Source organism: Haemaphysalis longicornis, unplaced genomic scaffold (genome assembly GCF_048455015.1).
Source record: "Haemaphysalis longicornis isolate Haplotype H1 unplaced genomic scaffold, Haemaphysalis longicornis Haplotype H1 scaffold_2, whole genome shotgun sequence".
In the NCBI taxonomy this organism is placed as follows: Eukaryota; Metazoa; Arthropoda; class Arachnida; order Ixodida; family Ixodidae; genus Haemaphysalis; species Haemaphysalis longicornis.
The window spans coordinates 205187812-205259646 of NW_027526295.1; the positions used below are offsets into that span (position 1 = coordinate 205187812).

General features: G+C 46.7%; 1 protein-coding gene and 1 pseudogene across 1 annotated transcript; both read left to right on the forward strand.

The window, feature by feature from the left end:
• The first annotated feature begins 13804 nt into the window (after window positions 1–13804).
• On the forward strand, window positions 13805–58357 carry LOC144169808 (ATP-dependent RNA helicase DDX42-like). The gene is made up of 19 exons (XM_077699166.1): window positions 13805–13993; window positions 14167–14417; window positions 20402–20558; window positions 22723–22811; window positions 22949–23102; window positions 25839–26099; window positions 30480–30587; window positions 31007–31075; window positions 31173–31301; window positions 33825–33924; window positions 36286–36333; window positions 38539–38736; window positions 40881–40961; window positions 44438–44539; window positions 45357–45458; window positions 45928–46052; window positions 47783–47899; window positions 54826–55041; window positions 57061–58357. Exons 2-19 carry the CDS (start codon window positions 14182–14184, stop codon window positions 57418–57420), a joined length of 2652 nt encoding a protein of 883 aa, XP_077555292.1. The 5' UTR covers window positions 13805–13993; window positions 14167–14181; the 3' UTR covers window positions 57421–58357.
• Window positions 58358–62014: 3657 nt separating this feature from the next.
• On the forward strand, window positions 62015–63857 carry LOC144169802 (glutamyl-tRNA(Gln) amidotransferase subunit A, mitochondrial pseudogene; annotated as a pseudogene).
• The last annotated feature ends 7978 nt before the right edge of the window (window positions 63858–71835 follow it).

Sequence of the window (71835 nt, forward strand, 5' to 3'; positions counted from 1 at the left end):
TGAGCACTCTAGAAGATTTATAGGTGGCTACGATTGTGAAGGCGTATCTGATGAAGGCTTGTCGATACAAGCAAATTATCATCAGTATTTTTTTCAAGACAACGTGCCCGAGCTAAATATTCTTTTTCTGTTTTTTCTCCGTCCTTCTTCCAACTTGGAGCCCGAATGCTCAGCTTTCGCGGGAGCTTTTTACACCCACCCGATTTTAGTCTTCTATCTTTGCTTACACTCACCGTGAACAAGAATAACTTCTTTCATTAGAACTTTCAAATCGGCCGAGTCTACGGCCGGAGTAAGGTCACTATCTGCAATGTGGCACTTGAAAGCAATTTTTAAAGCCTCCGGAGTCTATGTGGCACTTGTGTAGTTACTGTCTTTAAATAATATGCCCTTTGAGACCTCCTTGGCTTCAACCGTACAACGGGTCGGCAGCTCAGTGGTCGCAATGAGTTCTGTCATTAAGGCCTCGTGAATGTTACACTGGTACCTAACCATCAACATGGTAAAGAGCACGTCCAGGCTACTACAGTGTAATCTGGACGCGTTCTTTCCATATGGTCCAATTTAAGATGGAAGAATCCAAGACAAAGTCGACGTGTCGCCCGGAGTTTCGTTTCAGTACTCAGCGTTCAACGTCGCATGTCTGCCCTAATTGTAGTGAAGATTATAGCTTGTATTCACTGGCGAGGCACTAATGCAGGCAACCATGTGAGTGCGCCGTTTCTGGTTACGTCGGGCTTCGTGGGATGGCGGTACTTGTCCGTGCTAAGCACACGATTTGTTTTGGACGTTCGAAACGCTACTCCAGCGAACGCAAAGTAATGCCTCGAGTCCAATGTGAGTGGGATTAAGAACATCTCTGTTGACACCACCGTTGAGAATCGGGTCGAAACGGAGCAGACGACGCACGCCGGTGTTTTTTTTTCCGCGTGCGGGCAGCAGTGGCACAAGCCGCGCCATGTCCGTGGTGCATCGGCCATGTCCGTGGCCGTTTACAGTGTTGCCAAGCGAAGAAATTGACAGCTAAGCTTTTCGATGAATACTACCTATAGCACCATACGTGGCTGCAGATCGGAGTGTACCGTCACGATTTTTCGTATTCCCGGAGTAATTGCAACAAACGTTTACTGAAAGCATGATCAGGGAACTGGTTAGAAAAAAAGCGTAATAATTCATCCTTATTTGTTTATTACATAAACATTAAACATAGACATTACGTAATCAGTAAACATTACGTCACTGATGATGTTGTGTAGCCAAACATTTGAACGTCGTTCGATTATTCTAAACTTTTCTGGTGAACGCAATGTCAGTGAGGCCATAATGGAGTTGAGCGAGTTACTAAATGCTGGTTGTTTCAAACAAAAAAAAATTCACAGCATATCCACGGGGTGAATGATGATGAGTGGGCGAAGCTCCTGAGGGGAAATCATCGGTAAAACCGTGACTCTTCAGTGAACGTTCGCCCACTACATCTGTGTCCGAACGTAACGTCTAGAAAGTCTCGCTTAAACCGCGCGTCGGCACCTTGGGGCTGAGCTCGCCTGATGCGTTTTGCAGACGCCTCACGAGCTCTCACTGCATCGGGGTCTGCCTGCCGATACGCGCGCTTTCTCGCCGCTTCCCGTTCTCTGACGTTTTGGAGATCCTCTTCGCGCCGCAGCCGTGCCGCTTCGCGTACGGCAGGGTCCTCACGCCGTTGCCGTGACGCTTGGGCCTCTCGTTCTCGAACGCTGGGATCTTGGCGGCGTCGTCGCGCAGCCAGACGACACGCTTCGGCCTCCCGCTCTCGTACGGCAGGATCTTCATGGCGGCGGCGTCGCGCAGCTTCACGGAGCGCTTCTGCCTCGCGGGCTCGCACATCTGCAGCCTTATCCATCGGGCGACTCCGAGCGCGCGCCAACAGCGAACGGATTTTATTACAACGCTCCCCGCCATCTAGTAAACAATCCAAGAACTAAACTAGAGGTAGCCACGCCATCTAGTAAACAATCCAAGCGCATCTTTTCATCATATACAAGTACCGCCATCTAGTAAACAATCCAAGAACTAAACTAGAGGTAGCCACGCCATCTAGTAAACAATCCAAGAACTAAACTAGAGGTGGCTACATACATACGTCGAGGATGGACAGACCCACGCCTTAAGGACCTTCGCCCCTAAAAGGTGGGCTTTGTCTAGCAATATCTTTCTATAAAGAAATTGTCACCCGTTTCCTTAAATTAGGGTGCACTGTCGGAAGATATGGGGAGTCGACTCCAGAGAGCCAACAAACCCCACCGAATCCACAGGGCACAGGTGACAAAGGGGGTGGCCGTCTGATGTGCGGCTTTCGCCGACCAGAGCGGCAAGAATGAGCAAGAGCCTTGAACTAAAAACAGCACAAAGACTTATATTTAGACAGGCAAGTCACAAACACGAGCATAAGGTAACGGATCGATAATGACAGACAACTTAGATGGAATTCAAATACAATAAACAGTCCAATTCGACAAAATGATACAAACAGGAGCGTTAACAAATGAATATTACGAAGCGGAGCAGTTAACTAAAAATAAAACGAACAGTTCGATGCTTATGAGAGACAGTCCCAGCATATTCACCGACCGGGCCGGACGATGCACCGCTGTCGGAGGCGATTCGGCTACCTGGGAAGCGTGGCTTCGTTGTAGGCCAGGCCGTCCGAGACGATCACGGTGATTCGAGGCCCGGGAGTACGTTGGAGTCTTCCAGGGCGCGGGTCGCCGATGGTGGGATGCACAAACTGACAGGTGCCGTTGTCACATCACGACTGCCAAACGTAGCTGGTTCGCTTAGGCGCGGCTTCTCTTTTTATAACCGTGCCGGCGCGGAGAGGGAGAGCACAACACACAACGCGCCCGCCGCCGTCAGCGAATAACTTCACTCTTCTCCCTTCTAGAATCATCGACGCTCTTTAGCACTGGCAAGGCCACCCGTGCCTCCTCGAGAGTGCTCGAAGCTTCGGTGTAAGTTGAGCGGCGGAGCTTTTTATTTTGGTATTTTCTTGCCGGCGAGCCGGCGAGTGGTCGTGCTACCGCCCCTTCGTTCGCGAAAGTTCCAGCCTTGTCTCGGGCGAATAGAACCGAACTGAATGAATCGGACGACTGAAGAAGAGTTAGGCGCTGTACAATAAAATGAAAAATTTATACGATACTTTTAGACGTCGTACGCTCGAGTTTGTGACAGCTGGGCATGTCTGCCAGGACACCGGCCAACTGGCGCAAGCGACACTGCAACTTCCGTGACCCTGTTTATCGAATCATACTCAATGAGTCACGGGGCGATTAATTAGAACCGTGACAAAGATAAACCAGGTACAAATCCGGTCAAAAACAAGGCGAGTACGGACACCGGTCCTTGAGCAGTATGGTTGGGCCATCTAGGAAGGCGGATGGTGACATGAAGCGCTTCCGCATGACCTCCTGTCGAGCTCATTTTCGGTTCCTTATAGAGCGCTGCATTTGGAGGCGTTATGAAGTCAACATACAAACTTTACGTTTCAGGCACATTTTCTAACATGCTATTACTGATCTCACAATTAAAGCTTTCGCGCAGCGGAGTAATAAAAGTTTTGGCTTTAATAATTGGTTTTATTGCGATAAACAAATCGAGGTTTCCTGTTGCACAAGCGCTGACGCTATAAAACACTGAATCTTTTAAATAAAACAAAGCAGCATGTTGTGTTTACGGCCCCTTTATTAAAGGTGCGGGCGCGGGCAGATGGCGCAGGCACTGTGTTTATCTTTATTCCGTTGTACATTTCACGAGGTTGACCTCATTCTAACGAGGAGGCCACACGGTCCTGTTGTGGGACAGGGGAGCAATGGTAGGTAAGATGGTTTAGATCATGTTTGTTCACTGCCCTTAGAGTGTTCACTTGAACCTGTCAAAAGAAAAGTAATTACGCCCGCAATTTTTCGTTCGCGGAAACAAATCATTGTAGATGGCGTAGTATTTTTTAGTGGTAAATTTCACATAAAGCATGAGGGTGCTTCTATTTAGACTTTTGTGTACATTAATGAGGATGGGTATTAGAGTGGCTTCGTTTCTTCAGTCCTTGTCTAGTTTTTTGACGATTCATTCACTCTTTAAACGCATGCTGCTGCTCGTTGTTCCTGTTCGTGTTGTTTCTTCAAGCGTAGCACACACCCAATCAGAGGATCGGGCAAACATCAGTGGTTGAAGAAGAAAAACATTTACCGAATCAAGGGGCACTGTATTTTGGGCAATTGGAAAGCATTCTGGATGTAGAAATAAATGAAAAAAAAAATTGAGAAATTAAAAGTGAGAGTAAACAATGCATATTTAATAGTGACAATTGATTATATTTTAATGGCGTTCAGGAGAGGGCAGCCAACGTCCCGGCGGCAGTTGAACCCCGTCCCAGAAGCCCCGAATAAATGTAAGGCCGGCACTGACATGGCAAACCGAAGGCTGTGAAGCGGCATCTCAAGTAGCTGGTACCCGAGTCAAGCAAAACGTTGACAGGATAACAGATAATGGTCAAAGGACTGATCTTCATCGCAATAACTACACTGCGGTGTTAGAGCCGGACGAGACCTATGAAGGTACCTATTTAACTCGTGTGCTCGACAGCGAAAGGACGTTACGTTATCCTCTAGGCTGCGTAAATGGCCCCATTCGGATCTCGAGGAGAACTTTTAACGCGAAGCATTCTTTGTCAAGTACTAACCCACAGCCAGCGCCATGTAAAGCCCTGCATTTCCACAAAAGTGCAGACTTGGTGGAAGTAATACCTATAAATCTTATAAATGACGTAAATGGAGATAATTGGTCAAACAAAATTTTGAAAAACCAACAAATAAGAAAAATAGAAAATAGAAATAGAAATAGGACTATGCTTGAACGCGAATCTTTCGCGTGATGGATTCTTTGGGTGGCCAGTTCCACATTGCGAGTATGTGTTACTCTGGAGGTACGCACCACTTTTCGAGAATACCCACAGCGACTCTCGGGTGTACTCGCCGCGGTGGCTCAGTGGCTATGGCGTTGTGCTGCTGAGCCCAAGGACGCGGGTTCGATTCCCGGTCGCGGCGGCCGCTTTTCTGATTGAGGCGAAAAGCGAAAACGCCCGTGTGTACGAGATTCCGGCGCACGTTGAAGATGCTCAGGTGGTCAAAATTAATCTGGAGCACTCCACTACGGCGCGCCTCATCGCCTGTGTAGCGTCGGCGCATTAAAGGGACCCAGAAAAGCCTTCTGTAAAAGTTACAAAAGGGCTGTATTGTCACGTAGCACCAATATAGCGATGCAATGCCGTTGGAATTATTGATCTACATTCAGTATTAGCTGCGCCAGAAGCAATTAAATGCACCTCTCCCCACTTGCCGATCGACTCCTCCTCCCTCTCTGCCTCCTTCAAAGCAGCTAGCTACATTCCTGCGCCTAGGCTCGCGTCAATCACTGCGGACCAGGCCTTTGCCGCATTTGCCTGGGGATCGCGCAGGAAGGAGGAAGAGCAGCCGGAAGCCAATTGCAGTGACGCCGCCGGCGGCCGACCTTGCCGGCGATTGGGCGAATCAGGGGGCGCCTTCGCCGTTGCGTCAGCAGCGATCGCCGTTGCGTCACCCGCGGTCGCCGTTGCGTCAGCCGCGGTCGGCTCGCTGCGGCGTCGCGCTCATCGGCTGAGAAAGGCGATCTTCAAAAATTGTTTACAAATTATCTGTACAACGTATGGGGCTCACAGTTGGCTCAAAAATCCCCCGTTATGTGTTCTACCACCTGAATGCATTTGATTGCCACCTTCACAAAGCTTTTCGGGGTCCCTTTAAACCCCACAATCAGTCAATCAAATCAACTCTCGGGTGTGCGTCTGTTGTGTGAGTCAGTTGTGTATCGTCCCAAGTGGGGTTTTACAGTTTGCAGTTAGTTGTCTGTATGTGTGTCCCATGTTTGCTGCCAAGATTGTCGAGCACCCTTTGTACCAGTGGTTTTAGGTCAAGGTAGGGAACACACGGTACGTCCACACTGTCGAGGAGAGCTGCCACAGGGACATCCTGTGGCACAGCGGCACCTGAATTAGCCTTAGCACAGTTACGGATAGCCATACACATGCAGCACACTCCCACCTGCTCACTCCCACCGACTTGGGTACGGGTCTTCATAACAGTTTCCCAACAAAACATGTACGTGAGACAAGTGGAAAGACGTAAACCCGGTCGTAAATACGTAAACCCAGCGTAAACCCGCGAGACATTTCAGAACCTGAGTGACCGAAGAAATGCGGGCCCGTAACCGTTTAACCTCGAGGTAACCTCAAGCTGCTCGAGCTCTGGATTCGCCCAAGCAATTGGCAGTATACCCCTGTTAATTCCAAACCAGCCGAAATAAATAATGCCTCGAAATTTCCCTCCTTGGAACGGTACTCTCTTGCTAATTCAATGTCGCATCCCTGGAATTGGCCCCAAGAAGACAATGCCCCATACTTAAATACTACATATCGTGCTAGAATACATGTGTAAAATGCATTTGGCTCGAACTCACATATTTATGGATGGATCGTCATCCCCGCAAAGCTCTTCATCTGGAATGTACGTGCCACTTACGGGTGAAATGTTTTCATTTCGTATGGGGCGTCCAACATCATCTACAGCGGCTGAGCTCTATGCCCTTAAATAATCAATTGTTTACGTCCTGCGCCACCAGCCGCATCAGTGGAGCATCTTTAAAGACTCCAAGGCAGCTCTGCAAGTTTTGTCAAGGAGGAGCAGGTCTTCCCCTCACCACCGCAGCCTCCGATGTCTCCTACCTTCACCACCTCGCTTGCTGCTGGACACACTATAAAATGGCAATGGATACCTGGCCACTGTGGTATTATTGGAAATCAAAACGCCGATGAAGCGGTTCGTATAGGCCTTAACCACAGGAAATACCGCAAAGTGTACTTTACTAAAACAGAGGCTTCTACCATGGCCAGTCGCTTTGCAGTAACTGAAAGAAGCTAGCTATGGTGCAACGAACCGAATAACGAAGTATTTTTGCACGCGATTGACCCTGAATTGAAGTCAAGACTTACAAGACAGCTCCCTCGTAGGCTGGAGAGTGGAGACGTTATATCATCGCCTACGACTGAACTCGGCCTACACTAACAGTTGCCTTTTTCGCCTCGGACAGACGACCAACCCGTACTGCGATAAATGTTCTTCCGTAGAAACCGTTGAACATATTTTATTAGAATGTGCGGCCTATTTGGCACCAAGATCCCGTTTTTTTTTTAAGATATTGAATGCCTAGATCAAGGGCCGGTAACTTTGAAGACCATCCTAGGACCATGGACTTGCCCCTCAAAACAGCATCAGGCTCTAAAAAGTTTGTTTTCTTATTTGGAGGACATTGGCCACATTTCAAAATTGTGAATTCTGTACGCGACACAATCTACATAATAGTCCGTCAAGTCCGTCAAGCCAGGCCAGTGTTTTTTTTTTTTTTTTTGCCCACCTTTTTCTAGGGCCTGTTTTCCCTACATCCCCGACCCCTAGCAGAGAAGCATGTAAGCGATTGCAAACGCCGGCAAAACGCTCTGTTTCTTTCAATAAAGAGCCTTCTCTCTCTCTCTCTCTCTCTCTCTCTCTCTCTCTCTCTCTCTCTCTCTCTCTCTCTTGTTTCTTTATTCAAATGTTTGAATAAATATTGAATATTCAAAACATCCGAGGGGACGGTGACGTCGCAGTAGATATTCGGTGTGCTGATTTTTCTTCCAGCACATACCCAGCACGCGCCAGACAAGGGAGGATCGACTTATAAAGCGCAGCATCCCGACTTTGCATAGCTTTACCAGTATGCAGAGCACGCCCTAGGAAAAGGAGAAACGTCGCAGGGGCGTGGCCGATTGATTGTGCCCAATCAACGATGGATTCTCTCCTTTCCGGCCAGGACATAAACGAGATCTCGCGAGCACTCTGAACGGGAAGCGGTCTCCACGGGTGACGAACGTGCCCAAATTACTCGGGGACACAGCTAAAGACATAATGAGAACGATCGCGTAGAATTAGGGGCTTCATTGTTTAGCCACGTCTGCTTTATTGTGGGAGGGGGACTACCTGGATTGCAGACAACGTGAACACCGGCGTTGCTGTTCGACTGGCTCTTGGGGAGAACATACGTGCCCTTCGTGCCGCAAGGAAGAGCGGTAACGATTCTTCCGAATAATGAAAATCAATGCCTCCCTTGCTGCTACCAGACAGGCCGGCCTTACGAGCTGGTCCTTAGGACTAAGCGCTTCCTGCATGGCGCATTTCTCTTCGGGCGGTGTCCAACCGGGGCAAATGGCGCAACAGGGTGGACCAGGTTTTCTTGTATTGCTCGATGGCAACGATAAATTCTAATCTTGCCTATTGTTTATTTCCGGGGAAGCGCTAAATACCCGCATCGCTCAGTCATTCCTTACTTAGGCACTAAAGTGTCGCGAGGCGCCCCGCACTTTACTGGCGCGCGTTCTGATTAGGTAAAAAATACTCGCAAACCAGTTTCTCGGCGGCCCGCGCGCCTTCCGCTTCGGCGGACCAGCGTTGCTTGTGCGCGCTGGGCTGCTAACATCGCTCGGCGCGGTGTGCTCCGCTGCGTAGTTCAGGAGTGTTTCGCACCGTGCGCTTAATTTTTGCGGAACTTTCAACTGTTTTAGCCAATGCTGTGGTGCTGTTCAAGGCGCAAACGTCGCTTGCTCAGCGCTGTGCGGTGGTGGGTTATCGAACAACCAGAGAAAGCGAGCAAAATTCCGCCATCTCCACGAAGTGAATGATGATGAGAGGGGCGAAGCTCTAATGCTTATCGGTAAAAGCGTGAAACATTCGCCCGCACATCATATGAAGACTCGACACGTTGTTGTAGGGGTGTTTTTTTGTACACTTATATACATGGTATTTATTACTTACATATCGATGCAATTATATACACACAAGATGTAATCATTTACATATCGATGAAATTATGTACAAGGATTACATTACTGATTACAAAGCTGTGGGAAGCGCTTTCCTTTGAAGATTATAATTTTGTGGTCGGTGAAGTACGTGGCGAGAGGATCTTGGATGAGAGGTTGTATTTGGAAGTTGGAGAAGGCGTCGATGTTTGTGGTTGTTATGTAGGGGTTAGTTTTGGACGATGAGAATCTCCATGGGTAAGTTGGCGAATTCGGTGTGTGACAGTTTAGCCACCTTGGCCGTCGTGTTCTGCAGAGCGTCTTGTGTCGTGTACCCCCGGTACGTGTCTTGAGCTCGCAGGCGACGAACGACAACCTCTTCTTCTTCCTCTTCTCTTTGTTGGGTAGCAATAAACGCGTTGAACGTTTTGTCCTCTTCTGCCAATCTTTGGTTGGCCAATGCCTAGGGGGATCCTGCCACAATCATCATTAATGTGCCGTGTCGTATACAGCAGCAACGAGGGACGGGACAGGGCCCGAGCAAGAGGAGCTTCGGCCCTAAAAAATGATATTACCCGACTCTTCCCGTCAACCCACTATAGAAACACGATTTCTAAAGTAGCGAATAATTTCGAATAATTTTTTTTATTGAAGGGTTCAGCAGCCATCACTGAATGGTGAGATTGTGCTAGTCATATATCTAAACTTGACAGCGCTTAGAAATAGCCCGACGCGGAACGATTGACCTGCTCATCCAAATTCGAATTGGGCAGCATTAATTTCTTTGGTATACCGGTAGGGTGCCGGCATGTGCGCGACTCACGGAGAATAGGCATCCAAGCCGCGTATGGTAATGCGTAACCTGCGATAGGAAAATACTTCAGTCGTGGTATCAGACGACAGGCTGAGTAAGTGGCTCTTCCCCTGAATTTGAAAATTTTGGGAGAATGAGTGAGTGGCTCGTCCGCTGAACTTGAAAATTTTGGGAGAAGCCGCGGACCCCCACCATGCGCGCGCCAGTGGCTGTCGTCATGCGCTCCTCACGGAATGACCGACTCCGTTATTCACATTATATATTATCTGGATACCGGAGAGGAAGCAAGGTCTTATTCCTCCCCACGAGGAAGCAACGAGGGTTCCTCGAAGAGTCACGAGAGACATCGTTCAGATAGCACAGATATATGGCCCGCCCTTGTTGCAACGCCGCATCCCCCGCTCCCCACCCACGTGAATTCAGGCCCCATCAACGCAGGAGGAGCGTGTGGGAACATGACTGCGTGTTCATGGATACACCTGTTATTTCCTTCTGCGCCCCAAACCTACTCGAGCGAAAAGGAACTAACCCTATTTTTTTTACAGCGAAGCTGTTGCACAAGCTGTAATTTCGCCGTTGCAGGAAGAAATACTAAGAAAATGCCGAGTGCTCGTGAGCGCGTGCCTCGCGGCGACCACTGAGTCCCCGGCTCGCTGAATGGCTCCAGCAATAAAAAAAGAAAAAAGAAAGAAAGCATACAGCGCTGCTGTCAAGCGCTACCACGTATGTGCAAAAAAGAAAAAAGAAAAAAACTCCAGCGCTAATGCTACAGCTTAAAAGACACCCTGCTTGGGAGAGGTCACCGCGGCCGCCGCATATTCTCTAGAAGCCTTTATGGAGCGTTGGAAACATGGCTACGAGTGTGCCACTCCTCCCCGAGACGACTTGCGATTCCACCACCGCTGACTCGAGTCGATGACGAAGAGCTGGTGGAAACCTACAATGCTGAGGATGACTTGGCATCCACCCCTCGCCGCGAAGAAGACGACGACCTCTTCGATGCATATTACGACGATTACTAGCCCCGCAAATATATCTCATGTGGACATCACGGGCAACGAGGTTGCAGACGCCCTGGCCAAGGGTGCTGCTCGCCAGGCAGGGGTACCAGCCTCTCGGTATGTGGTGTCATTCGACGCTGCAAGGACTATCCTGGCCCGAGTGGTGGAGGGTATACATCCAGATGCTCGAGTGGTCAGTGGTCAGGCCCCACGGCTCCTGCCCCGCCGCATCAGTAGAGACGCCGGTCGCTCCTGCTTCGCGTGCGGCTTAATTGCTGCAACGTGGGAGCCCGCCTGCACCACCAGGGCCGCCGGGCGTCCCCCACCTGCGTCGACTGCCCAGAGCCCGAGACGCTCGAGCACTTACTGTGCTTTTGCCGCCAGCACGACACCGCGAGGGAGGAACTCCGGACCACATGCCAGCGACTCGGTGTACCGATAAGCCACAAGCTGGAAGACTTGCTGTTCCCCACAGGATCGGACGCTTTACTACGGGAGGTCTTCCAGCACCTCCTCAACTTCCTATTTGTGACAGGATCGACTAGCGCAGCGTTTGTAGCCGTCACGCCTTGGACGAAACGAACGCTACATAGACTGTGCCCCACTCTCTTCCTTCCTTCCTCTTTCTCTCTTCCTATTCTTTGAAACCCCCCCTTCCCTTCCCTGGACTGGGTTGTATGAGGGTGAACTCCCCGACTGAGTTCAACAATATCCCCAGTTCTTTTCCATTCCCTTCTTTCTTAATAAATCACTACCACCACCACCGCAAGTTGCAACTATGCAAATAAACAATGATACTGAAACTTAACTATGTGTCCGTCAACGCTCACGTACAACAGCCTCGCCATTCAAGTCATGTGCCTGAGTGCAAGCTTCCCAAATTTTTTTTCACGAATTCAAAAGAAAAAAATTACAGTTGTTTTTTTCCTTGGATAACCCACTGAGTGCACAATATGCAAAAATGATCCGGCTTTCCTAGCATGGAGCGCGAGCCAGTCATTATAACAAGCCAGTCCCGCACCAGTTGAGTATGTGGAATTTTGGGCACCGCGAGTGAAAGCTTCGCGCGTCGGACGCCAATCAAAAAGCGAGAAAAAAAAGAGGGAGATCGCGAAGTGACAATTTCCAAACCCAAAGGCGCGCATGTGCCCCAGTTCAATTACATTTTCGCATAATTAAGGCTGGATGCTCGCAGTAATGCTGGGCGTCGATTAAAATTTTAACCTGATTAATCGACAAGATTTATTCGGTTAATTGATCGATTAAGCAGCTGCATTGGTTTATGGAGAAAAAAGGTAGCAGTGAACTTTATTTGTACCAAAAATCTGTAAAAACATACTTCACGTTTGGCGGGTATTTCTATACGTCACGATCCGACGCGGTCAAATACTTCAGGAATTCATAGCGAGTATCGCTGTGCTCCGCTGACAAACAACATTTTCGGACAACAGTATGCGTCTTGGCCTTTTCACAGAGGTGTAATCTGATCATAATCATGAGGCTGATGCGGCTGGGACGCTTATCACCGCGTTCGTCATTTACCCTATTTCTGGAATGAGGAACATTGGCGCGCGCTGATGTCCCCGCCTGAATTGCAGCGGCGCCGAGCAAACGTGCTCTATCGTCTATACAGTGCCAAAACGGTCTAAGTGTCCGTTCGCCGATGGCTGTACTACCTAGAGACACTCGTATTTGTACAAAAGATACCCAGTTTCCATGTCTGTGTTGGCTATCAGCTTGGGGATTTCAGCGCTCATCCCTGAGGATGCCTACATAGTTTCCTGTTGTGACGTAAGGCCGGCTATGTGAACACGAGTATGACCCGCAGCATACTTGCGCCAATTTCACCATGACACTCTTGGTACATGTTGCTCACATTGCTTCAACCGATTAACCGATTTAAAAAATTAATCGCGACTAAACCATCAATCGATTAATCGGAAGGTTAGTCGATCAATCGCTCACCCTTAATATCAATGTTGTACTCTTGCTATTGTTTGGTGAAGATGCCGCATAAGCGAGCTTTCAGTGTAAAGTTTACTTTATAGTAAAGACGTGACGGTTACGGGCGCATTGACATATACATGTCGATTCATACACGTAGCAATAAAGCTTACTTTAACGTGTAGGAGCTCCGGCTCGAGGCGCGGAAAGAGCGTGAACAGAACCATGTTGGTAGAGTGGGCGTCGCTCTAGAGTTCACTTTTGCTTAAATTTTGCCATAAGTGACACTACCGGAAATGTCAATAGAAATGCAATTTAACATTTTTCGCTAAAAAACAGGTTAAGTTGAATTTTGTTGCCATCTTCGCAGTTCAATTGTTCGTGCTGCTCGCAGAATTAGAGTAGTGGATCTCAACTATAAGGGTGCGGGGACCTCTTTTGAAATTGCAAAAGTGATGGAGGACCCCACGATGAACTCTATTTATCCGTGTCACAATGTCAAACAATTTCCACATCTAGCTATAGAAAGTCGTCCACACATATCTGATGTGTGCCCGCCTTTTGAAACTGACGTTTATGCTTATGCACGTCATATGGTCAAACGACCTGCCTCTTCAGCTGAAAGTCACCCAAACACTCATCTGGGTTTAGTGGGTCTGGCTTTCTTGCATATCTGGTTTGTTGGGGGAAAATCTGGCGTTAAACTTTGTGCTACGCGTAACTGTCATGCAGTCAAGCCACGTTTCTGCGTTGGCAGCAAGGTTTAGAAAAAAGGTAAAATGAATTGTGAGGAGGGGGGGGGGAAGGGGGGGGGGGGCGGAGGTAGTTTTGGAAAAGGCTACCCAGAACCCTAAAATGTCCTTGTCGGCCCGTGGACACAAATTTGAGAACCACTGAAGTAGAGTATGCATTAGTATTAACTCTATGGTATGCATCAGCAGGCAAATTTCCCGCTCTTCCACAAGTGGCTCATGAGAGTGACGAAACAGCTTGAACAAGCAGCATCTAAGTAGAAAATGTCCAGAGAATCCCACTGTAGGTGACCCCAGATTAAAAAAATATTTGAATCGCTGCCATTTTAAGTAAACTTGTAGGTACGCCGGAAGAGAACCGAAACGAGATATTTCAAAACAGCTTGCGCGTCAAATCCAAGCCAACTGTATCCAACGCTAGCCGCTGACGCTAATGGCGTTTGCGGCAGTCTCTTCAGCCTTCTTGTTTGTAATGATTAGTTCGACATTTTAACCTCTGTTCTTGATGAACGTAGCGCAAATGAATGTCTTAAAGTCGTGAGTGGTTGTCTTTTATTAATCGTGGTAAGGAAACCGGCTTCACGTAAGTAAAGTTGGACAGTCCTTAAGCTTTGTTTTTGCTTTACTTTCTCTGCGGGCTCGTCGCTTTTAGTATTCCCTCCTACTTTACTACTCACTCGAGCCAGCATTCGACAGCTTACGCGGATGAAGTGATGATGAGTGAGTTCGTCTTCTGCGTTTTTCTGCTGTTTGCAGGACTATCGAATCGACATGTTTCATAAGGGAGGAGAAGGGCGACCGAGGGGCTTTGGCTTCGGCAGCTTCGCGGTTTCTGCGAAGAAACCGGACCCTCAGCTTGGTCGCAGTGCTCTTCAACCAGAGACTACACCTGTGCCAGCTTTGCCGGTGGTTAACAGGCACGGCTACACTGGCCTGAGCACGATAACCCAGAACGCTCTTGACATCAACTACGGCAACCTCCGCAAGCGGCCCAAGACCGAGGAAGAGTAAGGATGCCTTTGCTCATTCGATTAAAGGCCGGCAACTGTTCGCGTGCTCCTCTAGAGGGCGGACGAAGGCCGGAGTAGCAATGCCACGTAATTAAAAATTTTGATCGATGCAGAATTCAAGCGTTCCGTTCGTTCAAGCACGCTAGCTCTATCAAGCTCTGTCTAAAAGTACGTCCGACGTAACCCGATCCCAGAGGCTAAAGGTATGTCGTACGAACTCAGTACTGGAATTCGGTAGTTGTGTTCAAAAGCACGTAAAACGTACCAGGATCTCAGTGGTTAAAAGTACACACACACACACACACACACAAAAGAAAATCTGTGACAGCAAACATAGGGGCTCGTGGCACTCAGTAAATGCAGAGCAGTCTAACGACAGGCTGGCACACTCCCGTAGTTTGTATGTTTGGCGCTTGATCGCGTGGTTCTCTGCTGCAGTATAGTTACGTCACGATATCTGGAAATAATTGCAGTGAAGTCACGAGCAAGTCAGGCATGTTTAATCAAGCAGCGAAACTCAGCAAAAATCTTCAAATGCATTTTTAGCTGTTATATTGAATGACGACAAAAGCTTTATCCTTTCGCAAGAATATTTCCAGACGCCGGGACGTAAGTATTGCAGGAGGCGATCTTTCAGTCAAACGCCTTAGGAGGTGGGTCCTCTAAATCTACAAACTCTGAAAATGTGCTAGCATTGCACCAGAGTACTCCATTTGTACGGAGCGCACGCGCTCCCGTGTTTAATTTCATAAAGCTTTTGACTGTATGTCGGACATACCCGGGAATGATAGTCTAAAGATACTTCAGACATAGCCAGTACTGGTCCATCGGACACATCCGCTGGTGTATTCCGAGCATTCCAGAGAAGGAGGAGGAGGAAACTTAAATTTAACAATGAGATCGAGCTGATCAGTGGGTGGTGTCCTCAGTCCAGGGCTCTGTTGGTGTGGCCTTCGGCCTTCGCCCTTTCAGCGAGCCAAAGCTGCTTACATAGGTCCGAGCTGGCAAGTTCATTCTCCCACTGCTTGTATGTGGCGTTACGAATTGGTGCAAGGTCTGGGTTGAAATGGCATGCCAAAACCACATGGTAGTGTGTTGCTGGATTGTCACGGTGTCGGCATAGGGAGTTATTTTACATTGGGGGGTGAATGGCGTGTTGATGTGTGAGGTGTCGACATGTATTCATTTGGGGTTGTTGGAGGGTGAGTTCTTGTTCTTTTGTTAACTTTTCATCCAATGGTGGGAAGGTGTGTATTGTGAGCACGTAGTGTTGGGTGATATCGTTGTATGTAATAAGTAGAGGATGAAACTTTAAAGGAGTACTGACACGAAATTTTCGTGTTACGTTTTTTTCGCTGCTATGGGTGCCCACCAGCCCACTAATCATAGAATGGCACATTAGACAGTCGATTGCAGCGTAAACAATCATTTACGGCGTCGTTGATTCGGGTCAGTTTCGGTTTTGCCAAAAGGAAAGCCGAGCGGCTGCCACGACACGAGAGCGCCCATGACGTCACCATTCTTGTCGCAATGCTGCCGGTATGGACGCATGAATGAGCGCGCGTATGCGCCCACACCGACCAAGTTTTAGATGCAAAGCATCTCTTGCTCTCGGCTCCGTCGTCCATCCATCCACCGGCCCAGGAAGACACCGGCAACACTGCCGCTCCAGGAGCCCTTTAAGGGGAAGCGTGCTCGTCTCGTGCCGGCCCAGGAAGACACCGGCAACACTGTCGCTCTAGCATCTCATGGTCGGGGCTATGTCCCTCCCTTGTTGTGGCGCCGTCCACAGCCCCACTGCGCATGCTCGGCTTGTGGGATCCGTCGACCCCCAAGGACGAGACTTGACCGTCAAAGGGGGAGAGAAGCGGCCATGGAGGTCTGTCTTTATAGAATGTCGAAGGGAAGAGAAGACGAAGAAGCAATGCGTGCGCTCGTGTGCCCCTAGACATGACGATGATGCCAGAGCACAGGGAGATTGACCTCTGTCCCTTCAAGACAATGGCTGGCCACACCAGGCCTATGGCGGTCGATGACGATGCGGCTGCGACCCATTCAAAGAGATTCTACACGGCTCCTGGGCCGGCCCAGGAAGACATTGGTAACACTGTCGCTCCAGGAGCCATTAAAGGGTAAGACACCACCGGGCGTTCAGCAAGCCGAGCATGCGCAGTGGGGGTGTGGACGGCGCAACAACGACAAGGGAGGGACATAGCCCCGTCGCATCTAATAAAATTACACCATCTTCCCACACGGGAACCCTGAGTAGTATGCGAAACAGCCATGGGTTCAACGCAATTTCCCATTTCGTATTTCACCATCCCCATGCGCCTGGGCACCTTGACGTCATTCCCAAAACCATGACGTGATACACACGGCATAGCATCGCGCGCCAATGGCAGCGAGCGCGTCGGCTACGTCACGGGAGCGCCAACGTCGGCAGTTTGGGGCAAGGAGCAGATGATGTTATGCTGACCCACTCTGGGCTTTCTTGTGCGGGCAAAGATTAAAATAAATTTAAAATATGTTATACTGAACGGTTACTGTTGAAACTTGCTCGGATATATCTCCTGATAAAAAGGAAGCAATTTACATAGTTCTCTCAGCTATGAAGTTTCGTGTCACTACTCCTTTAAGCAAAATGCCTATTTTCCCCTTGAGTCTGTATCAAGCCTATTTAACATATAAGCATGCACTAAAGAAAAGGGAGCATTTTACACAATATTGTATTGTGCCTATAAGTGCCTATTCTGGCAATATGGGTTTTCTAGTGCCTATTTTGAATATACAGGCCTGTACGGGCCGTTTAGTGCCTGGCAAGGCCTTTTTTTGTTTTTCGAGTCGATGTTCTGCAAGGACTGTTCTTGCTTCAGAAGCCTGCAACTGGGTGTTTGTTGCACGCTATTTGCGAGGAAAATTTGCAAGCTGTGCGAAACACACCGAGAAATGCAAATGAGCCGCCGCCACCTCGACCTCGCCACCTCGACCTCGACCTCGCCACATTGGCCAAGCCGCCAGAGGCCCGTACGCAGCGACACTACAGTCAACCTCACTGACGTCACCTCTGTCCACGCGAGCTGTTTTGTTGTGTCCTTCTTACATGCTGTGTCTGCAGACCAACCCCAAAAACTTTTGCCCTTGTGCCCTATTCATTACTAACACAATAAAAAACAAAAATGAAGAAAATGAACCGACACAGCCGTGCACATGCCTGCCACTCAAGGTCAAGGACGCCTCCGAGGGGAAACCCACGTGCAAATAAGACAAACCAAAGTTTTAAGGTGACGCCATGAACACGTGCAGAGTTGTGCACCAATCACAGGTACACCGCCGGCCAGCAAGATGCAGCACGTGTAGGATGAAGAAGGAACGAGAGACGGAGCTTATAGGAATGAGGATCTCGGCACTCTTGAAGTATTCTAGTTGCGACAGCCATCATTGCTATGCAGGGTAACATTCAAGGGCATTTGGAAACCTAGCACTAAGGGAATTCGTTGCAAAAAAATCTTGCGTGCTGTCTTATATTGATAATTGGTATATAGGGCATAGTTACTAAATGATGTTAATCCTGCAGCTTCGCTGGTCATCTGCTTCTGCAGAACAGACTAATTCAGTAATTCTTACAGAATTATTGCACTTCCCTGTACTATCCATCGGATTCATCGGTGTTGGGAAGAGCTGAAAAGGTCGTTGTGCTCTGTCAACGAATAAATACATGTAGTCAAGGTCTTTCTTCGAGGCGCAGTTGTGTCTTCAAGCAACGGTTACCGGTTGCGCGTCTTCCACCAGAGCCCGTTGCTACCCCTTAAAAAAAGTGGGCTGTGGGCGGAAAACTACTACCAAACCTTCGCCGGTGGAATTAACAGCTTTGCAGTCGACAAAAGTGTCGCAGTCCAAATTATTTACACCATGCTACACTTGAACGTGACTTGGCATATTCGTGAGTTTATTTCACGCTCTTAGCAGAAAGAATTTCCGCAGCTGAGAGCTTGGGCTCGACTCTGACTAAGAATGCTGAGCTCATTTCGAATGTCCAGGACAGATCTGCCACCATTCCCAAAGGACTGGTTGCTGATAGACCCATTCCTGTGTGCTAAAAGAACTACCGAAGGTTCTGAGCAACAAACATTCTGATATTCCAGATGGAATCAGGTCATGGAGCATCCCGAAGTAGAGGCACGCTCCGCCAACTTCAAGAGGTCTTGAGCGCTCTTTTTTTTTTTCTTTTTTTACACGCAATTATCGACTGAAATGAGGTACCCAACTGACCAAGCTACTTCTGCTTACTTTTATTAGCCAGAGTCAGTTATAAGTATCTAGTTACTGTTCTTTGCTCTGCTCTACCTTGAGCCTGTTGGATCTTGGTACATCTGTTGTACCCTTGGACCAACATATAGGATCACAGTCCTTGGTATGTGCACGAGGTCGCGGGTTCGATTCCCGGCCGCGGCGGCTGCTTTTCTGATAAAGGCGAAAAGCAAAAACGCCCGTGTGTACGAGATTTTGGCGCACGTTAAAGATCCCCAGGTGGTCAAAATTAATCCGGAACCCTCCACTACGGCGCGCCTCATCGCCTGTGTTGCGTCGGCGCGTTAAACCCTACAATCAATCAATCAATCAATCAAGTCCTTGGTATGTCCAATGTACCTTAAGCCTCTGGGATTGGGGCACGTCCAATATATCTTTAGACACTTCAACTAATGCTATCTTGAGTGCCTATTCCGCGCTGCGGTGGCATATAAGGCGTTGCCATGGAGGCATTTATTCATCCTATTGTCTGTTATGGTGGCTACTAATTCATATATTCATCTTATTGTCTATTATGGCGGCCTGAGCAGCAGCTGCGCTTTCTTTTATGCCGTTAGATTTGGATTAATTATTGTAATCAATTGAAAATCTGTTTTGATAGATTAAATGCAGAACCAGTGCTACCGCATGATGGTGTTGTCATAAGGTCTTCACTTCTGAATACAAGGGGCCAGAGTACAACTGTGACTCGAGTTTCCGTTTTGAGAATTTCATTTTTTTTCCCAGTGGAGAGGAGCAGCACAAAAGTGACTGAACAAGAGACAAAGGAGACAGTTCTGTCATCTTGGTCTCTTGTCTCATCATTTTTATACTGTTGTCCCATCCGCCGTGGTAGCTCAGGGGCTAAGGCATTGTGCTGCTGAGCACGAGGATGCGGGTTCGATTCCCGGCCGCGGCGACCGCTTTTCTGGTGGAGGCGAAAAGCAAAAACACCCGTGTGCATGAGATTTCGGCGCACGTTAAAGATCCCCAGGTGGTCAAAATTAATCCGGAGTGCTCCACTACGGCGCGCCTCATCGCCTGCGTTGCGTCGGCGCATTAAAGGCCAACTGCACTCAAATTTCACCTCGACCAAATTTATTTTTAATGCGTAGTAAGTACCTCCAAATCAGCTTAGACACGAGTGGTAGCCTCGTGAAACGCCTCGTTAATCAGTCAGAAGAGTTTAAAAAAGCTCCGCCGCAGACCACGGGGCACCTGCCGGCAGATCGCGTAAACAGCCTGTGACGTTTCAGCCGACGGGGGCTTCCTCCTCTGGCCAGCCATGTAGCTGGAGAACCGGTCGAGCTCTGCCGCGCACGCTTCACCCATTTGCTGCTCCGTGCGCGTGCAGAGCTTGCGCGCATACTTTCTCTCGAGCTGGTGACCGCCCGGCCGCTCGCTGGACGGCTGCAACGTCACTGCAATGGCCGCACTCTCCTCGGTTTCAGTTTCAAAATCGTCGATTTTTTGCTGCCCGCTTGCGGCGTCCACGCGGGTATTTCAGCTGTTGTATTTTGCATGTTGCTTTCTTTTCAAGCAGACTATACGGAAATACCTAGGGTTTTCAAGAGGTCGAAATGTTGAGTGCAGTTGGCCTTTAAACCTTACGATCATCATCATCATCATCACTGTTCCCCTCCGGTGCATCATTAACCAGCTTGCCCAAGCATCAACCCTGGTAATCTGTGCAGGTACTTTGAACAGGATGAGGACGACGGCCGTGCGGGGCAGCTGGCCTACATCCCGGCTCCCGGGAGCCCCACGTGGGATGAGCAGCAGCAGCAGCTGGGGGCTGACAACTCGGAGAGTGACGAGGACCCACTCGATGCCTACATGGCGGACATTGAGGTCAGCCCATCCTATTGGTTCAATTGCTGGCCCTGTCACGTGCATGCATGGCTTGAGAACGTGGGACAAGTCGGGGTTAAGCCTGCGTAATTTGACGCTAATCAGTGGTTCTGGCTCGATTCACAAATCAGATCTGAGTCACAGGCATGCAGAACTTGACTCTATTAGCCTGTGGCCACTGTGCGAATATGTGCATTTACAGCTTTGTGGCAACCATCTGTACAGCATCCAGGCAGCAGCCACTGTTATTGTGTGAGGTTCAGTGTGCATCTGAAGAAAGTCCCACACAAACCAGACCGTAGGTTGACCCCTTAACAACTGGCAGTAAAAAAATGCTGATGAAAACGTCCTGCTGAAAAGCTCACCAGAATGTCACTTTGATTTATTTTTGGTAGGGCACTGCACGGGCCTAATTTTAAAACCTAGGCCCGGCCCGAGCCCGCTTTATTAAGCCCAAGCCTGACCCGGACCCGTAACACTTAGCCCGTAACACTTAGTGCGTCTAAGTAAAGCCAGCCTGGGCCCAGACCAGGCTCGCAGACTCAAGCCCAGACCCGGCCCGGGCCCGGTCATTTATTTCTAATACCCCGGCTACACTAGAGTCCGAATGTCATTTGAACCAAATGCCATTTGACTCAAATGGGGTGCTTCGAGCGCCATTCACAATTCGCCGTGCTACACTACAATTTCGATGGCATTTAAAAGCTTTCACAATTGCTCACTGTGCTGTGGTGGCGCTGTTGTCGCCCTGTTCTGTTTTCATAGAATAATACAACAATCAAATTTAGGAGAGACGAGACGCCAGTTTTGACTCTAATGTGGCGGCTGTTTGTGTAGTGTTTTTTTTTTTTTTTTTTTGCAACTGACCCACTGGTTTTGAGTGTATGAAAATTAAATATGTTGATTTCATATTTTAAGTAAATAAACAGTGAACGAAGTTCCACAAACAAAAATATTTTGTTTGTTTTACGTACGGAAGTATTATATTTTTTCTTGCCCATCGAACGCGCTGTGTGCAAGAGTGCTAGAAATGGCATTTGAAATCCCAAATGTCTGCCTCGGTGCTCATTTGGCTCGAATGTCATTTAAGCCGAATGGCATTTCAAAACCTAATGTAGCAGCACAACTTGGCATTTGAGTCAAATGACATTTGGTTCAAATGACATTCGGACGCTAGTATAGCAGGGGTATAAGCCTAGAAAGATCCTGCATTACTTGAGCGGGCCGGGGCTTAGGCGCTGAAGGAAATTTGTTTGTTATATTTGGTTGAGTGCCCTTCGTAGCGGTCAGTCAGGTGGAAAATCGTGTACAGCACTAATGAATCGAAACGTGAAAAATTTAGATTTAAGCAGTGCTCATACTTGAACTGGTACAGACATACATGAACTTGTATTGACAACGACGAGCCGCGGGGTTATTTTATTATGATTCGTACGAGCTCTTATGTAACTATTTGAGGCCATCATAAACTATACGCCAAAGAGGTTTTCTGATCGTCTGCTGCCTGATTTGGCTCCTTCTTACCATGAATCGCCATCGTGCGTTTCGTTTCGCATATGCCAGGTGGCACCGTCATTCCAAGTTCAAATTGGCCACCGTTTCCCCATAGGCTAAAACCGCTTTTATTTATTTTCAGAATGAACGGGTAAGTGCCGTCATTGTTCACGGTGTCAAACAAAATAGACCACAAAGTGTGACCTTCGGGGGAAGTTTGAGTGCGAACGAAGCAGCAGTCCGCTCAGGGAAAAAATTTAAAGTGTTCCATTTACTGATGCAACACCCTGTATATAGCAGTGAACTGCAGCTGAGTTCCAGCATGCATCTCAGCACTTAACCCAGCACAGAACAAAAATAGATGCACAAAAAAGAATTAAGAATGAATGAACAGGAACGAGAGAAGCCGGCAGGCGGAATATCACGCTCTGAAGTGCATGCAGTGCAGGTGTGGGCGACGGCAATACATAGTGGGACGCTTGTGTACACATGGTAGCCAGACTAGAATTTACTACGTTCTGCCAATGACCACCACAGAAGATAAGGGCCAGCTTTCAAACCTCACCACCATTCTCACTTTTAGCTGGCTTTCTTTGTACAGAACAGTTGTATTTTTGTACAGCACACAAGCTTTAACAACGGGTTGCATTCTTTTGTCTTTTGTGGACAGAAAAAGCTGGAAAAAGACAAGGGAAAGCCTTCCCGTGCAAAGAACATCAAGGTGCCAGAAAAGGAGACAAAGTTCAAAGAAGAGCTGAAGTAAGCTCGACAAGATGCACCTGCCACACATTTTTTTTTACTTATTCTTGCAGCATGACCACTGCCTTTGTATTTTTTTCCCCTTGAAAATGGCGTTGATTTTCTATCGACTCACTTTTGGGTGTTTCTGTGCACAGGGGTGTCCGTGACGACATCGAAAACGAGGATGACGAGGAGTCGTACTACAGGTACATTGAGGAGAACCCCGACCTTGCCGCCAACAAGGATGACAGCGATGTCGAACTGGAATACGATGAGGACGGTAATCCCATTGCCCCAGCAAAGTCCAAGGTACAGTCGGCCTGCCGAGCAGGCACTGCTTTTATTCTGTGCAAGGATTTATAGCAAAGCACGCCGCCACTCCGTACAGCTGCAACACAAGGCGCTCAGCGACAGTAGCACATATTTAAACAAAGTTAATTTGACAAAGTAGACAAAGTTAAAATGCAGAATAATGTGTGTGGCAGCGTTTGATGGCACTGACTTGCAGTGACAGAGTTCTCTTACTCATACGAGGGAAAAAAATGGGTGTCGCAACTTTGTGGCCTGAAATTGTGGTCAGATCTAACCAATTCTGGGAGCATACCATTCGATAGCTTTTTGTACATAAGTGCATTGGTACGGATACTGCTCATAACACTGAGGCTCATCAGATTTCCATTGAATGCTCTGTCTCTATCAGTGTAAATTTTAGAAATGTAATAAGGCTGCGAAACATGTTTTTATTTTGTTGTTTCGATATTGGTTTTTTGTATGAAGTGCCTTGTGGCAAAGACATTGTTCTAACAGCAAGGAACCCTTCAGTGCACTGTGAGACTAAAGCGGCACTGCAGCAAGAAGCTGCTGGTCAAGCTAAGTCCACGCCGGGTCATACAACAGATGGAAGCAATCATGGCACACTTCCTACGGGTACAGAACATTTTATGGAGCTATGGGAGTGTGGGTAAAGGTTACTACGGCTTGCTGAGACCACCTGGAGGCCTCACAGCACTTTTTTTTATCTTTCTTTCCAAAATCTATGAAAACGAACAATGCTTTGCCAAGGTACGGTGCATAAAACAGTTTTTGTTCTTTTTATTCCTTGCCGTTCCTGTCACATTGGATACAGCAGACAACGGACCATAGTATTTCTGGGTATTCATGGTTTGGTAAACCTAAGGTTTGAAGTTTTCTTTTATTTTTTTTTCTTCGCTTATCTAGAAATGGAATTATCGTACTTTTGTTCTCCGTTTGCGGGGGTTACATTGACACAGGGCGCTGGTTACCACCAGAAGGTCAAAAGCCCCGTTTACATTGACCCGACGAGGGCGCGTTGAGTCGAAATAAACAGGTTTCTTGGACTCGACACCCCCATGTATAAGCGGACGGGGTGGGTCAGAGAGTCGTCGCGGCGAGTCCAGTCAACTTGGAGGCAGGGGGTGGGTTAGCTCGCTCGTCGGGCTGAGTCGGTGGGCCGCGGGGAGCAGAATACCGTATTTGCACGGTTCTAATGCGCCCCCAGTCGTAACGCGCGGGTGACTTCGCGCAGGAAAATTCGAAAAAAAAAAAAATGTGACACTGACGGTACTGTGCAGATGGAAAAGACATGACACCACGTACCTGGAAGAGGGAGATTTTATTTGGCGTATGCAGCTCTGGAAGCCAAAAATGAATTGTGCTTCACAAGGTTGCTTATCCAGCTGCTGCTGGAAATAAAGTTATAGCGGGGAACACTGAAGTTGCTTGTGATTTCAAGTGCCTTGATCTTCATAATTCTAAGCGTTAGGGGCTAAGCAGAAGCACAAAAAAATTGTGCAACAGCTGACCAGGGTATGCGGCATGCCATTGAGGAATCAGTGCGCAGAAATTCACTCACGTGGTGTTGACGGATTGTTTTTATTGGATTGAGTTGGATTTTGCGGGTACTTCGTGTCCGTTGCGCATGGCAATGCTGCTGGTTGCTTTAAAGCCTATTTCGGTTTTGAGACCGATTGTAACGCGCACACAGATATTAAGCTACCTTTTAGCAAAAGAGGGTGTGCGTTAGAATCGTGAAAATACGGTAGCCCCTTTTCCGTGAACCCCGCCGCTCCCCTCACCTCGATTCTTTGGACGGGGTTCATATAAACTCGGACGCGTCGAGGTAAGCTGAACCCGCCACTCAGCTCACCCCGCCCCCGTCGCGTCCATGTACACGGGGCTAAAGAGTGGACTCTGGCTGGGCGGGACAAAAAAAGTTGGAGGTCAAGGGAAGAGGCCTTCATTCTATATTGGACCTAAATATTCTGGTATGGTGATGATGATGATGATTCAATTTGAACTAGCTCGCAAACTGCCAGCACTGTCTAGCTGCCCCATACCTGTCGCTTTTCTCTTTGTATAATTTGTAAAAGAATCCCACCCATGGGGTATTGTGTAGCTTGTAAATAGAGTGCTTTCCTGCTGTGTTAGCACAAAATTTGCCTCGTTTATCGTTATTAAGTCGGCCGTAAATGTAGGTCAACCTTTTAGTTGAGAGCCAGGGGAAAACAAAAATAATTGCAGTACAAGCCTGCCATGAATGTGTTTGGTTACGTTACGCCTACGTGTGGACATTGTTCTGCCGCTGTTATAAGCTGATTTTGTCTGGTCACGATTGTTGGCCAACACCTTTAGCTTCAGGCAATATTACTGGGGTAAAATCCGGACTTGCAACAACAGAAAAAAGGTACTTATTTTTGTTTGGCAATGTTGTTATTTATTCATTTAGCGCACTGTCTCCAAAGAATTTGTTTCTCCTCTATTCTAACTTTTTTTGGTTACAGCCAGCCAGAAGTAAAAAAAAAAGAAAGAACGGCTAAGCGGGTTTTGACATACAGTAGTGCTCAGAAAGAGACCACTGCATACAACTGAAAATGGTCGATATTGTAAAAATTTTTGTTGGGGACAGGATGTTACAAGGCATGCGCCACAGTTGCCTTACAAGGATGTGACGTTGCAGCAGTTTAACGGCTGGATGCACAAAAGTGACGCCTCAAATGCAACAGGTCTCCCTCCCCCTCCCCCCAGTACATTGACCCGCTGCCGCCCATCGACCACTCGACCATCGAGTACAAGGAGTTCACCAAGAACTTCTACGTGGAGCACGAGGACATAGCCAAGCTGAGCGATGCCGAAGTGGAGGAGCTGCGCGCGACCCTCGGGGTCAAGGTGACGGGGGCGCTCCCGCTGAAGCCCGTCACCAGCTTCGGCCACCTGGGCTTCGACGAGCCACTGCTCAGGGCCATTCGGAAGGCGGAGTACTCGCAGCCATCGCCCATCCAGGCGCAGGTGAGGAGAAACGGCGGGTCTTTATTCACACTCTTAGTATCGTGCATTTGTACAACCTGGGCCTCTTCCGTTGGTTTCATGTATGACGAGGTATTCAACTCTTGTGAAAAAAAAATGCCGCAGAACCTTTTAAAGGGCACATGGGTCTTTGGGACCGAAAAATTGCCCAAAAAAAGCATTTTTTTTTTTTAGGTATCACTTTTCTCTTGATTTGCACAGCTTTTCCTCCGAAAATTCTGTACTTGGAACAGTACCAGGTACTTATAAAACCCATAGAGGCCAGATTTTTAAAAAAAAATTAACAATTTTTTCGTAATTCCCCACTTCTTCATCACGAGTAGTATCGCAGTGATAGGAAATTCTCGAGCGGTACATCTCAGCATGAAGTGCAGCTAGGAAGATCATTTTTTTTTGCACTGTGAAGCTGAATGTTTAACTATCCCATAAGGGGAGCATATTTTGCATTTTATGCTTCGTTAGCATTTTAATTAGCATTATTTTTAATTGGTTAGCAGGAGAACTTCAAACCTGTAAGTTAGAATGGATGTTAACATGTATGGGATTGCAAAACAAAAATAATCTGCTTCCCACATTTCATTCTCTACTACTTCTGGTAGAGAATGCTTTGGTAGAGAATTCATGCTTTGCAGGTAATCTTTTGTTGAATAGTTTTTCCCTATTGTTCTTGGGAACAACCAGAGATTTTTAATTAACTTGGAAACTAATTACCTCACATCAAAACTAATTGGATATTTGAAATCAGCTAAAAAACTGAATAAGCCCGTGAAGTTTCATCAAAATCAGTTGGAAAGCAAAAAAGTATTTTCTAAGACCAGTGAGCCCCTTAAAGTGTACACTGTTGTTGGAAACGCTTGTGGTACCCGCCGCGTTGGCTCAGTGGCTAAGGCGTTGCGCTGCTGAGCACGAGGTCGCGGGTTCGATTCCCAGCCGCGGCGGCCGCTTTTCTGGTGGAGGCAAAAAGCAAAAACGCCCGTGTGTGCGAGATTTCGGCGTACGTTAAAGATCCCCAGGTGGTCAAAAATAATCCGGAGCCCTCCACTACGGCGCGCCTCATCGCCTACGTTGCGTCGGCGCGTTAAACCTTACAATCAATCGCAAAAACGCCCGTGTGTACGAGATTTCGGCGCACGTTAAAGATCCCCAGGTGGTCAAAATTAATCCGGAGCCCTCCACTACGGCGCGCCTCATCGCCTGCGTTGCGTCGGCGCGTTAAACCGTGCAATCAGAATCTTACAATCAATCAAACACTTGTGGTTTGGGCCTAGATGTAAAGGGCGACTGACCCGACCACGTTCCTATGGGACTCACTAGTTCATGGCCCGCGAACTTAAAGACTATCGTGTACTGATACAGATACATAAAATGTTCCTAGCGGCTTAGTTTGCTCCTTTAAGAAATATGTCATTTCTTTACTGAAACAAAAAGTAAACAAGAAACGTATTTTGGTTTATCTAGTTTTCACTAGATGGCGCTAGCTGTCTAGCAAGCGAGAGTTTTATTTCTTTATTTCAGTACAGAAGTGACATATTTCCAAAGGAAGCAAACTAGGTCATTTGGAGCATTTTCATGGATCTCCAAAACTTTTCGTGTAGGTGCTCGATGGTCTTTAAGCCTCTGGGTTATGGAGTAGTAAGTTCCAAAGGAATGAAAACAGGGAAGTCCCCCTTAAGTCATCTCAAACGTGTTTGCACTATCGCATCAGTGACACTTAATGTAGTTCTCTTCAGTGATGTTTGGCTGGGCTTCTGAATTTTTTGACTGCTCAGGCCATAGAAAAGGATTTGAAAGGCGCAGGGGTGTGCAAATTTTTTAATTTGTTTCGAACCGAAGTTTTGAATTTGAATCAGCTAAGGAATTCTTTATTAATTTGATTCGACCCTTTGAATATTTGATGTTCTTTTTTTATAGTCAATAAAATTTCAGCACTGCTCTCAGTCCTTGCTTTTCAGGCTGTGGGCCAAATCTGCTTGATGCAAGACCGATTGGCTTGCACCTACTACGTTTGTAAAAGCTGTGATGATTGAAGCGGTGTATTAATTTAGCAGTCAGTTACACTTTCTTACCACCCGCCACGGTGGCTCAGTGGCTAAGGCGTTGCGCTGCTGAGCACGAGGTTGCGGGTTCGATTCCCGGCCGCGGCGGCCGCTTTTCTGATGGAGGCGAAAAGCAAAAACGCCCGTGTGTACGAGATTTCGGCGCACGATAAAGATCCCCAGGTGGTCAAAATTAATCCGGAGCCCTCCACTACGGCGCGCCTCATCGCCTGCGTTGCGTCAACGCGTTAAACCCCACAATCACACTTTCTTACCAGTTGCTTACCAATCAGCCTTCCAGTTGCAGTGGCCAACTGGACCTTACAGTAGACATTTACGTATGAGCAGTGGCGTTTTGACCCGTGCTGCTGAGAAAAAGACAGCCCCTGCGCAGTGTGCATTACCTTAATGCTTCGGCATCAATCACCACTTGTGGTCCGAGAGTTGTGTGACCTCTGCGGTGGGAAGGTCATGCACGCATGACCTTTTTACTGTCACAACAGCACCTAGGGATATCAGCTAACAAGGCAGCTTCTCAGGAACTGTATAAAAGTGTGGGAGCAGATGCGGTAACTTGTCTTTGTTCTGCAGGACAATAATTACCTTCCCTGAACGTGTTTCTTTCTTTCTTCTTTTTGTGTGTTTGCACGTGTGTGTGAGTGTGTGTGTGTGTGTGTGTGTGTGTGTGTGTGTGTGTGTGTGTGTGTGTGTGTGTGTGTGTGTGTGTGTGTGAGTGTGAGTGAGTGAGTAAGTGAGTACGAGAGAGAGAGAGAGAGAGAGCAGTCTTCGAGAAGGGGAGTAAAAGATGTAGGGCCTGAAGATACAAAAGTGTTCTTATTGTGTCCTTTATTTAGGTAGTGATTGTTGCTTTATGGTGCTGTGTCAAGCCGCAACAAACTGAGGTTTCCAAGTTGCTGAGTATGCTACCCTTAGGGGGCAGGCATGCCCATAGGGGACCTGTATAGGTGGTATTCACTGAAAAGTTCTGCAGACAATTTCTTCACTTGGCAACACTGAAAACTTTCATGACCATGGCCAGTGTGCCTGCGCATGCGCCTTGCGCCCGCATCTCGCATAAAAAAAACACCAACGTGTATCGTCTGCGGCGTTTCAGCCTGATTCTCGGCGGTGGCGTCTGCAGATATGTTATTAATTGCACTCACATTATGCGGTAGCACTCTACTTGCCCTCGAGCACTTTGCATCCGTCATCTCGGCCGTGGCACAACAAATATGAATAATAGCACCAACATTTTGAAGTGATGCTAGGATAAAATAGGGAAAAGTAAAGATCAGAAAGGCAAGGCGAGGAAAGAGTAGAGAAGAGTGGTTCCACTGGGGTTGATCCCGTCGCACACAACCCACCTCGAACACTGCTGGCTGGCATCATGCTGCGTCCGGGACATGAGAAGCCTCAAAGGGAACGTTGGTGTGGAGGCAAGCGAGCTTGCTGTGATGAGGAGCGAATCTGCGGTGGTTCCAACCACTTCGGAGTCCGCTGGAATGGAGTGTGGCCAACAGACGGGTTCTGGGGAGCGGGAGTTGCCACTCGACGGCCCACCCCAGCTGCGCAAAAACCGGGCGACATCCAAATCCAGGGCGGCAACTTGCATAGACAACGGGCCACTGAAACGAAGTCCCTCTGCAAGGGCTGAAAACATCGCTACGGGATACCCGCTGGCTCCGTAATCGAATACGCGTGGCGGAACCACGTGAGAGCTGAGGGCACATTCCGCCACAGAGAGGAACACTTGTGGTGCGTCGTTTAGAGTGAAAGGAATGCACCCATGTTTCTCCACAAGGTAATGCTTTTGATGTCGGTGGGACGGCCTGGTGTGTGTGCTGCCGGGATAGTGGCTGCGCATCCCCGTCGCTAAGGCGACACACATGGTTGCCGGCATGTGCACCATGCAAGTGAATACAACCTACACAGGAACTGGAACTATTAAGAATAAAAAAACACAATTTTTACACAGATGTGTGCAAATTCTTCACATGCAAATAAATTAAAAACCATCCACTTTTTGCTAAGCTCAGAATAAAAGCCCTAAATATGAAGGCATATTTTTTGGGTTTACATGTTTTTTCTTTTTTCAAGAATATTTTTTTAAACTTGAAGTAAAAGTTCTACTATTCAATACTCAACTTTTCTTTTTGCTGCGGTTAGTAGCCATTAGACTGGAATTTAGTTTAAGCTGAACTTTCACTGGTATTTGCACACGCCTCGTGGCAGCCACCTCATCTGTCTGGCAAGCTCTGTTTGTTTGCTTGCCTAACAGTAGTGATTCCCCAGACCCTGACGTTGTCCGTCTTGTTTGGGAACGCAGGGGGTGCCAGTTGCGCTGAGTGGCCGGGACATGATTGGCATTGCCAAGACTGGCTCAGGCAAGACGGCCGCATTCATCTGGCCCCTCTTGATCCACATCATGGACCAGGTAGGTTCCACGTGTCTTCTGGGACTCCAATCCTTTCTTCTACTCTTTTTTCCTCTTTCTGTCACTTTTTTTTTGTTTGTTTGTTTGTTCTGCAAAATTATGGTAAAGTACCACCTGCACGTCTTTTTTGACCGGGTTGTGTAAAAAGTTACTTCGATTTGTAAAATGATTTGTCGGCTTTTCCCTCTTATTTAACCTCCTCTTTATAATTATATGACCAGGATGTGACCCTCAGCGATTAATGAAGCTTGAGATAACCATATAATTACACTGTAACAATTGCTCTGTGCATGCACATAGTAGTCCTCTTGTAGTCAATGCATTGTGCTGAGTAATGTTATCGTGGAAGCAGAAATCGAGAGACTTACTGGCATGTGTGTCAATGGTGGTGGCCTTTGCGCTGTGTTTCTGTGTTACAGAAGGAGCTTGTGCCTGGTGACGGTCCCATCGGCCTGATTCTGGCTCCAACGAGAGAGTTAGCTCAGCAGGTGGGTGTGAATGCCCTGCAATGTTGATAGACTGCACCCGATGACAACCCTGGCAGCATGTTAACAGCTGTGACCACCTGTGCCCCACACCTTGCAGATCTACCTGGAGGCCAAACGGTTTGGCAAGGTGTACAATGTGGCTGCGGCCTGCTGCTTCGGCGGCGGCAGCAAGTGGGAGCAGTCGAAGGCGCTCCAGGAAGGAGTGGAGATTGTCGTCGCCACACCCGTATGAGCATTTCCTGTTGAGATTTTTGTCCATCTGTGTGTGTGCGTGCCCCTTCACAAATTGCCCAGGGCTCTACTAGTGGAGTCTAAGCAAGCGACAGTTCTCTCCTCCCCCTTCCACATAAGGAATATGCAACCTTTCCCTTTAGTGCATGGCATCGGGGCAACTGCCTATTTGTCCTCTCTGCTTTGCTTGTGGCTTTTCATCGTGTTTTGTTTGATTCCTGGGGTCTGAAAATGGTTGTTTATACAGCTAGCACTGGTGCTGGCCGAGATGGCTGCAGCTTTGCTGTTTCTTTTGGAAAGGAAAACAAGTTTAATGAAAGCTTTACCGACTTTTTTTCTTTTTTGCTAGTGGTGTTTTTAGTAAGGTGTATGTGAAAGGTACTACTCTAAATGTGTCAGAGATGTGTGCAATGCTTTGACGAAGCTTTGTCATACCTGTCACCTCTGCCATAGTAGAGCAGCTGCTGCCTTGTTCTCGGAGACTCAGTATTCTCTGATGACTAGATAGCATTACGTGTGCTTGGAGCAGAAGCACACTGGCAGCATCTGGTGACTGGAAAGAGCTGCCTCCGTGTCGCAGTGCAAAGTTGGAGATTTCGTATTCCAGGCCCCCGAATGCTGCCGCTGTGTCTGTCTTCGTATGCCTCGGTTGGCACATACTTCCTTGAAGGGGCCATGAAGACAAAATCAAAGATGGGTTCATTAAGGGGGACTCAGCTGATCACATTCCTATGGGACTTGCTAATTCATGATCCACTAGCATAAAAAGCATCATGTACCGATACGAATGGTTTTACAAATTTGTAGAAATGTTCCCAATGGCCTAGTTTGGTTCTTTTAGAAATGTATCACTTCTTTACTGAGATAAAAAAAAATAAACAGGAAACATATTTTGGTTTATCCAGTTTTCACGAGATGGCGCTAGCGGTCTAGCAAGCACGAGTTTTATTTCTGTATTTCAGTACAGAAGTGGCATTCCTCTAAAATAAGCAAGCGAGGTCATTGCGAACACTGATATGTATTTGTGAAGCTTTTCATATTGGTGTACAATGGCTTTGAAGTCCGTGGGTCCATGAAGTAGTACGTTCCATAGGAATGTTAACAGGTGAGGCCCTTCTAAATGAGCTGGGCTGTCCCAATAACAGTGAGACTGATTTTATCGCATACTACAAATAAGTAATCAAGATAAAAAAAAAACATTTGAAGCAGTGGCAACTTCCTAGCCACATTCCGGCAACTTCTATATGACGCCACAGAATCTTGTAAGTTCTATTAGTGGCTATCAACCTAAGCCGCCGCCAAAAAACATGACTGGGAAAATTTTAGTGGTGCCTCCAGTTCTGTCTGATCGCACCACTCGAATGCTACTGTGCGGTTAACACACTGATAACGATATTTTTAGGGCTGGCTGGTATTACGTCACTCCTGCCCATAACACATCACTGCAGCGTGAAATACGAAAGTTTTTCAATGCAGTAGACTCGCGATAATTCGAACTGTGATAATTCGTACTTTCGGTTAATTCAAACAAAATTAAAATGTTTCGTTGGCCCACTAGTCTTTCAATGTTTTTAAAAGCCGCTTAATTAATACTCCGTCATTCGGTTAGTTCGTACTTTTCGCATGTCCATATTGTCAAATATCTGCTGCTTTCCCGCAACTATTTGAAAATCTGCATGCCTATATAATTACGGCAGACGAAAAAAGGAAAATAAGCACCTCAAGCCTTCAAGGAAGAGGGCGTTGCTAGTAAACAAACATTTAAAACGAAGCACAAGTAAGGTAGACAGTGACATTTCTTAACTTTCTAGCCTTATTTATCGTTTTCACGATGCAAATTAGAAACTAAAACAACGAACAGGCCTCAAAAAACGTCTAAACATCATTGACTGCCTACACTTGTCGAAGCAGTCAAAACCATGCGGGCCACTGTTGCAAAAACAAAAACGAAAAAAAAAATGCACAATCACGCATTCGTGTGTCGCATGCCAGTTACGAAAGTGAAGCACACGGCATTCGGCTTGGGGACCTTACGCCTCTGCTTCCTGTTTATTTTGTGCAGTTAGGGTTTAAAAATGCTTGGAAATAAAATAATGTGATTAAAATGAATGCCTAATCATAATGTGTGCTGTCACCTTGCCCAGAGTCATATATATGAGAACTTCTGATATTTCAAACTTCGGATAATTCGAACAAAATCCTGGGGTTCCTTCGAATTTGAATTATCGCGAGTTGACTGTATTTCTTGTGTTTAATTGGTTAAAAAACGCCTTTTGTGGTGGCATGCAGCTGAGTGAGCTACAACCAAAGGCTACTTCTTTCAAGTTGAATAATGTTGTATGGCCCCTCTAAATGCAGCGCTCGCATGCCTGTGCCGGTAGCAGTTTCATATCTTGAGATGTTCTTACCCTTGTGCTTCGAGAGTGCGTGCACGAAGTGTTGTTGCTCTCTGGGCAATCTTCCGTTCTTGGCTACTTGTGCGAGGTATACTGACCCGAGTGTTCCCTTTTGCACGCAGGGTCGCATGATCGACATGATCAAGATGAAAGCCACCAACCTGGAGCGTGTCACGTTCCTTGTGCTGGATGAAGCGGACCGCATGTTTGACATGGGATTTGGTAAGCTGTGCCGAGCAGCTCTTGTGCTCGGCTCGGAGGTACAGGGACTACAAGTTTGACAGCGTTCTTTTGAGTGTTCTGTAAAACGTAGAGTATTCTGAGGGAGGAGAGAAACAGTTTTGGCCTTTACTGTATTCACCTCATTTCGCTTCCCCATACTTTGTGAACTGTTCTAGTATACCTGAGTAGTACACTGTTGATACAGTAGAATCTCGATGATACGAATCTCGCGGGACCGCGAAAAATATTCGTATCATCCGAAATTCGTATGAACCAACAGACCAAAAAATTGAGCGCTGAAAAACGTTTTCGTTTATTTCTTTTCTTACTTTAGCGTGAAGAAATCCGTGATTTTTTCTGCTTTTTTTAAACCCCCACGTCACAAAGCAGTCCTTTCTGGAGCGCGTAACGCTTCGCCTAGCTTCGCGCTTGTCTCGCCGCAACAGTCAAGCGTGAACCGCATGGTGCGTTTTTGCACGCGATTCTCACGCCTCGGCTTTGCGCGCGCTGTATTTTCACGGCCGCATTGACAATTTCGCGCCCACGGTATCTCCTACCTCGGTCAGAAAAAGACGCTGACGACTCGCGAAACGATCGAGACAGCCCGCTGGCTCCGCCCGAGATGTTTAGGCTTAGCACTCCGGCAGATATTTTACGGGCGCTTTCACTAGCGGCGAGGATGGTGTTTTATAGTACCGTTTTCGCCAACGTTATCAGCTCCTTTACTGCACAAGAAACTTTGTGTCTGCCTTGAGCGGCATTTTAAAGAGCGGCTAGAAGCAGTCGCTCAAGCGGCCGTGCCACTTCGCGGCCGAGCCGCCGCCATGTTGCCGCCGCCGGCCGCGGCGCGCGCAGCGTGCGAGAGGTTTCGCGGCGCGCATGGGGCGTGCGGGGCGCGTTTTCGCGAGCAGAAAACAACCCGGCCGTTTCTGGAGACAGAAGAGTGACAAATGTGGAGTGAGAGCCGTCACTTGCTTGTTCGGCACTCGGGCGCCTCGCCGGCTCGTTCGTATCATCCGCCGGGCCGCGCAGGTCCGTTCGTAACAGCCGAAATTTTTCCCATTGCAAACAATGCAATTTTGCCGGGACTTTTCAGAAATTCGTATCATCCCGAAATTCGTATCACCCAGAATCGTATCATCGAGATTCTACTGTATTTTAAGTGCAGAGCACTTTAAAGGCTCGCCTTGTCATTGCAGCTCACTCGCTGGACCCAAGTAGAGTCATACGGCGTTCTGTCGTACCGTCTGTCGTCGCGGCGTAACCCAGAGGCTTCGAAGGCCAAGCGGTTTATATAGTCATAAGCGTCCGAAACCTGTGAACCGCTGGTGCTTGTCATACATCTCCCTGTTGTTTAGTGCAAAAAAAAACTGTAGGTACATGTGAGGCAAAATATACGTAATTAACTGGCAGCGCCCGCGTTCATTTAGTTAGGAACGTTCGTTGGGTTGGTTTTTACGATAGTAAGCGAACAAAAATGGCAGTGCAACGCCAGGACGTGCGGGAGGAAAAGCAAGCACAAAGAGAACAGAACTCCCGCTGGCAAAGTTTCAGGAAGGTGAAGGCGGGAAATTTGAATTGCATTGGGTGGTAGGAGTGAACGGATAATGGCGCCACAGCCCATTATGGCGAATCACTGCTCTGCACTTCCAACAGCTTTCACATTGAGTGGAACGGCTTTATTTATTTTTTTTATTTTGCCTCAAAGGTGTATGTTAATTTACCAGAACTAAAGCTGGTCAGCTGTTTCTGTATTGGAATCAAGTTTAGCTTTTCAGCAAAATTTATTTTGTTAAGTTAAATTAAGTTAATGTTTCTATGGCAGCTGTGAAGGGAAGTCTTGACCCTGTTATGGCTCAGAAAATATGTTCAGTGATGTGTTTTTGTCAATACTCTCCACACTTCCCTAGAAGACATCAGTAGGGTTCTGCTTCACTCGTTGCAAAAACTTCTTATCAAGTATGCTGCCATTCCATGACATTACAGAAGATTAGGGCTGCAGTTTGTCTTACAAAATAAGAAGATTTATTAACAGCTATTTTTATGAAATAATTAATTAATTGGCTAATATTATTGGCCACTCAGAAGTGAGCAAAACTCTGAAGTGATGAGAACTGCCAAGATGTTTTGTGTTGAGGTTTTCAATGCCGTCAGCACAGCCCTACCTCATAGTCAAGTGACACTACTGAACTTGCTGTTAAAACCTTGTGTATTGTAATCGCAACAGTGTCTCTGTTTTAGAATGACATTTGATGCAATGTGGCAGGTGCTGGTTACATGTTAGGCCACCTGTGACAGTGCACTCTGGTTGTATTCTTTTCCTGTCTTGTAACAACTGTTGCCTTTGTGACCCCCTTGCAGAACCTCAGGTGCGGTCCATCTGCGATCATGTTCGGCCAGACAGGCAGAGTAAGTGCCATGCTTTGTTTTTCTGTCATAAACCTTGGGATTGTGCATATTAAGAATGAATGCTATAATTGACAGTGGAGCAATGCGTTTGCCTCACTGTTGTTTTGTGGGGTTATACCGGTAAAATTTATAGACGTAGTTACAAACGTACTGCAATGTAGCCAGCATGAAACAAACTTGGCTGTCTCAAAATCTGTTTATTATGGACATGTTTTATTTATCTGTTGTTTGGATACATCTGATGAGGCTTGAGTGCACTTCGGACTCAAAAATTAGCTCTAGTTGAAACTTGTTAGACGTAACAAATGAGCGATATGTGCTGTTGGACTAGTTGGTTCTGGTCTGAGACAGCATTTTCTCACAACAGTAAATGACAGGAGAGGGGGCATGACCAGACGGAGCACTAATTGCAACCGATTTGTTCGGACACCTTGGCCAGAAAAAGGGGACGCGAGTTTCTCTTTCTGCGCGCATGGGCTGGCTGTGGTCCTACTACAGACAAGAAATAGACCGACTCCGTGTTGCACTTTGTCCCGTCGTAATCTTTCAACACCAGCATGGCTTTGTAAGGTGAACCTTGTGCCATCCCCTTTGTGTTCATCAAATGTTGGCGATGGAAATTTCACTTTGGGGAACACGTTGAACACTGTCAGCTCTCGAAAACTGACAGTTCAGAAATGTTTAATGCGTCTCAGTGAATTCTCACTAAAGGATGAAAGGATGCAGGTAAGAGTCACAGTGTGTTGAAGCACGGTGGATTTACTTAGCTTTTACGACCGTTTTTGTTTTGCGCGTTCATAAAAAAAAATGTCTGCCATGGCTAGGATCGAACCTATATCCACAGGATCAGCAGCATAACGCCTTAGCCAGTGACTCACCAACCACAGAGGTTGTGTTAAACAAAATAGACCCTAAAAATGCCAGTTTCTTCAAGTTTGAGTGTAAACAAACCGGCAGTTTGCTCTGAAAAATTTTTTACAGGCACTCGTTGTTACATTACTGTGACTGTTTGCACACATGCACACAGAGTGTGTATATGTGTGGACATTTTTTGTGTATGACTGTACCATTGTTACGAATTCCTTAAAGAGGCCATGCAGAGAAAACACAAGTTGGGTTCATTCGAAAGATTGCCTCGTTAGAATCATACTGACACCACTTTTAACGTAAACTTCCCAAATAAGATACATAATTAGGAAAAAAGGGTATGGCAATGCAACCCACTAGCTCATTTCCCACAACAGAACTTATGATGTCATACGTACCAGCTTTGCGATTGGCTGGGGCCAGCAAAAGCAAATGAAAACACGAGGACGCGGGTGCGATTCCCGGCCGTGGCAGCCGCTTTTTTGATGGAGGCGAAAAGCAAAAATGCCTGTGTGTGCGAGATTTTGGCGCACGTTAAAGATCCTCAGGTGGTCAAAATTAATCCGGGGCCCTCCACTACGGCGCGCCTCATCGCCTGCATTGCGTCAGCGTGTTAAACCGCACAATCAATTAATCAAAGCAAATGATAATTAGGCAGGGCTTATAAGCTTGCCGAATGAGCTATTTTGCTTTTTGATTTAGGGCACGTTCTTGTTATAGCAGTAAGGATGGTGGGGTAAGCAGGTGAATTTGCGAAAGTACACGTAAACATAGAAGTACCGATGCATACTGCTGTTGGTACTGTGCGCACTATGCTTGGCTTAGTTGCACAGCACTGTGGCGCTTTAGGGTTCTCTCAGACGACACCGGCCGGTTAGTGTAAGCGACGGTGTCTTACATGACCATATTTGTCAAGCAAACACCATGTTTCATGAAGCGATGATTTTCTACCTTAACAAAAACAAGCCAGGTACAAGTACGGTGAAAAACAAAGCAAAGGCAGGAAACGGCTCGCCACGGTATGGTGGCACCATCTAGGTTGACTAATGGTAAGCAAGGCTCCCGCCGGCACCCTAGGCTTAGTTTGAAGACCTGCTCTTGTGATGTAATTGCAGACATCATTAAAACTTACGATTTGGCAGGAGAATAAAATATTTAACTTAAATTGATTAATTTATCAAGGAATAAATCATTGTTTGCTTCCGGACGGGCACTGGGGGCACTTCAAAACACGAAATCGTTCGAATGAAACAAACTTGTATTTTTTCTGCGTGGCCCCTTTAAAAAGAAAGCGGAAGCTGGCCCTTAGTTCTTTTTTCTGTCCTCACCGTACCCCAGCGCTGATGTTCAGCGCCACGTTCAAGCGCAAGGTGGAGCGTCTGGCGCGCGACGTGCTCACGGACCCCATCAAGGTGGTGCAGGGAGACCAAGGGGAGGCGAACGAGGACGTGACGCAGAACGTGCTCGTCATCCCCAGCAACCCGCCCGGCTACAAGTGGAACTGGCTCACCGCCCACCTGGTCGAGTTCACCTCGGGTGGGCTGGCTCTTCTCCTCGCTCTTCTGTCTGCCGACTGCTCTGCTGGTCGAGATAGCAGTGACGTTTTTGTGGGTTTGTTCTAGGGACAGCTGCTGCAACATGTCCGCTTACTAATGTCAAAACCCTTGTGGAAGCGATAAAAGTACCTAATTATCAAAAGCATTAAGCATACTTAGAAGCATTAAATTTCTTTGGGGCCCTTAGAACATCGGGGATCTTCAATTCTCCGTAAAGTTCCGAAAGAATGCCCACCCAAAGTACAGGGATATCAAGGGAGAAATACGGGATGGGCAATCTTTCGGGTCAGGTGCGAAAAACTAAAAAAAAGTGGCCGCACCGCCAATCAAAACCGTTGCGATATCAAGAGAAAATACCACATGGGTCAACTTTCGGCTGAAGTGTGGAAAGGACAAATAAGTGACCGCAAAAACACATGAATAGATGATTCGCGTTTATATTGTGCACTGATCTGTGCTAAAACCATCAATTTTAGGGGGTGGGCTATCTTTGGGATCTTTTAGTAAATTGAATATTTTGCCCCTAAAGGGGGATGGGCGATATTTCGGGGGTGGGCGTTTGCTCACAACTTTACAGGAGTCACAAACTCGCCACGGGTAGCCAGAGGATTCACCACGACCTAGAAATATACTGTATTTACACGATTGTAGGTCGACCCTTTCTTTTTTTTTCAAATTTGACAATCCAATGTTGGGGGGTCGACTTAGAATCAAAATTGAACCGTGTATTGCTAGTAACGGCAAGAGAAACGAGAAATTGGGGGCGCTACGAGGTGGGGACAGCTTTGTACCCTCGTTCCCATGGTTATGGTCTAAAGTGTAAACCGCATGGGGCATTTTCTGCTCGCGGAAATGTGCCACGCTGACGCTGCCACGAATACCACCCGCATGCTGCGCGCTACGCGATCGGCGGCAGCAACATGGCAGCGTCACCAGCCGCGAAGAGGTGCGCGTAGCTCCAGCGACCGCTTCTATCTGCTCTTTAAGGTATCACTGAAGGCACAAACGAAGGTGTTTGTGCGGGAAAGGAGCTGATAATGTGGTCAAAAACGACAATATAAAGCATCGTCCGCGCCGCTAGGGAAAGCGCCAATCAAATATCTTCCACCGTGGTAAGCCTAAACATCTCCGGCGGCGCCAGCCAGCTGTCCCGAGCGCTTTCAAACTGCCGCCATGAAGGGCATGCCTCCCCATTGGGGCAAGTCGTCAGGCTCCTCCCACTGCTGCGCTCGTTACGCGTCATACCAACATAGATTCCGCGCGCGCGCAGAATCGGCGACACGAGCGTGAAAAAGTCACCAGCACAACACCGGCGTGCACGAATCGCATGCAAAAATGCATCAAGAAGTGCTTTATTCGTCTCTAATAAACAAAATAATTATTAGCGAATCTCTTTATTCAATGCGCGGCGCTAACGTAGCCCAAATCATATCACATTGTTCAGTACACTTCCGAACGCGGTGGTGGGAGGTTAGTCACTCAAAAGTAAATTGCGTGCGGCCGCTTCCATCAGCCGCCATGTTGTTTGTTTTGGTATCGCGTGGCAGTGGCCGCTGCCGGTTGCTTCGATGGTTGTCATCTCGCAGCGAATGTGTTCTTCCCGCTCAACCCACAGCGCATGGTTTTTCCGGGTGCTTATACAAAAGCTTTTCTTTTTTAACATCTACCGCGCGTACCGCAAGTGCACGGCTCTTGTGGGAGCATCGATCATTGATGGTAGAGCCGCCATCTGGGTTGACGGAAGAGCTTCTCTTTGTTATACGATTTTCTAGGCAACGCACGCTTCTTCTTCTTCTTCTTCTTTTTTTTTTTTTTGAGAGAGAGAGAGAGAGAGAGAGAGAGAGAGAGAGAGAGAGAGAGAGAGAGAGAGAGAGAGAGAGAGAGAGAGAGAGAGAGAGAGAGAGAGAGAGAGAGAGAGAGAGAGAGAGAGATGCAACTCTTGGGGGTTGACCTACATTTGAGTCGACTTACAGTCGTGCAAATACGGTATGCAAAACGAAAACCGGATCGCTTCTCAGGGAGTCCGTGGGGAGTTCGAGACTGATAAATATCGCAGAGCCCCATGGTTCGGGGATGGCATGCTAACAGTGTCTTGCATTTCCTTTCCGTTCCTTGCGGCCGCAGTGGGCAGTGTGCTGATCTTTGTTACAAAGAAGGCCAATGCCGAAGAGTTGGCGAACAATCTCCAGACGCAGGACCACTCTGGTAAGTGTTGGGGGCTTTGATTATACCGGTACAACATAGGCTCCTTCGTTTTCTGGTCTTATCATTTTCTAAATTCATGAGGTGAAAACGGCAACCTTTTGAAAGTTGCAAATTAGAAAGAGAAATAGGATTTTTGCCAGCGCCATTGACAGCTGAAATTTCTCAAGCACATACTTAGGGCTACATAAGAAAGTTAGAATTTTTACGATCAGGAATGTGTACAAAATTTCTGAATAAACCTGAACAAATAATAGGCCTTATGCAAAATTGCCGCCCTCTGTCGGAGCCGAAGCAAACGTGCCATTTTAAAGGGAAGGGCCGGTCATTGATACGCGCGATTCACATGCATTTTTTCGTGTTGAGCTGTTTTGCTGTCCTCCTTGTGCTGTTTCATCGCACGGGGTAACTCTCAAATGGTTTGTGGAACTTGTACGTGTTGCCCCGGTTCCCGTACAGCTTTGCGGAGACCTGTTATGCATCCAAAACACAACCTCAGTGGTACCAAGAACGGAGTCACAAGTTTGCCACCGAATTGAAGCAATCATCTTCAGTGAAGTGCTGTAAACAAATTTGGGCTGTCCTGTTATTAAATGGGGGGATTCTTTTCACGGCAATCAGCCGTGCCTTACATGCTTGTTCACCAGAGGGAGTGCAGTGGGGCGACACCTTCGAAAATAAGTTGACGGAATGATTGCCGTGAAAAGAATCCCCCCATTTAACAACAGGACAGCCCAGATTTGTTTACAGCACTTCACTGAAGATGATTGCTTCAATTCGGTGGCAAACTTGTGACTCCGTTCTTGGTACCGCTGAGGTTGTGTTTTGGATGCATAAACTACTTGGATGCATAAACTGTTTTGGATGCATAAACTTTGGATGCATAAAAAAACTAGTCTATTTAACCTGCTTTCCTAACTTAAAATTTGCGCTAGCTTGTAATTTCAAATACGATGTGATCGGTTCATCCATTGAAGCTTGTGCAGATGAATCTTTCATAAAATGAAAGGGAGTATGATGGTTGTCACCACACAGAACAACGTCGTCAAAAAAACAATCATCCCGTTCCCCCTCCTCCTTTTTGCACTACCCCCTCAAGCCTGCACTGAGAACATTAGTCAAAGATAATTTATTGCGCTCATTACCGAATTAGAGCATCCACATTTACCTACATATGAATGTGCCCAAACTGCGCTTTTTTTCCACATTCTCATTTTATCTGTAGGGCATCTTTGCTCGGTGTTTTTTTTTTTTTCTTTTTCATCGGTGCGTTTTCTATGCTGTTGTCGTCTAATAGCGCCAGATGATAGTTATTTATGACAAGAACAATCACAAATCAATCGTTGGTGCAGCTTCAGCACAGAGTTTATTCAAGCACCCGCTCGAGCTCATTACACGTGCCATTTCGTACGAACAGAGTGGGCTTACATCGCATGCAAAACCTATTGCAAACAGTTGTCTTTGTCGTGGGCACATAAAAACTGATTCTGGCAAACTACATAAAAAACTTTAGGCCACCAATTGTAACAGCCAAGTTAGCCTTGAGCTCACAAAGCATGTATGTCAACACTGCAGTTCAATGTATCAGTACGAGACACACATACATAGCCATTCCATTTAGTATTTGCTTTATAGTGGTTTATAGCTTCAATCTCGTTTGCGCCAATCGCCGCAGTAGTAGCACCGCTGCATTAGCACAAAGTAACTGGCAGATTGAGACAAGCAGGCAGTTATTCGGTAACACCTCTCACATCGCATTAAACATTTCTTCTGGTCTTTGTTACATCAATGAAGGTTAAGCAAGTACGATTCGCAGCGCACGCGACACCCATACAAGAGAAGGTAGCAACATTTACGGTTCTGGCACCTGCGATGATACAATAAACAATACTTTGACTTAGTTCTTTCCTCTCTCCCTTTGAGCATCCTTGTTCCCACTTTGTGTGCAGCATGGCACACAACAGTATGTGGGCATCCTGGACAACAGCACACGCCAGGTCACCCAACACACTCCGCAGTTAGCTGCTCGGCTTTCCAGTTCAGCCCTTGAACGTGGGGGCCGTGCTCGAGGTGGCCGCATGAGGGCAGCAGATTTCGCATAAGGCCTCTTGTGTAAGCTGGCATGGAAGGTTTTAAAAGTTGAACGGGCCTGGCATTGGGTTCCCCAAGGTTCAATTGTAGGAGTAGTCGTGTTAGACACCTTTTACCAACTTCAAATTTAATTTTAATAAATTACACTGAAACACAAATAAATATTCGTAAGGCTTGTTATGGTTAACTTAATCTATTTAATTGCTATCAGGTCAACAGCATTTCAAGTCTCGCTGTCTTTGTAATGAAGCCAGGCACCGCTGACTACCTCCCAAGTGGTTTTACAACTATTTCCACGCAATAGCGCCATCCTAGCATAAATTTAGCATGAAGGTCATGCTGTATGGTCTCTTTTTTTTTTACAGTACTGGCATTTACCTGGTTATTTTTTTGTTAATAAAAGTTAGCGTTCAACTTGTTTAGACTTACTTTGATCTCTGCATGGACTGATCTAGTCCTCTAGCAGCACAGACTATATGTTACACAGATGGGCGCAGGCGCAAAGTGTCATGATAGTGAAATAAAAAGGTATGCCACTTGTCACTGTTTTAGTTCAAATCTTGTTTTTAAATGGCATTTTTTGTTATTTAAAAACAAAAGCAGGTTACATTGGGGTTTAGTGTCATGGTTGCCAACATTCATCTTGGCTGTCAGGCAGCCTGCATGACGTCGATGAAGGTTAAATGTATGTTAATGGATGTTTGTGCCATTGCCAGCAAATGCACTTCAGTGTAATGTGCTCTAAGTAATACCTTCAAAATCATCCATTAGCAGCAGTGATACCTTTTGAAAGGAAAAAAGTTTACCTTAGTTAATGTTCATGGAGGAACTAATGACAACATGAATTTAGGTTTCCAGCATGTTGCTCGAACTGGGCAAGAGTATACTATAAGTGGCATGCTTGAAAAGCACTCAGACAAAAGCACACATTGTGTTTCTGACCAGCTGGGGCTCAAACTTTCCAACCTACTGCTTACTGACATTCTGGTAAATCAAGCAGTGTATCTTAAAGGTGTGAGAGAGGAGAGAGGGAGCACGACTTAGAAGTAAAGAAGATGGCAAGACGTTGGTGCATGTCTCATGTTTGCTCTAAGCTGTGTGCATTTATGTTTTCGTGAATTCTTGTATGATCGATTGTCACAAACTTACTCAACATTGGGTATCCATGCAATATACCATTGGCTGTACATAGCAGACCTATTCAGAAATAACAATCAAGTCCAAGGCAAGCTTGCTGACACGTTGTTGTGATTCTGTTCCTCTTATGCTGTGATTTCTGCCAGCTCAGTTTAGAGCATTTAATGCTTTTGTGCATCCATGCACACATTTGAGGCACTGGCGTTGTGTTTGTATCGCTAGTGAACACGTTTTGGCCCCTTATCCCACAGTGGGCCTCTTGCATGGAGACATGGAACAAAATGACCGAACCAAGGTGATTGCGTCCTTCAAGAAGAAAGAGTTTCCTATTCTCGTGGCCACGGATGTTGCTGGTAAGTCGTGTTTCTGAGTTAAATGATGTTACGCTGCTTTTCTCTCCAACTTCGTTGCAAGTTGCGGTTATGGGCCTAAAGCTTGCTCCATAAAATCTTCATTCTATCAATGCACTGTTGTGCCAAAGGGAAAGCAAAGTGGGTACTGTAAGAATATGAACTTACTTTTGCATAGGAACTCAGCTCTTCACTTTCCTCTTTCTGTGGTGGTGTCAGTCGAGTATTCCAACTTCCCCGTGGCTTTTTAGGATGGCAAGTTTTGAGGGGGGAGGGTGCAAGAGTAAAAACGCAGTCTCGAATTAAGTGTAGTTTACTTAGGCCACATCAATTAGTTGGCTGCGAGTATAGCTAAATAGATTTCACTAATGCTCATGGGCAACTGCTGACATCAGAAAGTATTTTGGGTATGAAAATGGTCTGCCTTTATTCAGACAGATGAATTAGATAATGTGGCTAGTTTAGCAAGGGCTCTGGCATGTGCTGAGGCATGGAGTATATGATCTTAGCGACCCAATGCAGTACAGAAAAAATACCTTGTGGTTGCATTTTTGTGTGTGCGAAAGTAAGGGGAGCAATTTGACTGCGAGGATAGTTCCTTCATGTACGGTGTATGTCACAGAGGGCAAAGGAGCTGCATAAAATTTAGTCGGCCTAAGCGGGACGTTGGGTGTTCATATGAATGGGTAGCATTGTCATAAGACCGGACATCACTTAGTTACATTTTTTGTTTTGTTGTCGCATGAATTGACCACAGTACAGTCAGCCTACTATGTCTCAACAATGAATTTTCATTTATTTTTTATTTTCTCCTGAACAGCGCGTGGTCTGGACATCCCTCACGTGAAGACGGTAGTGAATTACGACATCGCTCGGGACATTGACACTCACACCCACCGAGTTGGCAGGACTGGCCGAGCAGGTAAAAAGCAACCACTTTTCTTTTTGTTGTTGTTATTGCAATGAAATATGACGTATGCCTGTCTCCAAGCAAGGTTCATCTATCCATATATCGTTGGCGCTCTTGCCATCATTGGGACCCCCCCTCCCCCTTTCACCCTTCAGAATTGTGAGTGGGATCATGATGCTGTTCTTCAACAGAGGCAGTGGTGGGTCATGATGGCAAGTGAAATGAGAAAATAGATTGCAGTATCGCCCTTCATGGGAAACAGAGGCTGGAAAATAAAGAGGACTGACACGCCTCTGCCCCCATGATTTGTTGTTCAGTTTCCGGCACTTGCTGTTACAAGCCAGGTCTTGTGCAAGTAGCATTTCATGTTCAAGAGATTACGAGAAGAGAAACATTTGAGGGGCTGGAGGAAGACAGAAAGAGAGGAGAGAGAGGGGAAGGAGACGCATCTTTCCACCATCCCTCTCCCTACCCACCTCAGGGGAGAAGGGTGTCGCGTACACGCTGATCACGGACAAGGAGAAGGAGTTTGCGGGCCACCTGGTGCGCAACCTGGAGGGCGCCAGCCAACATGTGCCCCAGAGCCTCATGGACCTCGCCATGCAGGTCAGTCGGTGCTGGGCAGCTCCAGTGCAGAGCACTTTAGGGGTCGTCGTAGCTCGCTTGCTGGACCCAAAGTAGAGCCACACGGCGTTCCGTTGTAGTGGCTGTTGTCACGCCGCAACCCAGACGCTCCGAAAGCGAAGCGGTTTATATACCGTATTTACTCGCGTAATCCTCGCACTCGCGTAATCCTCGCACCCCTAATGTGAGCCACCAAAACTCGGATTTTTTGGTTCCTCGCATAATCCTCGCACCCCCAACTTTGCAGCGGCGAAAGTTGGAGCACTGTGTATCCAAGGCCATCCAGGCGCCCTAACAACCTGCATGGCTACTCCCTAACAGGCGCCCTAACACGCTACTCACACTGTCCTTGAGCCGGTTTCACGTGTGCACAACTAGACGGCGTTCGCGCAGCCCGCTGTCATGTCGTCGTGTCGCCGTCGTGGTCCCGTCGTTGAGCAGCAGCAGTCAGTGAGTCACTCGCGTCAGTGGTGGATAGGTCGCTGCCATTTTGAGAACTTTTTGATCTCTTTGTTTTGTGCTTGGTGCCGCTTCGCCATGGCGGAGAACGCCGCGATCGAACACGGCAACCGCGCCGCAGGCAGGCACTTCGGCGTCACCGACTTCAACGTGCGTTACTGGAGTAGGGCACGCACATGACGACGACGAGATAGGCCACACGCCAGAAAGCAAAGGCGGCAATTTCATGATCGCTGATCGACAGGAGACTGTTTATGTTGTAAATAATAAAATAAAAAGAAATAGCTGCTGTTGGCAACACTGAGCTTACATATACAAAAAATGACCGCTACATTTAGCGGGACTGGCAGAAAGCAAATTGGCAACACTGTGCCCCGGATTTTTTTTCCCCGCATAATTCTCGCACCCCTATCTTCGCATTGACTTTTCCGAAAAAAAAGTGCGAGGATTATGCGAGTAAATACGGGTCATGAGTGTTCGAAACTCGTGAGCCACTGGCACTTGTCATACATCTCCCTGTTGTTTAGTGCAAAGAAAACTGTAAGTACATTTGAGGCAAAATATACGTAATTAGTCGGCAGCGCCTGCGTTCATTTAGTTAGGAACGCTCGTTGGGTTGGTTTTTATGATAGTAAGGGAAAAAAAAGTGGCAGTGCAACGCCGGCACGTGTGGGAGGAAAAGCAAGCACAAAAAAAAACAGAACTCTTGCTGGTTCAGTTTCAGGCAGTGGGTGCATGAGCTCTGCGAAGGCGGGAAATTTGACTTTCATTGGGTGGTAGCAGTGAACGGATAACAGTGCTACAGCCCATTATGGTGAATCACTGCTCTGCACTTCTGACAGCATTCGCATTGAGTGGAATGGCTTTAATTTCTTTCCTCTGCTACTCAGCTGGTCTGACGGTACTATAAAGAATTCGCATTTGTTTGCTTGGAAAGCTTGTAAAAGTTGCACTTTTATAATCAGCGCAGGCTACGTGCAATGGTGCACCTCTGACATGTAAAGGTTCCCAAACACTGCCAAGTTAGTAAGCCTAGCCTACGAGTTATGGGGCACTTAACTATTACAGCAGGAACATCTGTCCGTCTGTTAGTGTTTACAATGTGCTTAGTCGTTACGGGCCAATCAACCACCGGTGTTGAAGCACCCACGCTAGTGTTAACGTGCTTGCGTGCTGTAGGGGGTTTTGCACAGTCCCGAAAGTGCAGCCATGACAGCCAGCAATGACCCGTTTGATGAAACACATTCTTACAGAGCCAGTGGTTCAAAAAGTCCCGCTTCAAGCAAGGCAAGGGCAAGAAACTCAACATGGGAGGCCATGGACTGGGCTTTAGAACCAGGGAGCGCCCAGGCCTGGGCTGCCCCGAAGACGTGAGTGCCTTCCGAGTCTCATCCTGGCTACATTGCATTCTCTGCTCTGTGGCATTTTATGACTGGCAGAGGAAAAAGAAAGCAGTCAAGTGTACATTTTCCAATTACAGAAGTTATTCTTCATAAGAAGGTCATTGCGACAGCTGTTTGACGTGTTACGGCATGTACAATTGTGCACGCAACTTTTAAAAGCATTTTTGTGAGTTACAATCGTAGTCATCCACACTTGAGCCTCTCAGCCAGCATTCGCATTTCCCGCTCTACGGAATGGTGCTGCCATCTCGCGAATGCCGCTCCTTTACCATCCACCAATGCCTTATTAAAACAAGGGAGCAAGATGAACGCCTTGGCGTTCTACGGCGCGTCAAGTAGGTGTTCTTTAATTAATGTTACCGTTTCTGTCTAGTTCAAATGTTTATTAAAGCAAAACTGAAGCTGTTACCTTAATATATAAGGCCTACAGATCACAATAATGTGTATACGTTTTCTATTGTAGCAATGGTTAGGAAACGGTGGTCGTATTTATGATAGCGTGTTTACGATTAGGACACAACCTAATTTATTAACTACTTATGAGATCGAGTTGTTTATGGTTTTTAAGTGAAAGTTTGGTTATCAAATGCATATACAGGCAGCTACAAGCTTTTCCGACGGTTACATCCTAAGGCATGTCGCAAAGGGTTAAGAAATCATGGCGACAAAGTGCAACCCTGTTTCATTTAAAAGAACCAGCCTCTTGTAACTGGCACAGCCCAGAAAGGGATTTTTTCAACCGAAAAAAGATAAATGCTGAGAAACATTCAAATCCTGCACCACACAACATTCAACACTGATGTAATTGGGGAAATGCCAAAAAGGGAGTAAGTACTGCGCTAACTCTATGTTAGCAGACATTCAAGTGCGATCAAACGGTAGTAGAGGCACCAGTACTCTCGCGCAGTAATGTTTCTTGGTGGCGGTTTTGGTTGGTGGTGCCAGTCGCACAAAGAAGTCCCTGTGACATCAGTAGAGCTTGGCAAGAAAGCGGGTGGCATGCTTCCACCGCTACATCTATATGCCTTGTTATCCAGATTAATTTTTGAAGGTTGCGTTGAAATTGGCATTATTTTTACTCTGACAAAGCTTTCCTTTGAATGAACCGAACTTGCATTTGGCATTCGTGATCTTTTTAAGGGGGGGTGCCCTCAAAGGGGCCATGCAGACAAAATAAAAGTTTGTTTTATTCGAAGGACTTCGTGCTTTATACTGCCCCCAGCGCTTGTCCGGCAGCAAAGAATGCCGTATTCACTGAGAAATTAATCAATTTAAGTTAAAATTTCCTATCCCCCGCCAAATCGTGTGTTTTCGTGTCGTCTGCTATAAAGTCATGAGGGCGGATATCCAAACAAACTTCCAGTGCGTCATTGGGCTCTGCAGCCTTGCTTACCGTCAGACCTCCCAGATGGCGCTACCGTAGTCGGCCGTGGACAGTTGTCCGCTGTTGCTTGTTTTTGACCATATTTGCACCTGGCTTACTTTTGTTACGGTAGAAAGTGATCGTTTCGTGAAACAGGGGTATGCTGGACAAACAAGGTCACGTAAGACAGCATCGCTTATTCCAATTGGCGGCCAGTGTCGTGTAAGACAACTCCAAAAACTAGTGGACTGCTGTGCAGCTAAAACAAGCATAGTGCGCCCAGTGCCAACAGCAGTGCGCATCGGTACTTCTGTATTTACATGTATTTTTATAACTTTCATTGTTTACCCCCACCATTCTTACTGCTGTAAAATGAATATGCATTGCATTAAAGCGCAAATAGCTTGTTCGGCAAGCTTATAAGCCCTGTCTGATTTGTGTTTGCTCTTGCCGTCCTCAGCCAATCGCACAGCTGGGCATATGACATCGTAGGTTTTGTTGCAGGAAATGAGCCAGTGGGTCGCATGGCCATTCCCTTTTTTCTGAATTATATAGCTTATTTGAGCAAAGTGTGCATTAAAAGTGGTGTCAATACGATTCTAACGAGGCAATCTTTCGAATGAACCAAACTTGCGTTTTGTCTGCATGGCCCCTTTTAAGCACTCCTCAACAACGGCAAAGCACAACATCGCAACCTGAGCTCACCGTTAGATGTGGTTCAGTTGGCATAACTGTTCATTAGTATTACTGCCTGGAGCAATCGAAGGAATAGAAGAGTTTTACAGGAACAGTAGTTCAGGCTGCCTTCCTTGGGTTGAAATGGCCTCTTGTGCAGCCTGTCTGGCTGATATTGGGAACACCTTGCTATCACTGCAAGGACAGGAGTGCTTTATGGAATCAGAGTAACTCATTTTGTCTCTGGGCATAAATGTCACTGTTTTGGAACTAGCACGCAAAAATACAAAGACCAAAATGCCCATGCACATTGCAATAGGCACATGTTGAAGGAGCCCACCAGGTGATCTGATTTATTCCGGAAACCGTTTTTACGGTGCACTTCATATTCAAGGTACTTGCCTTCAGGTGTTTACAGTAAAACCTTGTTGTAACAAAGTTGAAGGGGGAGTCATATAAACTTTGTTATAACCGTTACTTCGTTATAGCTAATGTCCATTTCTCTCCACAATTTACATGCGAGAGGATGAACTCACCACCGAAACTCACAGAAGCCCACACAAACAAGAAAAACAAGTGAGAAAAAACAGCAAAGAATTGTTACTTTATTCAGGCCAGACAGGTCATCCATGATTGCTTAACAGCACACGAGCTGGCGGCCCACTTCACAGAGAAAAAGTCCCTGGTAGATTTTTGCCGCGTCTTCTTCAACGAATGATGGCTTTCAAGTTCAGCTGCAGCCACGATTTTGAATACGTCTTCGCCGCCGTCGTGAGCGCCCAAGAAACGGCGCAGCAGGTCTGCCGCATCCCGGTAGAGTGACTGGAGGAACATCCAGGCACCCTACCGGGAACCCGGGCACCTTAGCCCCGGAGATGCGCACCCTCTTGCATGTGGCCAGGCGCTTGCAACCATTTTAGTGCGCTGGGGTTGACGGCCCCCAGCTAGTGCGAGTTTTGAATTACCGCATCCGTGATGCAATGTAACCCGTCATGCACTATAAGACAATAGACCTGACGGGTACCAGAATGTTCCATAAATGCTGGCTTAAAAAAAAAAAGTGTTCATTTTACCCATCGCGAGGAAATTTTAGCTTAGCTAAAACGAGGTCTTAAATACATGGGCGTCCATAGGAATTTCAAGGGGAATCACGATTGCTTCGTTATATCCATTAGTTCGTTAGATGCCATTTTGCAGGGGTGAGACAGCTGCGCAGATTGCGCTGTTTTGATACAAATTTGTCTTACTGCGCCAAGCTGCTTCAAAAGCTTGAAAATTGCAAAAATTGCGCCAAACTTCTCCAAAACAGTCTGAGAGTGAAGGATTTTAACCCTCAGGTCAGTTTCAGTTTGGAAAAATGTTTACTGACGGCATACTTTTCCAGCATCTCCAAGGCAATTCTGCTTGTTTCAAGTTTAATTGATTGATCAGTCAATAAAAAACCCGCATGAAATTGTCCGCGAGATAGTTTTTTCGGAAGTCGCAATGTCGGGTTGCGTATGTTATATTCTGTGAGTTTGTAAAGTTTCCCCATCGAAAACCATTGCAAACTCCTGTATAAAAAATGCTTACGTGTGCTGAGGCAAAAAACTACTTGTGCAAGTTGATGAAAAAACGGCAATTTTCGGAGCTCCATATCTCCGGAACGACAATACCAGGTGCTGCCATCTTGGTGTGGTGAAGATTGAAAAACATGGCCGCCGGGCGAAGCAGTTGCTCGTGGTTCAGGCAGAGTGCTCTTCTCCGATTTCTACTGTGGTTTTGGTTATGGGGGTGGCTGGGTTTACATTTAGTCATTTGATCTGTTGCGGGAAGTTGCGCGACTCGAAAAACGGGGAGTTCATCAATAACAACGTGGGGCCCGCGAATTCGCCGTGCTTCGGCCTCGCGTGTGAGGCGCGGTGCGTGCTTGAAGTAAAATTTCGGGCTCATAGCGGTGTTTTAAAACGCCGAGTTATTGCTGCCTTTGACAGCGAGCTTGCGAGCGGCGGGTATGGAACGATCGACACTGCATAAGTGGCGGCGCAGGCTACATCGCCGCAAAAAGTTTAAAGGGGCCCTGAAAGGCGTTTTGAGCACACTAAATGAACTAGCGCAATCGTTATATTGGGTCGTCAACGTCATCTGTGCCAAGTATTACTCTTTTACGCGCAGCGGAAAGCTCACACTTTTGTTGCAAAGTTTGTCGCTTTTTTCTCACCCTTTCCTTCGTGTTTTTGGACGCCGCCATCTTCACATGTCTACATCATCGATTCCCAGATGTTCGTCATGAGCTAGACATCCTGCTATTGGGCGGCTTTTTCACGCACTTCCGGCAAAGAGATGAGTCGTCTGCTCAGCGTCGGCTCGCCGGCTGATCTGCCGGCGGAGTGCCGGAGTGCTTGGACATTTTACGACGAACGAAACAAGTGTAAACAAACGTTTAACCGTTTGTATTAAATGCAGCACGGCCATAACACGACATGGATATTCCCTTACCTGAGTACGTTCCGTAAAGAAAGCGTTGAAGCCCCGTGGCACTTCTTTCGTGCAATCGCAGAGAACGCCCTGAGCCGAATGCCCGGGTTTGACGCATACATTTTATTCTACTTCAAAACAATCCAGAGATGGGTTTCGAACGAACACAACGTCACAACATGCGTTGCAAGTCTGAACCGCGATTGAAAGACGATGGGTTGCCTCCTCCTGCCCGTCGTAACTTCGGCACTCACCTCGCGCGCGGTTTGCGGGGACGAACAGCAAGTCACTTAACTCCGGCGCACAAGCCGAGATGGCTTTTAGCCACGCACACTGCACATACCCCATGCGAAGTTGAGTCGTACGTCGCTCGAGAAAGATAACCCAGACCATGGGAAGCACTATCCACCCGCAGAAGCACAACGTCGCATTGCATCGCGAAACAAAGACGTCCACAACACACACACACCATCGCCTCCTGTAATGTCAAACGCATCTCGCACTTCCCAATGGGAGTGGGTGGTACGCCTGCAGTGCCCACATGTCGCGAGGTGGGGCCCCGAGCTGAACCGGGAACACGCAACTGTAACCGAGTTCTACAGTGGTTTGTGCCTTGTTGTCAAGGCAACCGATGTTTGAGATTCTCAAAGAAGTGGCGCTCGCTCCAGCGCTAGAAAGCTCAGAGCCGCGGTGGAGCATGCTTTGCCAACGTTGCCGCTCTCCACCACGCGTCGCCCCAAGCTGAACTGGTCACATGATTGAAGGGTTTTGTGCACGGGTTCTGTATCTATTTAAAATGTCTTTTTCACATGCCGCCGGCAGGAATTACGACCGCCGCAAAATAAGACCCGGCACCAGCGGGGCCACATCTGATACGGCACTTTTTGGATAAACAGTGTCGGTGCATCAAAGGGAACGAGCGCACGATCTTCCCCGTACGGCTGCGAGTTCGCCGCCGATAAAAAGTCACGTGCCACCGATAGCAACTGCACCAACGAACACCGCGAAAGGGCAAGGCCAGGCCGCCGCACACATGCGGCCAGATTTTTCGTTCGGTTTTCCAGCCTTGAGCGAAGTGCGGGATTCATGGTGTCAACAAAGCTTGCCCGTAGCAGACGACGTAGCAGCGCAATAGCGGAAGTACGTCACCGCTGCGGAGCGCAGCATCATGGGAGGCAAAGCTCGCGCGCCGTCAACAGCGGAGAGTAAGTCGAAAGGAGGAGGAAACGCGGAGCGACGATAATGCGCGGTTTTTGATTTACGATTTCTCAGCTAATACTCATCGCTTTAACAAAATTCTTGCGGGAGGAGATTGCAAATACATTGCTTTATTTGGGTACATGTACATCCATGCATCGGCGGAAGGTATTTCAGGACCCCTTTAAGCAGTGTCCGATAGCGGGACGGGCTAGTATTGCACACTAGTAATAATGGTTCATCTATCTGAAGTGAAATTTAATGCAAAAACAGAGGTGGCTAAACATATCAATGTTACTCAAATAACGATCGTAGTGAACGGGCACCTTGGTGATTGAAGTGCGATGGTGGGGTGCGATGACTGTCACCTCGCTTTGCGCAACTTTTGCCGTGGCTCTACACTAGTGCATGAAACCGAGTCTGGAATTACAAAAGTAATAATTTCAGCATTCACATAACAAAAATGCCTTACGATTGCTTAGTTTTTCAATTCGAAATTTTCAACGGCGCTCCACGCTATCTAGGCATAGAGCCTAAGAATTTTAAAGTGGTTGGTAAAAAGGTAGTGCAGTTCGTATACTCTGGTTGAAAAAAACTTTATTGAAGGGCTGTTTCAGTTTATTGTACTTTCAAAACCGATTAAAAATTGTACTTTTTCAGCCCGAGTTGCCAAAAATTTGATTTTTTAGGCTCCTAAGGTGACATAATAAATGTCGTTCTTCTGCTCCAAATCAAGGTTCTTCTGCTCCAAAATCGAGATTTCACTGCTCCAAAAACTGCTCCCACACCTGATTCAGCTGTCTCACCCCTGCATTTTGTTATAACGAGGTTTTGCTGTATTTATATGTTGATGCTGTGGTCTCAGTACAAGTTTACTAACGACCTTCAGCTACCACAAGAGATGCTGATGTCACTCTCAAGATTGTACAGTATTTCTACCTGGCATAGTTAAGTGACAGCCTATTTCTGTCTCACTTGTCTTTGTGGAAAAATAGGACTGCTCAAAACAGTTGTTACGTGAAGTCATCCATGTTACTGATAGTGTGTGTTGGTGTTTTGTGCTGAGTAATGGTAACTGTTTGAGGTATTTATTCGATGGCGTGGTTTGTCTGATTCCAGAGGTTATGCTGCTCTGTCATGTGGCACCTTGCCATGACCTTTTTTCGTCGCCTGATGGTTTTATCGTGTTTGCCCAACCCAGAGGCCGAGCCAGAGGCCGGCACCCGCGGCCGGTCCCATGTCGGGGCAAGGCAGTTACACGGCCAGTGTGCTGTCGGGTCCAAGGTTTGTGGCTGCTTCAAACTCCTCTGACAGCGGCAGGGGCAGTTTCTCTTCCTCTGCGGCGCCGTCTTCCTCCTCCCGCCACGGATCAGGTCCCCAGACAGACAGGCTGTCTTCCATGAGGGCAGCTTTTCAGGTGGGTGCTTTGGTGGTGGTGATGATGATGATGATTTATAGTGGTTTCCACTTTGTAGCGGGGTGATGACGTGTCATCTTACCAAAAAAACCAATATACCCATGTTTTACACTCTTCGTTTAGTACTAGGGCTGCTCTTAGGGCAGGCACAAAAAACTTATCAGGCTGAGAATAGTTATTTTTTCTATTACAGGTGGTAGCTGACCTAGGCAATATTCCCCTCACTGCTTTTCGTCCACGAGCGTTCTAATCTTCTTTTCGTCGCCTCGACAGCCGTGAAGTTAACTCCCTCTGTGCTACCTTTAAATCCCCGGGCTTCTGGAAGCCGAATATTTCCCTCTAAATTTGGATGGATACCCTCACATTCTAACACTATGTGCCGCGTAGTTTCTGTTTCTTTTCCGCAGACCACGCTTACCCCATCATATTGTGTATACTTCCCCACAAAGCTCTTAGTTCGCAAGCAACCTGCTCTAACCTCAAAAAGCAAAGCACTGCCTTTGGAATTATCGTAGAAATTTTCCTTTCGGGTGTCTAATTTCTCAGCCGTGTACATCTCTAACGAAGACTTGGCTTCCATTCTTTCTCTCCATTTATTCATATCTATAACTGCCTTGCCTCCTTTATTTATTTTTTTTTTGTTCCCCCCTCCCTCCACAAATCTGGTTTTCTTTGTCTTGTCTCACTTTCCCATCGTCTCTGCAACGATCAGCCACTTGCTCAGCATAGTGCCTAAAGATTGACTCGTCAAGCACTTTTAGTATGGATTACCACGCTTGCATTGTTATCCCAGAAGCAATAGAATGAATGCCACGTGCACATCAGCATGCTGAAGTCTCCCTATCTAATAAGGCCATTGTACAGCCTTGCATGGCGCAACTTGCAATGTATGTTGTAACAGCCAAAAAATGGTTGTGACAATGCTCATTCTTGAAAAGGCAAACTAAGTACTGCTGACCCCCCTCATAGTGCTCACGTCCTATTTTATAATGTACTCATGTTTCCAAAGCTGGGCTTTTTGTCTGCTTCCTCATGAAGCCAGTGTTATCACTGTTGCCGTCAATCCTGTCAAAGAGTCACCAGTGGTGCAAATGGCAGAAGAAACTAGTAGGGAGCGAAAATTCTGGGTGCTGTCAGCACTTTACGAGTGACGTATTTCAGGTTAAGGGGGACGTAGGAAGTCGAACGACATTTTATTTATGGGCGAAATTGAATTAAATTAGGAGCATTTATGTAGGTAACTAACTATTCTAACAACAAAATTGAAATGGGTTCGAGGATGCCTTCTATATTTTTTAAGTTATAAGAAACGTGCATTCAGCACAATTACCTGAAACTTGCATTCAGCATAATTGTAGGCAAATTAGGCATAATTGTAAACATAATTAGGCAAAAAGCCAAAAATATTTTTTGTCAGTGTGATAAAAAATGTCTGTTCTGTGCAAGGAAGCTATTAGATTATTGCATTATATCCTTTAGGCATAAAGAAAGAGCAAGAAACATTTCACCTTCCTTTCGAAATCACAAATAGTTTCATGTCAAAAAGAGAGTGAAACTTCTTTCTTTTTGGATACCTCAAAGAAATAAGGGAATAATCCAATAGCTTCCTTGCACGGAATAGACCTTCCCGTTCACGCTGGCGTAAAAATCTTGTTGGCTTCTTGCCTAATTAGTTAATTGATCTTGGGGCGACTTTGTGAAGGTAATTAGTCTTGCAACTGAAACAGTATAGAAGATATTTTTAAACTGATTTAGGTATTGGTATTGGGTTATTTAACTACATAAATTCTCCTAATTCGACTAAATTGGTTTCATAAATAACAAAAATAGTTTTACTTGCCACGTGATCCCTTAACTGGGCAGCTTATTTCCGATAAGTATGAGTTACAGAACGGCAGGCATGCTTTGCGTGCTGCTAGTTGTTACCGTTCACTGTGCTCACTGAAACCCGGGTGTGCCGACTGATTTGGGGTGCAAGGACGCTGCTCATGTAGCCCTGTTGCGTGATACAATTTGCAGGCTCAATACAAGTCGCAGTTCACGGCCGCCACGGACACCTCGTGGAAGCTGGGACTGCCGCACTCACCCCCCCGCCGACCCCCCTCTCCGCCACGGCACTTGCCCTTCATTCCCCCCGCCCCGTTCGCCCCACCCGCAGCCCCCGTGCTGCCCTTCGCCATGCCGGCACCCCCTCCACCACCGGCAGACTCTCGCCACGAGTCACGCGAGAGCGACTCCAAGAGCCGGGACAGTTCGAGCCACCAGCGGTCTTTCAGCCACGACTCTTCGAGACAGCAGCAAGCTCATCAAGACAGCAACGGCACACCCAAGGAAGACACGTCAAGGAGAAGGAACAGGAAATCGCGTTGGGACATTTGATCATCTCACCTTGAATACATTTCTTTTTCACTCCTCCGTGTGACCTTGTTTGCAGATCTTGTTCGGAAACCAGCTTAACTTCCAGTAACAACCATGCATGCTATCTACTGCAGGCCGGAACGTCGAAGAAACAAGTTCTACGTTGCTGTGCTGGTTGTCATCTCCCTGTGTTTCAGTAATATATAATGTTTGCATGATGTTTAGTGGATGCTCCTTTACTGTGCTGGTATCGGTTTCCACACAATCGGAATCCTCCCTCCTCCCTTTTCTTTTGTACCTCATATCCCAGCTTGCCATTTTATTTCCCCTCTGTTATCAGATTTGCGGTGCGACCCATGCTGCAGTTTCGCATGCTCTTACATTAAACATTTACAAAAACCATGGAATTTGTCTCATCGATTGCTCTGGCAGCGAAGCATTTTGAAGCATAGGAGATTTGTTAGCAGTGGGACCATGTCAGAAATATGTCTTCAACAATGCGCAAGTTGCGTATCATGGCACGATTGTAGCCAAGCCTTAAAAGCAAAGCCAAAAAGTGGAATTTGCTCGCACTTAGTAGAGATTAACTCCTGGTGGCATGCATGGAGCGGTATGTTTTAAATAATGAAAAGTTATATGAGTAACAAAAAGCTTAGTCAGCTTCGTAACGAGTGAAGAAAGCTAGTCTTTTCTTCAATTAGTACAACGTTGCAGACTGACCAAAGAAAGTCTAAATTAAGCAGTTAAAGAAGAAGATAAGGCTACAAGGGCACCCAAGCTTTCTCTTATGATGGGAGGTAACGCGAGCACCACTTCTCACTTAGTTATGTCACTGAGTTTAGTGTCAATTAGTTTTGTGCTGCCTAGTTTATTTTTGGCGAGTGTACGATGTCGCAACACACTCGGGTTGACAAACCAGCCATATTTTGACCCTTTCGTCATAGCCTTTTTTTTTTTATTCAAACTTTTTTTTCTTGCCTCTTTGCCTTCCTTTCTATAACTATGTGTAAAAGCTTTGGCCAGTTGCTTTTGCTAGGCCTATATTCAACCCTAACGATAGCTTTAAAGGGACAGACAACCGATTTTCGTTGAATATTTTTACTCTGCCCAAAAAGAAAGGGCATCACTTAAAACACGTCAAACCGAAACTGTTTTGCTGATAGCACCCTAGAATTTTTGAAACCTGAATTTTTAGATCTACCAGCCATACATTTCCTGCCAAAAGGAGTGCTGGCAAACATGACTGAGCCATGTGGCCACACAAAATTTTAACTGTGTGAGATGAAAAGAGGTATCTAAAGCCTTATCCCTTGCTAAAACAATAACAATGTGCAGTATTTTATATTTACCTTTATGTGGTTTTTGAATCGTGCCTTGAACCCCAGGGAGTTGTTTGGACACGTACGGTAGTGTCTTGTTTTGACGTTAAAAGGTGCCACCTCTCGGAGTTTGGAAAGTTTAGCGCCAAATTAAAATTATTTCCACCTGTTTATATGGAAATTTCTTTTGGTTACCCCACTATATAAAACACTGGCTTTCATATGAGCTAGAGTACACACTACGCAAAAGTCAGTTGTCTGTCCCTTTAACGTTGAGGCTCACAGTATACATAGCTGCGTCAAACTCATTTTTCATCAAGCTGCGGGCACTCATTGACATTGTTAGGCCTATGATGTAATGTAACAGGTGTCATGTCAGTCCGTCCTCATGTAACCGTGGTCGTGCCTCCCTGTGTAGAGTTAGTAATTAATAGACAAGCGCATACCCACATATGCAGCCACATGGGGACGTTGAGCCCGCAGACAACTGCATTTACAGCCAATGGGAATTTTGCACCGAGCTTCTGGTCGCGTGAATCTTGGGAACGGGACTTGTTAGCCGCTCAACAAAGCTGCTAACCTCCAGGGGGCATGCATCCCCCGCATGCGTTCATAAGGAGCTGTCTGTGCCAGGGACAAGAACACCTTCTGGCAAAGCCAACATTATCACAAATGCTATGTAGAAAATGGCTGCAACCTTTGTTATATCAAGACTATCCCCCCCAAGAATCCCATGACTATTCACCACCGAGGGGGCTTTATCATTATGCCGAGTTTCATTTACTTGTCATGATTGGGTACTTCACAACGAAGATGTAAAATTTCTGGAATTATCATCTGCTGTCAATACATCGTCTTTCCTTCTACGGGAGGGAAACGCAGTCCTGTGTTTGTCTTCTAGAATAAAACTCTAGTCCTTCCAGGTTCCTTGTTTAATTTTAAGCTAATTAACAAGGAGTATCATTAATTGCACATTGCAAACAAATGTGCTTTCTTTCGTGAACTTCTTTGGACTGCACCTTGGTCAATCGTGTTTTGTTTCGCGCACTCTTTTAACTTTGCTCTCTTTTAACTTTGCTGTCCAACCATGTTCACATCATGGACGGGACGAATTTGGAAGCTCAAAAACAGCTTCGTTGGCATGCTACCTCCCCCATTGGCCCCCAGTTTCTTTCACTGACTGAGTCAAGTAATGCTGGAATGATGCTCATGCATTAAAATGATCACACAGTTTGCATAGTATCCAACTAATGTAGCAGTACCACATTCATCACCTAACTATTTCATCAAGGTAGTGCAATCTCCTAAAGCACTTTATTATGGTCCTATCAATATTATGGTGTTTTTGCACAGTGCATCTCAAATTGAGCCTGATATAGCTTTGTTTGGAGTAATTGAAGGATGTAGAACATTTATAAAAATGCGAACTGCACTGCTATCACAAGCTGCGATAAAACTTCTTCAGTCTCAAGGGAAGTCTGCAAGACTGTAAACCTTCTCCCAGTTGAAAGCATAACTGGTCTGTCTGGTAATGTTTCAAAAGAATGTTTGCATTATGTGTTTCCCATTCACAATAGGTCTTTTTCTCTCTCTCTCTCTCGTTTTCTTTTCTTCCCCACCTCCAATCCCGAGAAAAATGTCCTAACTGGGCTTTGCATCTGCATCAGCATTTGCAGGCAGCTAGAAATTAAGCTTCTGCACTCTTTAGCACCACTTTCTTTTGAACATGACAAAAGATGCATTCACGGAACTTCCGCAAACTACAGCATTGGGCATTTTTTGTGGAGCCCTGCACCCTCTAAGTTAAGCAGTTCATTTCTGTGCAGCCATAACGACCAAGCATTTTTTTGTTTTTTTATTCTTCAGGCTTAACTCGGGTGACTTGTGGTAATTCATACACCAGCTGTGATGATACTCGATGGGTTAAATATATAGAAGCTTCATTTAAATGGCACAAAGTACTGAATTGCTGGAATTGAGTACTGCAGTTTTTAATGTTTTACGGTAACTGAACAGCAGCTAGCATCAGCCAGTTTGTCCTACCTCATTTCGGGTTATGATTTTTCATTGAAGCTATCGCAAATACAACAGACCCTCATCATAATGACGTCCTGGGATAGGAAGCTTATTTCGTTATGAGTGGTACTCATTAAAAATGCAGATTTTCTCTTCCTGCATGCACTGCACTTGGAACCGTATAAAAATTTTAAATAAAGCGATTTTGTTGTGACAAGGGCTTATACTCAATTCAGTATACATCCGCCTGTTGTTCAGGCCCCTTGGTGTAAATTCAATTGCACCCAAGTCTGTCTGTATGTACATCTCAGTTACTTTCTGATGCGCACCTATTAAAACCAATAAAGTCTGCCTTGTAGGAAATAGACCTCTGGTTTGAATAGTGGTTGTCATGTGGCTTTGTGAAACAGATTTGCTAGTTCTGTGGGTCTTTTTACAACATTAAATGCTTGTAATTGCAAACGTTACAAGCGTAACAACATTGCGGACATAACAGCCCACCCCTGTTCAAGCATGGTAAGAATTAAATGCTAAACTTTACTTTGGTAAAATTCAATGCTGTAAACATCAATCATCTTAAGAAATACATGCGTAAGCCAATAAAAAATGCATGCATGGCAAACTTTACTGATTTTTTTTCAAACCTAAAGGTCATTGCACCTTCTATGTTAGGCGCTGCAGGGGCCTTTTATATTGATTTTGTAAACGGGCCATAATTCATATGGTAATAGATAGTATTTCTGTATGAAGGATCACTGGTCACTTACCAAATTCGGATTGCTTCCTGAACTCTAACATTTTGTTTATTTCACAGAAAACAGTGCATGTTGATCGCAAATTTATTGCCGACAGTGCCCTATCGTCATTACAACCTTTCGGTTAGTGCTGTAATGCTGTGCAATCGCAATGGGGTCCTGACGCTTGAGTGCGACGAATGCGAGATAGCAAAGCTCAAAGCTCATAGTTATTCTTTTCTCCAATGGTAAAAAATGCTCGATTTCAGACAACGTTGGTTTCATACGTTTGTGGTTTGAGGAAACTTGTGGTAATAAATAGAACTGCAAGTTTGCTACTTTGTGAAGAAAAGGCACCTTCAAATCATTGTCTCTACATTTTTTTTCTTGTATTTGTCATTTCCGCGCAATTATTTCAGAGTTCTTGCGCTTTTACCTGTTTAAAATTAGTTTCGGTTTCCGTTTCATGGCGGTAAAAATTTTAAACCGGAAGTAGGTGACGCATTGGCGCCACTGGCTGGCCGGCTGGCGCTTTCAACATCCGCTGATTCGCTGCACATGGCTGTTGTTAGGCAAATGTTTGCGCCGTGCTGAAGATGCTTTCATTAAGCTTGAAACAACTTGCTTCTCATTTCAGAAGCAAAAAGTATTCACCTATCGAAGTATGTGCTGCTTGCCTCAAAGAGGCGGAGCAAACGAGCTTCCTAAATGCCTTTATCACGGTCCTCTCCTACAGCGCTCAGCAGCAAGCGAAGGAGAGCCAAGAACGTTTTGTGAAGAATGCGCCTTTGGGGCCCTTAGACGGCGTCCCAATCACTGTGAAAGACAACTTTTGCCTTGCCGGCGTGCGAACTACATGCGGTTCGCGAATGCTCGCGGATTTCCACCCAACTTACACGGCGACAGTCGTGGACAGACTTCGGCGGCAAGGCGCGGTCATCCTCGGCAAGACGAACATGGACGAGTTCGGAATGGGCTCCGGAGCCACCGATTCTACCTTCGGACCGACCAAGAACCCGTGGCAATACGTGGACAGAGACGCGACCGATGAGTGGTACATATCAGGTGGCAGTTCGGGTGGTAGTGCGGTTTCTGTGGCGACAGGTTGTGCCTTCGGAGCCCTGGGCTCCGACACGGGAGGTTCCACACGTAATCCTGCTTCACGCTGCGGCGTTGTCGGGTTAAAACCTACTTACGGGGCGCTTTCTCGGCATGGACTTATTCCTCTAACGAACTCGATGGATGTCCCCGGCATATTAGCGAAGACAGTGGACGACGCTGCGGTTTTGTTCGGCGTTATGGTGGGTGTCGACGAAAACGACTCCACGTGCGTGCCGTATCCAGAGGACGCTCGGAATCTTGACCTTAGCGACGAGCCGTCGCTCGCCGGCGTGCGAGTGGGCATCCCCAAGGAGTACCACTGCGCCGGCATGTCTCCCGAAGTAGTGGACACTTGGCGCGAAGTAGCCGACAGATTGGCCTCGATGGGAGCCATCGTGTCGCAGGTGTCTTTGCCGCACTCTCAGTACTCCACCGAGTGCTATTCTGTGCTGAATTGTTGCGAAGTTGCCTCGAACTTCGCCCGTTACGACGGACTCGAGTACGGGCACCGTGCAGACGACGACACCTCGACGGAGGCTTTGTACGCCGCTTCGAGGCACGAGGGTTTCAACGAAGTTGTTCGCGGCCGGATACTCGCCGGCAACTTTTTCCTTCTGCGGAGAAACTACGACAAGTACTTTACGAAGGCCCTTCAAGTGCGGCGTTTGATTAGCGACGACTTCAAGAGAGTATTTGAGTCGGGCATCCAGCTGCTTCTAACACCCGTCACTCTCACTGAAGCCCCCAAATACTCGGAGTGGGCTTTGAAGGACAATCGAGAGCGCGTGTCACTCGAAGACTTTTGCACGCAGCCCGTCAACATGGCAGGTCTCCCTGCGATCAGCCTGCCTTGCCGGCTTTCGTCTAACGGCCTGCCTCTCAGTCTGCAGTTCGTTGCCCCCAAGTTTGCCGAACGGCAAATGTTGAGTGTTGCGAAAAGGCTGGAGTTGGAGCTGCAGTTCCCCAGGCTAGACTTGGATCTTCATGCACATGGGCAGAGTAGGAAGAGTGCGACCCCTTAGTTTGCCATGAATCTGTGTGTGGTGCTGGCACTAAAACAAAAAAGCCGAGCTCATATGCTCAGCACTTCTGTTTTAGGGCCAGCACCACACATTCACGGAATACCAATGTACTCAACAGCATTTGGTACAACTGTTAAATGGGGCAGTAGTGATGTTGAGGGCACAAAACCTAGGTCGATGCTAATATTTATAAAGGAAATGCATACAAGGGCATTTTCACCTTCTGTGTGACTGTGCTGGTCTGGAAAATACACTAATCTCCTTCACTTGCTCCGCCTTCTCTACTACCTTCGAGACTACTTTTGTAAATGTGTTTTAACGCAACTGAACATTGGCAAAAGCTGATTGTTTTGAAACATCAAAAGAAATTTCAGCAAGCCTCAGAGATGCATGCATGCTTGTAGAAAACGACAAAATGTGTTTTGAGGGCCCTTTCCACAAGCCTCTTGCGTGCCTTGGCTAAAGCTTTCCCTTTGGTTAAACTTGCCTAAAAACAGCATCACACGACTGAGTCTGGCAGCCCACTCAGCACTTACCTGGTGACATGTCGATAGTAACAAAGGCAAGTTTGACCTCACTGGCTGCAGAGAGAAAACCGATACTTTATCTCAGACTTCTGTTATCCAGAGCTGCTCAGTTGCTATTCTTCCCTTTGAAGGGTTATGTACTGAGAGATGTATTTAATGTGGGAGAAGAGCTTGCCGGGAAAGTGGACGCCGCGGTGGCTCAGTGGCCAAGGCGTTGTGCTGCTGAGCCCAAGGACGCAGGGTTCGATGCTTGGCCGCAGCAGCCGTTTTTCTAATGGAGCCAAAAAGCAAAAACACCAGTGTGTTCGAGATTTCAGTGCACGTCAAAGGTTCCCAGGTGGTCAAAATTAATCCGGAGTCCTCTATGGCGCACCTCATGGACTGTGTAGCGTCGGCACGTTAAAATCAAATCAATTGCCAGGAAAGTGTGCAGTATATCAACAACTGCTACACTGAGAGTGTTGTCCAGAAACTGTTACCACGGAAAGAAAAAGAACACTGCAGGCTTGCCCATTGATGGCAGGGCTTACTACTTTGGATGGGGGTGAATATAGTGCCTTTTTTGTAGAGTACCGACATAAATTGGCAGAAGAAAAAATAAAAAGGAACACTGTAGTCAGTTTTGCAACCACAGGAAGTGTCACTCGTCCATATTGTCTTCATCCAAAATATTCTAGAATCTGAATGTCTCTGCCTCCAATTGCATAACCCTCTGTCCAGATGAGATATTCACATTCTCATCACTTCACACCTTTTCTCTCATTCTTCCACAGAACTGCATCCCTGGTGGTGAGAATGCGGTCAAACATCTGTGAATTGTGCCCTCTTTAGCCGATCTGTCGGTGTTTTCAGGCAGACTGCTGTTGCCGCCCATAGAAAGACTTTTATGTTTGCTTATTCGAGAGTGAAAGATGAAACGGGAAATGGGGAATGCAAAACATTTTGGTTTGCGGCCTGCCGGCTGTGATTTTATGAAGAAAAACATTCTCGGTTATCACACTGTCAAATGCATGGTGCTTTCAACCATCCTCAAAGCTGTTTTGTAGCTTACACACACGTGTTATTTTAAGTTGTTCGCACTTTTCTTTCGTGGATTTACAGGTGTGACCATTACATGAGTGCGGCCTTAGATATTTTTACATGATGTGCACATTTCAAGAACAGGCCATCTGCATCGATAAACACATCATCTAGGTTGGTCCGGAGGGCCACTTTCACTTATAAACATGACACACATAAACAGGGACTATATAAAGGTACAAGAAAATGTGTATTAAATGCAGGCAGTGCAGGTAAGCGCATAAAGTAAACTTGTCTGCATAAAAATGCAAGCATCTAATATACAAGTTGCGAGACATTCAAACCTGAACAAAGAATGTGAAATTGCAATAGTTTTTCATGTGGATGAACTCGCTGTTTGATGGTGATGGTGGTGTGACTTGCCCTTCGTAGCAGGTTGCCACTGTGCTAAAACATGCGGCATAGCTAAAAAAACAAACAAAACTTTTCAACACAAACGTATCAACAAGCAAACACTACTGAGTCGTTTACAACAACCAGGGTGGCCAGATGCAGCCAAGCTAGCAAGCAAATAATAATTTCTAAAGAAGCCCAAAAACCGCGGCACTTGTCTGAAGAAGCTCAAAACAAGTAGGAGTTTGATAAGTGCTCGAAATCTTGACACAAGTGTTTTTTATTTTATTATGACAAAAACTCGGTGAAACAGAATAAGAAAGTAAACGTAGCATTCAATTTTTTGTATCGCAAAAATATTCGGAACTATGAACGAAAGCATGTACACAATTTTAATTGTAGTCTCGTATAGGCAGTCTCCATGCAGTTCAATGAACGTTTGACAGTAGTGTTTATCACACCAGTGCATGATTGACGCACTTATCGATTCCCAACGTATGTTTCGTTTTACACACCAGCTTAACCAGTCATCGTTGTTGCACGTGTTCGACTCGTCCGGAAACTCCTCAGCCTCCACTTCGTCAATTCAAATATGCTTTTCAAGTTAAAAAGCTGCAACACCCTTGTGGTTGGTTGAAAGTGCCGGGAGCAGACACCTCAAAACAACAGGTCACGTATGTGTAAACTGCCACTCCTCACCATGGAGTTTTTTTATTGTTTTTATAGCGCGACTTATGGTGTTCCTATGCGAGAACAGGTGCTCACGTCGGTGTTGCTGATGATGCGTGCGGCGAACAAAGATGCGCGAACTCTGTGATTTCCGTGAAACAGCTTTCGCAAAATACATTCATAAAATCTAACTCTTCTACTCAGAATTTGTTTTAAATTTTTTGTCAAGGAACACATAAGTGAACGTGGCAAGCGCTAAAATGATATTTTCATGTGAAGCACAAATAAGCTCCCCAAAAAAAGTGACAAAGGCTGGCAAAGTTTGCAAGCAACTCGGAGAAAAAAGAAGCCGGATACGGCTATAATAAGCGGAATTGGACATCCTACTTTGTCGCATTAAGCCCCTCAAATTTGGGGGGGGAGGTTCGATTCGATTGTCGCCCCCATCTGGTATTGGCTCGTTCGCCCATCACTGACACTTTTCCAGCCAGTGAACTTGCAGTGCCCATGGCTTTCCCACAACTCAATGGAACCACAGGGCCAGGACGATTGCGGACGCATGGACATGTAGGTTAAGTTACGTTATCATTCGCATCGGCGGCTGAAAATGATTACGTAGCTACTTCGGCATGTTTTATGTCTGAATTTGCCGCCATACTGCTTCCCTGAAATTCAGTGTTGCAATTCAATCCTTGCCTTCTCCCTGCAGATGCATCTTTTCTTTCCTTTTATTTTTTGTTTGCAAAGAGTGGCAACTGCCACGGCTTTGCCGTTAGTTGTTTTGTTCTCTCCCCCTATGTTCTATTTTTTGCAGCAAAGCTGTCTATGGCTAAGATTGCGTATTTTTTTTGTGTGTCCGTAAACAAATCTAAAGGGGCAAGAATGACATGCGGCAAAGCCAACATTGTCATGACAGCTCACCACAAAACGGCTGTAAGTTTCATGTAATCAGAACTTCCACAAAAGATAATAATATGGCAATTGCCCGCTAACGCGACTGTATCGTTACGTTGAGTTTTGTTCACTTGTTATATCACTCAGTTCGTTCACAATGAAGTTGCAAACGTTACCAGATTTCCGTCGACTGTCAGTACATGGACATCTACGGAAAAAGTATGGTTACAGGAAACGGCTGGAACTTCTGTTTTATCCCCAAACTTCCCCCAAAACAATTATATAAAAATTGGCTGCCACGATGACTATCATTACGCTGAGTCATTACATTGCATCAGTACACGGCCTTCTATGGGAGGGAAAAAAGGTAATGGTCAGGCAGTCCCATGTTTGTCTGCTAGGATAAAACTCTAGTCCTTCCAAGTTTCATTAAGTAATCCAAAGCCATAGCCACAACCATTGCCAAATGAGAAACAAGTTAGTGCCCTTCCACGCTGTGAAGAAGGATGACCAACGATGCTGGGCGCGGTGTAAGGAGCGCACAAATTCAGACACGTTTGTAATCTGCGATTGAGCATACTTTATTAGCTGAATGAAATTTCGCCTACAGTTTTCTTCTAGGGGACAAACATGGAGCTGTCTGCTTCTCTCCCGCGTCGTAGGCGTCTTGCCGTAGGTGCAACACACAAACCCAAACCGCTCGACCACGGAAGGCAGCAGTCAGGTCGCATTGGGCTGTAAGAGAGAGGGAGAGAGAAAGTGTTTATTGAACGGGTAATATTTACATGGCGAAGTTTTGCCTCTCAACAAAGGGCGCAGGTCTCGCCAGGGGGTACGGAAGAGCAATGAAAGGAAGTGCAGTGAAATAACAGGTGATGAACAGGCTGTGTACAGAATATATACATACTATAGTAGCCGACCGTTTTTTCGAACTCCGAAAATTCGGACTTGCTGGATATTCCGGACTTGCCCAAGGAACCGCCAGTTGTCCCATAGGCGTAATGACTCATGGATTTTTCGGACTGCTCTTTTATTCGGACTTTTTTCGTTCTCCTCCAGGTCCGAAAAATCGGTCGGCTACTATACCTACACGCACACACTCGCGCACAAAAGAATGAAACATTTCGGTGGGTGGGTTTTTAGCCTTTGACAGTTTAGCGGCGGGTGTTGAGGCCCGACTCTTTGAGGTATGTGATAAAGAACCTGAATTAAGGCCTCTCGCTGCAGCATGAGGGGCCCCCGAGGATGCAGGATGTCCTCTGCAGTGATCGATGGTAGCCCTAGACGACGGTACCCAGACACAAGTTTGTACCGGGCACCAGCATACGTAGGGCAAGTGGAGAGGATGTGCTCCAAGATCTCACGGTCTGGAGAGTGCGGACAGGAAGCTGCGGCATTGCTACCCTGTCTCCGGAGGCGTGCTGCCTTGTTAAAGCAGCCGGTGCGAAGTCGGCGGGGACTAGGGAGCACTCCGTTTTCCTATCCCACGTGTGGGAATGAGCCGCGGGACCTCACTGGAGGCCGCTCGTCTGCAGGAGTGCCGTGTGGCCACCTCCCGCCCGATTGCGTCCCTATAGATCAGAGCGCACCAGGGACGTGCAGACTGGGACCACGTGGGAGTCGTGGGCTGCTTTGGCCAGTGCATCTGCAGCCTCGTTCGCTGGTATGCCAACGTGGGCAGCAAGGCACTGCAGTCGGAGGCTGCAGCCTTCTTCGAGCACGTGGCGCAGCTTGGCAACGCTCGAGGGACAGCTTGAGGTGGCCGCCTCGCCCCTGTGGCACAGATGCCTCCTTTAGGCGGTGGAGCGCCAGTTGGGAATCGCAGAAGATGGTGGCTGGTGGTGGTGGATCCGCTAGCAGCATGTACGCGACCAAGCGTAGGCCTGCCAGCTCAGTTGCTGTGGAGCTGGTGGGAAACGGCAGTCGGCATTGCCGGTGGGCGTTCGCGTTGAAATCTCCCCCCAGCAGAGAACGTGAAGCGTGCCTGCGCATGCCCGCCACTCGAGCGCACGCGTAAATATGGCGCGCGTGGCGAAAGAGGTGGCGGTGGAGAGGAGTACAAAGTGGGGCCGTAACCATACTCCGTCCGTAGGCGGGCATACTTCACTGCGCAACACACCGTAGGAAAGCCAGCTTATAAAAATTAAGCTAACACAGCGATCTTCTTAAAGTCGGCTTCACCGCTAGCGCAAATGCATTGCTGAGAAGACACTTTCAGGGGCAATGCAAAACATCTAAACAGGGTGTCGAACCGGAATTTTTTCGGGTTCGGTTCGGGTTCGGGTTCAAGCCTTTCGGGTTCGGTTCGGGTTCAGTTCCAGAGCACCATTCCGTTCCGGTTCGAACCGGTTCGAACCCGTTCGAACCGGTTCAAACGGGTTCGAAGAAAAAAAAAAGCAGGCGTGTTTTTTTCTGTTAATTTTTTGTGCTCGTTTTTTGTTTCCTTATCAAATCGGCATAGCAACAAATTCATAATGAAGGTTTCTTTGTTCAAATGTTTTGTCTTCGCCAAACTAAAGCGACCCTGCAACACGTTTTTCAACTTTTGTCTAAATCTTGAGTGCTTGCAGAAAGTAGTCAACCAACGCATTATATTATGGGGTCGTAATGTGCCTCAGCCAAAAATTACTGTTCTCCCCTCGTCAGATAACATAGAAACTTGCTCAAAATATTTTTCTCTCCTTCCCGGTCTTCGCGTTCTTCGACCGCTGAATGACGTCATTACAGCGGTGTAGCGGCTGTTTGCTGGCTTTCCTTAAGTTTCAGAATAGAACGCATTTGATACCCATCTAAAAAAAGCCACAAAAGCGAAGCAGAAACGGAAGGTGTATCCGCAGCGACGAGCAAATCACGCAATGTTGCTCTGTGCTGATAATAGCTATAGTTCTCGCAGTGCTTCCAGATGCGAAGAAGATTGAAAGCGTTTTCGAATGTGTTTATTTATTTACTGCTTTTTATTTATTTATTTATTTATTTATTTATTTATTTATTTATTTATTTATTTATTTATTTATTTATTTATTTACCTAGTTATATTTATTTATTTATTTACTGTTGGGTTTAACGCACCGTCGCAACGCCGACGACAAGGCGCGCCATACTGGAGGGCTCCGGATTAATTTTGACCACCTGGGAATATTTACGTGCGACGAAATTTCGGACACACGGACGTTTTCGCTTTTCGCTTCCATCAAAAAAGCGGCCGCCGCGACCGGGAATCTAAACCGCGTCTGTGTGCTCATCAGCGCTACGCCTTAGCCACTGAGCCACCGCGGCGAGTTTATCTAAGGTGTTGAAGAGCTCCTTTAACTGTACCCGCAAAATGTTTTTTATGGTAGTGTGACGAGTATGTGGCGCCGACTGCCAAGCGTGGCAGGTGGCATTTAGAAAAATTTCCTACTGCTCATCTTTTATCTGCTAACAGAGCTGTTTGAAAGAAAGAATGGCTCTAAAGACTCATTGGACGGCGGGTATAGGACGACATTGGATATGGAACCACTGGAGATAGGAACTTGCTAATGGTCCTTTAGCGACTGGTGACAGCGATTGGGCTCTAGGAAAGATGATAGCCAAGTGAAGTCACAAGCAGCAATAATGATCACTTGTAGAGGGAGAGAGAGATTGAAAATGAAGTTTAATTCAATCGAGGCAATGTTTAAGAGAGGCGTCCTCATTCGAGGGGGCCGAATCGACAGCCGTTTCCATCAAGAACAACTGATCTTCCAGGCCGCAGCTGGCCATGGCTGTCTCCCAATTCTGGAAACGTGAAGGTTGGATGGATCTACGGCACACTAGTCGCAGCCGCCTACTATGTGTATGAGGTTCCCAGGCTCTCCACAGAAGCAACGCAATGGAGAGAGTTGTGTCCCGTCAAAGAGGTGAAGTCTGCCGTTGTGTGGGAAGGTGTATGCCCACAGGGTGCGGAGTAATGTTTCCTGGTTAATCGGTAGCGATTTGTGCGGGGAGGAGTACGTTCTATGGAAGAGGCCAGAGTGCTGAGTAACTTCTTGGTCTGTGACTGCAGGATGCATTCACTCGGGCCGGGCTTCATTAGCGCCGGCTAAGCGAGTCAAATCTCGAACCACGAGGTTGGTGATCTTGTTTGCCGTGGATGCCAGTATGAGCTGGCGCCCATACAATCGTCACTGGTCTCGTTGGTGGTCTCTGATTGATCATCGGAAGTGTTGTAACATGCAATCGACCATTGGCAAAGTTGGGCCACGCCTGCTAAGGGTCTGTTATGAGAGTTTTGACACCGCTTTGGCTAAGCGCACGTGCTGTCGCCGCTTCCTCAGCTTAGAGGGGGCTGTGTTCGGCGGTTGAGATGCTACACATGTGGGAGGCTGCAGAACGGTAACACAAAGAGAAGGTACTGAAGAATGCTATCGGGCGGCTGTTGCATCAAACCAGTTGATCGTCCCTCCCTTTTTTTCTTGCAGTTTAGTTTCTTTCCAACTGTCTCCCCTCATATATACACACGTTTTGAAAACTCTTTGATGAATATACAATATGCATTAGGCAATTAGTTATTAACTTTAGTCCGAGATGTCAATTTTAATATAGCAACAACATAATAGCGCAATACGGGCATAAAGAAAGACCTTTTATAGCATTCATGCGGTCTTCACATAACTTTGCGGCTACTTTGTGCGTGACAAAATTTCTTGATTGGTCGAGAACGAGAACGCTGCAAAATTTCCAAATGCCAAGGACTCCAAAGATATCATGTTTGGTCCGACCA

Bases quoted from the DNA above. Each gene is read 5' to 3' on its own strand.
- LOC144169808 (XM_077699166.1), top strand. From the start codon at position 14,182: ATGTTTCATAAGGGAGGAGAAGGGCGACCGAGGGGCTTTGGCTTCGGC. The intron at 23,103-25,838 runs GTACAGTCGGCC...CCCTCCCCCCAG, and splicing joins TTGCCCCAGCAAAGTCCAAG to TACATTGACCCGCTGCCGCC. The intron at 55,042-57,060 runs GTGGGTGCTTTG...TACAATTTGCAG, and splicing joins CCATGAGGGCAGCTTTTCAG to GCTCAATACAAGTCGCAGTT.